This window comes from Chiloscyllium plagiosum, chromosome 1 (genome assembly GCF_004010195.1).
Source record: "Chiloscyllium plagiosum isolate BGI_BamShark_2017 chromosome 1, ASM401019v2, whole genome shotgun sequence".
Taxonomy (NCBI): domain Eukaryota; kingdom Metazoa; phylum Chordata; class Chondrichthyes; order Orectolobiformes; family Hemiscylliidae; genus Chiloscyllium; species Chiloscyllium plagiosum.
The window spans coordinates 64745630-64817718 of NC_057710.1; the positions used below are offsets into that span (position 1 = coordinate 64745630).

At 40.9% G+C, this 72089-nt stretch overlaps 2 protein-coding genes across 2 annotated transcripts in view; one reads left to right on the plus strand and one right to left on the minus strand.

The window, feature by feature from the left end:
* Positions 1 to 599, plus strand: part of parp8 (poly (ADP-ribose) polymerase family, member 8) — a 361099-nt gene extending 360500 nt beyond the window's left edge. The window contains exon 26 of the mRNA XM_043688244.1: positions 1 to 599. This exon is cut by the window's left edge and continues 7580 nt beyond it. The gene's annotated coding sequence lies outside the window, so the exon portion shown is untranslated.
* An 8510-nt stretch (positions 600 to 9109) lies between these two features.
* si:dkey-3h3.3 (uncharacterized protein LOC100144568 homolog) lies at positions 9110 to 31123 on the minus strand. Its single transcript, XM_043688258.1, has 4 exons — positions 31002 to 31123; positions 25117 to 26265; positions 16278 to 16495; positions 9110 to 9255 (listed from the first exon to the last, which is right to left on the minus strand). Exons 1-4 carry the CDS (start codon positions 31005 to 31007, stop codon positions 9186 to 9188), a joined length of 1443 nt encoding a protein of 480 aa, XP_043544193.1. The 5' UTR covers positions 31008 to 31123; the 3' UTR covers positions 9110 to 9185.
* Between the last annotated feature and the right edge of the window lie 40966 nt (positions 31124 to 72089).

Here is a 72089-nt window from a genome sequence, read left to right on the forward strand (position 1 = left end):
TTATAGGGATGTTTGGTTCGGGATGCTAGTGTGTCAAGATTGTACATCCTGTCTCAGCTGACAATCTGAACCTTTGTTTTTGTCCCAATGTTGCTGCAAGAATTTCTTTTCGTTTTTCATGAAATGGTAATCAGCTGATATTTTGGGGGAAAAAACACAATTGCTTGTGTGCCTTTCTGTAACTTTAAGTGATTGTAATTAAATTAAAAGCTCTGGGATGACATTAGATTTTTGCAGTAATGCAAAATTAGTGAAAACAAATTGACAGTCTGTTTTCACACTCTGCTCAATTTTCTTTTCTATTTGTGGTGTCAGGCAGGGTATAAAAGGCCTGATAAATCTCAAAAACTTGGTTTTGCACAACTTGATGAGGGCAGAGCAGTGCACTTGATCTATATGGACTTCAGTGAGGCATCTGACAATGGTCCTTGTGGTAGACAGCTTAGCTAGGAATATCAGGAGAACTAACTATTTGGATACAGAGCTGGCTCGAAGGTCAAAGACCAAGGTTGGTGGTGGAAGGTAGCTTTTCAGACTGGAGGCCTGTGACCAGCATTGTGCCACAAGGATTGGTGCTGGGTCCACTGCTTTTCGACATTTATATACATGATTTGGATTTGAACATAGTAGGTATGGTTAGTAAGTTTGTAGATGACACCAAAATTGGAGGTGTAGTCAACAGCAAAGGTTACCTTAGACTACAATGGAGATCTTGATCAGATAGGCCAAAGGGCTAAGGAGTGGCAGATTGAATTCAATTTAGAAAAAATTGAGGTGCTGCATTTTGGAAGGACAAATCAGGGTTTTATACACTTACTGGTGAGGAGTATTGCTGAGCAAAGAGACCTTGGAGGGCAGGTTCATGGTTCCTTGAAAGTGGAGTCACAGGTAGATAGGATAGTGAAGGCGGCGTTTGGTATGCTTGCCATTATTGGTCAGAGTGGTGTTAAAAACAAGGACTGCAGAAGCTGGAAACCAGAGTCTAGATTATAGTGGTGCTGGAAAGGCACAGGTCAGGCAGCATCCGAGGAGCAAGATCAGAGTATTGAGGTATAGGCGTTGGGAGGTCATGTGGCTATACAGGATACTGATTAGGCCACTTTTGAAATACCACATGCAATTCTGGTCTCCCTGCTATTGGAAGGCTGTTGTGAAACTTGAATGTGTTCAGGAAAGATTTACAAAGATGTTGCCTTGTTTGGGGGGTTTGAGCTATAGGGAGAGGTTGAATAAGACTGGAACTATTTTCCTAGTGTGTCGGAGGCTGAGGGTGACCTGATAGAGGTTTATGAAATTATGAGGGACATGGATAGGGTAGAGAGACTCGGGGTGGGAGAGTCGAAAACTAGAGGGCATAGCTTTAGGCTGAGAGGGATAAATGTAAAAGGGCAACTTTTTCAAGCAGAGGATGGTGTATGTCTGGAATGAGCTGCCAGAAGAAATGGTGCAGGCTGGTACAATTACAACATTTAAAATAATCTGGATTGGTATATGAATGGGAAGGATTGAGGGAGATGGGCCAAATGCTGGCAAATGAGACTACATTAATTAAGGATATCTGGTCAGCATGGACAAGTGAGACCAAAGAGTCTGTTTCCTTGTTGTACATCTCTATGACTCTAACTGTCCAAGTCAGATTTTACCTCAACTACTTAGGGCTGAATGGCCTGTTACTTTTACTGTTCCTATGATTTAACTGAGCTATCTTTTTTCATAAATTTGAAGAAAATAAACCTTGCACTTACCAATGAATTATTCAATCAATGTCGTTCAATTAGAAAACCAGACTAAAAGCTGCCATGTGAATAACAAGATAAAGAATAGGTGTTTAGAACAAGATCCTGCAAGTGAATTGATATTTTGAATTCCATGTATGAAGCCGACTAAAGTTGGGTTCATCTTTGTTCAGGTTTTGAACTAGCCCTCAATTGTATTACACATCAAGTTTATGCATTTTGTTATACCCTTGATATGTTCCAAATGGAGATAATCAGAGAAACAACAGAATCTTGCAAATGAAAGTTTTGATTTCAAATGTAAATGTTAAGACATTGCAGTCTTGCTTTCTTAATGACTTTGAGAGGGTATTAATGATAATTATTGCATGCTGGGAAGTATGAGGACACCAAAATTATTGAGCTAACCACTGTAACCAAAAGGTAAAATACTGTCAATTTCCTGAATCCCTTTAATATCTATCGATATTTTAAATGCAGAAAGTATGTTCGAGGTTTAGATAAACTGTCTAATAGTAGGTCAACATCTGAAAGGTGGAGATAAGTTATTATTTTGTGAGTTTTGTCATCATAAAATTAGAAATACATCCAAAATTCTAATCTATCCTATCCTTTGAGATTTCTATCATTAGTTGTCTTTGGAATTCAAGTTGGTCTTTGTCAGTAGTGCAAGTCTGGTGCGAGTCAGTTGGCAGTCTATTTACCCCACACTATTTTAAATCAGACAGTGTTGATTCCTTGTCACCTGCTGTGTGCTATGCCAAAGACCAATTTACCCCTATTTTATCTCAAAATTGTAAGTTCATATCGTGAATTACACAGTATTTAAACAAAGTGCACACAAATGTAAAACTCAATGCTTTCGCTTCCATTTGAATAAGAATCAGAGGGTGAAATTGACTGTGAAAGAAAACCTTGCAGGATATAAAACAACCTTTTTTTTGCTATTACTTATTCTGTACTGCCGTTGAAGATCAATTTCACCACTACTGCATTCAATTCCAGGTATTTTGTTCCTTTCACGCTTTCCTTTCAAATCTGATACAAAATGCAGAGCAGCTGTCATAACAGATGTAATTGTAATTCAGTACCTTAGCTTTCAGTGCCTTAGAAATATAAGATACTGTCAACAACAACATCAATGTACATGATGTAAATATTGCCAAAAATACAGAGGCCAAATATTTTCTGTACTTGGTTCACATGGCTTTTAATTAGAAACTTCAACTCCTGTCGCTGTTTAATTTCTCTTTATTTGGAGTTTTGTTTGCTGGTTTACAAACTGTTTTGATCAATCATTGATGTAAATGCTTAATTAAAAAGAGAAATCTTTCTGGTGATTTTTCTGTGTCTGTGTGGTTCCAGTTGTGCAGTTGGAAATGTTGAGTTGCATCCAATAAGTGCTACCAATCAAGTCATATATTTATTTAGCTAGTCCAAACTATGCAGAAAATCATATTTTAACAACATATTTTGGAAATATGAGTTTTAACTCAAAGAATTGCAATAAATCTATGTCAGAATCAAAAATCTTGTAAAATTACAATATTTTAGTTTTACACAAATTACAAAGAAAAATCCATTGTGGGGACTGTTGGGGAAGTTCCAGTGGCTTGAAAGCTGCATGTTAATGCTCTGGTGAGTCACTGGGTGTGAATGTCTGAAAGGATCTTGCAAGTGTGAATAAACGACAGGCCAAAGTCTTGGAAGACCAAACTTTTGCATTGGGCCTTGCTAAAGCACTCCTGCCTTTATCCAAATCTGGGTTTAGAATACAATTTTGAGACTAATTAATGATTGCCATGATTGGAATTGGCCAGGAAGTGTTCAACACAGTAGAGAATCCCACCCCTGATCAAACTTAATTTTCATGGATCAGTTGATGGTATTCCATTCTCACTGTGGATACGGAGTGGGCTGGCTGACAAAGCAATACATCTCAGGGTGCCTCAGGGACCAAGGGAATGGAAACCTAGATTCTCAGACATGGCTGGAGGCATTGTTAGAGGGAGCCCTGAGGAGGAAGGCTATTGCAAACCCATTAAGCCAATGACCCCACCTTTCTGTCTGTGTATCTCTCACTCTTGCATGCAGCGACTATGCTATTTTATATGGCTTCATGCTCTCCTCCAGTAGATCAAGGGGAACTTTGAGCAAAATACTTATGATCAAGCATGCCTATTAGAACAAAGAACAGTACAGCCAAGACTGCGCTGACAAGCTGCCTTTCTAAACAAAAATCTTTTGACTCTAAACAATATTCATCCCTCTATTCCCTGCCCATTCATGTATCTATCAAGATAACTCTTAAACGTTGCTATTGCATCCTCCTCCATCACCTCTTCCAACAACACATTCCACCCTCTGGATAAAATACTTCCTTCTCAAATTTCCTTTAAACATTCCCCCATTTACCCTAAAATCATATCCCATAGTAATTGACATTTCCAGCCTAGGAAAAAGGCTCTTATAATCCATTCTATCCATCTCTGTCATAATTATATACATTTTCTCCTTGTGAAGTACAGCATGACAACACAACTTTATTTAAAGCTGAAATCCTCAAAGATATTGTAACAAATGTTAATAGTGTTGGCTGAGTCTTGGCAAACTTTCCAAGAAAGTTGTCAAACTTGTTTGTGAAGTTGTTTTTAAACCTCCAGCAGCAAATGAACATTAAAATCTGCTACACTTTTTAATGAATGCTCAAAATTTATAGCAATGATCAACTGGTGTGTTAGCAGTGACTATTAGTTCAATTGTTGACCTGCAAAATACCATTCAGTCTTCATGAGGATTAACCAGCATTTTTAACAACAATCAGCAACCTTACACTCTCGCTCTCTCTTCTAGCACTAGTTTCAACTCCTTAACCAAAATGGCATTTAACACAAGCCAAACTAGCATTTCAGCTCAAATTGACCACACTGGAAATTCTAAAGCAGCTAATTAGCCAGAGAAATTTACCTTTTATAAATAATAAATAAAGTAAATGAAAGGAAAATATTTGAATTCAGCACTATAACCAATTTTAGGCTTATGAAAGTAGTCGCTTACAACAGCCTTAAAACGTGAATAGCCACTTTATATTCAAAAAAAAGATTGCTCTTTAAACAGGAGAAAGTTGCATCGAACCATGATAAAAGCAAAATAATGTGGATGCTGGAAATATGAAATGAAAATTAAAAAGTGCTGTAGAAATTCTGCAGGTTTGACAGTATTCATGGAAATAAATAGAATTTATATTTCAGGTTCAGGATAAGATATACAGAACTGTCTTCATAAATATAGAGAGTACCCCCAGTGGTCAGTATTAAGACCACTACTTTCCTTGATATATATAGAATCCCTTCAATGGGGAATCAGGGCATTTGGCCCATTGAGCCCATACCTGACCCACCAAAGAGCATCCCACCCAGACCCATCCCAGTACCCTACATCTGCAACCCTGCATTACACATGGCTAATTCACCTAGCCTGCACATCCCTGGACATTATCGGCTATTAAGCATGGCCAATCCATCTAACCTGCACATGTATGGACTACAGGAGGAAACTCACGCAGACAAGAGGAGAATGTGCAAACTCTACAGTTGCTAGAGGCTGGAATCGAACTCAGGTCCCTGACACTGAGCCACCGTGCCACCCAAAATACATTAATGAATTGACTTGGGAGGACAGGGCATAATTTCAAAAAAATTGCAAAACTTACATAAAATAAACCTGGAATTAAGAGGCTAATGGCGATCATGAAACCATTGTCGATGGTTGGGAAAACCCATCTGGGAAGGAAGATGGACAGGTATGTTCTAGAGAGTAGTGCCAAGTTGAAGGGATGAATCAGAGGTAAGGTAGGGGGAGGGAAGATAAGGAAACTGGTGAAATCGACATCGATTCCATGTGTTTGGAGAGTCGCAAGGCGGAAGATCAGGCGTACTTCCTCCAGTCATTGGGTGGCTAAGATTTGGTGGTGGAGGCGGCCCGGGACTTGCATGTCCTTGACAGAGTGGGAGGGGAGTTGAAGTGGTCGGCCACAGCGCAGTGGGATTGTTTGGTGCATGTGTCCCAGAGATGTTTTCTGAAATGTTCTGCAAGCTGGTGTCCTGTGTCCCCAACATAGAGGAGGCCACATCAAGAGCAACAGACACAGTAGATGAGGGATTTGGACATGCAGGAAAGTCGCTACTGGTTGAAGAAGCATCATTTGGAGCCTTGGATGTAGGTGAGGGCATAGGTATGGACACAGATTTTACACCTCTTGTAGTGGCTAGGGAGGTACCGGGAGTGGAGAGTGGGTTGATGATGATGGTGGTGGCGGTGGTGGTGGGGGGAGGGCGGGGTTGACATAGCAAGGGTGTTGCAGAGGGAACAGTCTCTGCAGAATGCAAAAAGGGGTGGGGAGGGAAATATTTCTCTGTTATTAGGGTCTGACTGTAGGTGGCGGAAATGGCAGAGGATTGTATCCAGAGATTGGTGGGGCGGAAGGTGAGGACCAGGGGCTGTATCCTTGTTGCAGTTGGAGGAATGGGGTTCAAGGGCGGAGGTGCAGCAAGTGGAGGAGATGCACTGGACAGCATTTTTGACTATGTGGAAGGGGAAGTTGGGTGTACAGGAGGAAACTTGAAGTTTATCTGGGATGTTCTGGAGTGGAACTGATTCTCTTGGGAGCAGATGCGGCAGAGGAATTGGGAATAAGGGATAGCATTTTTACAGGAGGCAGTGTGGGAGAAGATGTAGTCCAAGTTGCTCAGGGGGTTGGTGGGTTTGAAGTAGATGTCCATGTTGAGTCGGTTGCCTGAAATAGAGATGGAGAGGTCCAGAAAGGGGAGGGAGGTGTTCAAGGTGGTCCAGGTGAACTTGAACAGACGAAAGGCGAGGGAACTCTGCAGCGCTGCATGGAGCAATTTTAAACTGATCAATTCAACTTGAGGGGAACTATTGTTTCAAGTTTCTATTCATACATTGTGTTGATACTGTATCATCATTAGGTTTATACATTATTCTGTGCAGACATCCTTTCCATTCTTATTTGACTTTTTGAAATGTTGTGTACTCTGGAATATTTATTTTCTAAACTTGATCACATACATGATAATGTATTAGATCTGTAATCATATGCATCCGTGTTTCTGGATTTGTATACATGCACAGTTGCAGGTGTCAACAGACACGGCCAAACATAAATTATATTGTTTCTATTTTTGACTTTAAAAAGCAGGGCTATTTCAGTTCTTTGTAATTTTGAAGGCTTTTTTTTTCATTTTAGCATCAGTATAAATTCTTATCCATTTCTTCAAATGAAACTTATGACAGCTGCTATTAATAACAATGATTCCAGTTGAGCTATAAAACAAACTCTCATACACATCAAATGTTTTGTAATTAACTCATCCATACAAGCCTTTTCATAATTTACAATGGCTGATGGATTGATTTTAGCTGAAAAAGCAGACTAGAGTTGAATACATTGGTGTATTAACTTCACTGAATGATACCTAAACAAATATGAAAATGGTGCTTTCAAAGTTTCTTTCAAAACCCTAAAGATTAATTGTTGAAGAAAAAGTATTTTTATGTGCATTGCATAGATCCTGAATTTCAATACTAAAATACACAAAAATTCAATATAAAATGCAAGATTGGCTAATGGAAATTTATTTTAAAGCATGAAAATTTATATTAAATATGGGATTGGCACCATTATTTTTACTGCATTTAACACTGCCACAGACATAATTTCAAAATATGCAAGCAGATGCAATTTTCAAATTGGGAATGAATACATCACGGTAAATACTCTGGTTGAATATAGGAACAGTTAAAATCGCAGAGAGGAATTTGAAATTGCTGCAAGTGCTTGTTCGATTCAATCACACAGCATTTCAACGTAATTTTTTAATCCAACACCATTTTTTTTCTACCAGTTAACAAAAGATTCTGGGTAGTATTTCAGAATAGATTATATATAATAGAATAGCAAGACTGAAGCAGTGATTCAATCCAGTGACTGAACATCTATAAACTACAAAGACAAGACACTGCTTGTAGTTTGTGTACGGTCTGAAATAGCAATTATTCCAGTTCAATATGGCAGCATTAAAGTCAATGATACAAAAAAATATACATTACATTTGTGATATGGAATTTATATGGAAATTGAAAATGAAAATAGGTATATGAATCGAGTGATGTTGTTTCAGATGTTTAATAAATTCCCTGGTTTCCTAAAATCTTAGAGATCTACTGCAAAATATCATTAGTCACATTGGCTGCCAACTATTTTAAGCATTAGCTTGCAAATTATAATTTGGTTTCTCCTGGAAAATGTAATTTCTCCTAGTCATTTTAAATATCCAAAGAAAAACATTCTAGAAAATCATTACATTTAACTGAAATGTCAAGCTATGTGGATCGAGGTTGTGATAATGATGCCAAGGAAACATAGAAAATACTTGCACATGTAGTTTTGTTTGCTTTTATTTATTATTATTCTTTTATTATTGATTGCTTTCCTTGATTCTTTACTAATCTATTCTTGCTATAATTTACCGCCTCTTTCTATGCACACAGAGGACTGTGCAGAAATAACAGTACTGTGCTGAAAATGAGTTTCATGTTATAACTTTTCTGGAGTGAAAGGAAAATCCAGATGAGTGAAAAGGGACTGCAGTGCAGAGACTGGGAAGGCAACTCACAAAAATCGCCATAGGGCAGTTGATGTAGTTTTGTTATTTCAGTTTTTCTCTCTTCCACCAACAACTTACATTGCAGCATTGATTGAATCTGCTTACTTTCTGCATTTCCGCAGAAACTTAAATGCCTTTAGTTACAAACACTTGGAAAGACAGGTCGAAGTTTGGCTTTGTACTTGGGCCTGGAATAAAGAAATGACTTTCCAGATGGAGGTGATAGAATGCAAGCCATTACAGAACCAATAGTTTCAACACCATAAAATACTTACCATTATATTTACATAATTCATGAAAACACATCCCAGTTAAATATTTGACAGATGTAAGTTAAAATTAATTCTTTATACATCTACTGAGCAAAATCAAATTATGATATTTTGAATATAATTATACATTGATGCATTTGGAGAAAGAATAGTGCATGAGACAAGCTGGACAATAAGGATTGCGGTTAACACTAAACATATACAACCTTAATAAAATCATTTTGAAATCCATGTGGAGCAGTAATTCTTGAAAGACAGAATTATTTAACTCAACCAATGTAATTATGTATTTCAGATTAAGATCAGAAGTCACAACACCAGATTACAGTCCAATAAATTTACTTGAAATCACACGCTTTTGGAGCATTGCTCCTTCATCAGGTTCACCAAAAACTTGTGATTTCAAATGAACCTGTTGGACGATAACCAGGTGTCATGTGACTTCTGACCTTGTCCACCCCTATCCAACACCAACACCTCCACATCATATTTCAGTATATGCCTTTGGCCTTCAACTCATCCTGCACTCGTGCCAGATAGGTTGGATCAGGATACCCAAACCTGAAAAAAGAACAATATTTTTAATGAAATCAAGATATTTTATAGTTGGATCACAGACATGGTTCAAGTATCAGATCAATTCAATATAAATCATAATTGTATTTGACAAAGTTGTTCTGGTTCTTTTGTTGAGCACTTTAAATCAGTGCACTCTGATTATCATAACTGTGGCCTGAGGCTAACAAGATACTAGCACAATAGACACAGAGCATAGATAATTAGTTTAAGGTGGATATGGGAAGAGAATACACATATGTAATGTCTAACATTGTAGTAACTGCCGAAGTGTCCGAGTCCAGCCACCACCTTCAATAGAAATGTTAACTACCTGAGACTGCTTGTATACAAGTGTTAATACTTCAGATCTGCAGTAATGGAAAATGATCTTCCTTCTGGATGTAGGTTTGCTCGCTAAGCTAGAAGACTCGTACACTAGGTAACATCATCAGTGGGCCTCCGGATGAAGCACTTTTGGCATGGTCCGCTTACTGTGTGCGTGTTTAGGTTTCCTTGGGTTGGTGATGTCATTTCCTGTGGTGGTGGTGTCATTTCATATGGCAATGTCATTTCCTGTTATTTTTCTTAGGTTTCCTGCTATTTCTTACAAAGTACCTTGCAAGAACTGTAACAAACACTACATTCGACAAACAGGCAGAAAACTAACCACCAGGACACATGAACATCAACGAGCCACAAAAAGACATGACCCACTCTCACTAGTATCCTTACATACAGATGAGGAAGGAGACCACTTCGACTGAGCAACACATCCATCCTAGGACAAGCCAAACAGAGACATGCACGAGAATTCCTAGAAGCATGGCATTCCAACCGGAACTCTATCAACAAACACATCACTATAAATGCCAGAGGAAACATCACAAGCACGTCACAGGAAGCTCCCAAGCACTGACAATGTCACCTAGACAGGGGATGAAACGTCTGCAACACAAATTCCCACTCGGCGAACAGGACCACAACAACGAGCACCCGAGCTACAAATCTTCTCCCAATCTTTGAACAAACACATCAACTTGGATCCCATTTACCACCCCATGAGAAAAATAACAGGAAATGACATCACCAGAAAATGGCAACACCAGCCCAAGGAAACCTAAACACATACACAGAAAGCAGGCCATGCCATCAGTGCTACATTTGGAAGCTCACTGATGATTTTGCCTATAAGTGGATGAAACATCTGAAAACGAACCTTCTAGCTCAGCGAGCAAACCTACATCCAGAACCTCAACCTGAGCTACAAATCTTCTCAAAACTCGCTAATGATCTTCCTTCTCAGAAAGGATGATTAAACCACTGAAATTGACAATAATCTTGTAATGTTTTCTGTAAACAAACCATGCTGTACAACAGACTTGATACTTGAACTATTGTACCATAAAATGTATAAAATATCATGACATGTGCTCCGAGAGTGAGAGGAGACTCGCAGCTGACAGCCGTGTTGACGAATGTCTCTCTCTCTCTCTCTCTCCCTGGAGCTCCGGTCTCTTTGTACAATAAACTCTGTCATTCGATCCTGATTCTGACTCCGAGACTGCTGATTTTCCCCACAACACTCTAAAGCAGTCTGTGCACCTGGATTGTTTGTTCACTAAACATCTGTTAATTTTCCATGCTTTTGGTGACCATGTTTTGCTGAAGCAATTTTGTTTTACAACAGCAATACCATTACATGAGCCCATAATGTAAACTGTGGTAGGTGATATTAATACAGCCAAGCTCTTTTTAATTCCAAATCTTACTTTGAATGCAGTTTGCAAAACCACAGGGTACTGTATTTACTACATTTTTATAAACCAAACTGAACAACTGAATTTGATAGACAAGGTGTTGAAAATAGTCACACTCTCAATCTCTAACACAACAGAAGCTAAGCATCTCCCTTAACATTCAATGCCATTACCATTGCTGAATCCCCCATCAACATCCCTGGGATTACTATTAATGAGAAAGCATAGCATCAAACAGTCCTAGCAAAACTAGCATTGATGAGAATCAGAGAAAACTTCTCACTGATTATAATAGCAATACCTAGCGCAGGGGTAGATGGTTGCAGTTGGAAGTCAGTCATTCAGCCTCAGGACAAAGCTGCAAGGTTTCCTCAGTAAATATTTTCTGTGAGTCTATTCACAGTTGTTATGATATACTTCTGGAGAAGTTGGTAGTTGAATCCAGGCCTCCTGGCTGAGAGAATTCACAGTACCACTGCACTACAAGAGTCCTACTCCAGGCCCAACCATCTTCAGCTGCCTCATTATAAAGTCAAAAATGGGGATATTTGTGTCATTTTCAGCACCATTCCTGACTCATCAGATACTGAAGCAGTCCATTTCCAAATGCAATAATACCTGGACAATATCCAGGTTTGGGCTGAAAAGTGACAAAAATCATTTGTGCCACACAATGGCAGGCAACAACCATCTCAAACAACAGAGAATCTAACCATTATCACTTAATATTCAATGATATCACATTTGCTGAATCACCACTATCAACATTCTCAGGATTACGTTGATGAGAAACTGAACTGGACTAACCATATAAATAAATACTGTGGCTACCAGAGCAGGTGAGGGACTCCCTCTGCAGTGAGTAAGTGATCTGTCTGCACAATGTCTGTCTACCATCTATAAGGCTGAATTTAGTGGATGCAGCTCCACTAATACTCAAGAAGCTTGACACCAACCAAGGTCAAGTAGTCTGTTTGACTCATATCCCATGCATCATGTGGCCATAATGGTGATTAAATCACACAGTCTTACTTCTACAATTGCCATACATTCACCTACCTGGTGGCAAATGTTGTGTGCATTCACATAAAATGCTTCTAATTCTGCCTTTTTACTACTTCTGTCACTTAACCCTGGTTGATGCTAGGACAGGTTTACACTGGTTTCCCTTTCATTAATAGCTTCTTTACTTCCCATAAACAATTTATTTTTATTCCATTTGAATTCCCTCTCACGTTCTTATCCATCAAGCAAGTTAGTTGAAACCCTTCCCAACAATTCGAGCCAATTTCCCCAGGAGGAAATTAATTTTATTTCTAATGACATGTAACTCATCCTTCTTGTACAGATACTACAGATCCAATTGCAGTTCTCCAGATATCTAAATTCCTCTCTCCTGCACCCATTTTTTTCAATCACATGCTCATTGGCTCAATCTTCCTATTTCTACCTACTCTCCAGTATGTTGGATTGGGACTAATCCTAAGATTACCACCTTAAACATCTTACTTTTTATTGTATTGCCAAGCTCCTTAAATGCTTTCAGGACCTGATCCATCTTTTAATCAATGCGGTCTGCAACCTCTGACACTTTATAAAAATGTTTAATCAAAGCTGCATGCCCCTCCAATGTTCTGCATACAATCGCAGCATCGACTTCCGGTTCCAGATGTCATTACTGGACATGGACCTTAGAGGTTTGTGCAGCCAGAAAGAAAGTTAGAGGAATTAAGGGAGAGCACTGATCTTTATCCTTGCTCAAAAGAATATTCTGCAGATGCTTTGTGACATCCTCAACCCTGGAACTAAGGAGGCAATATAACACCCTGAACACAGAATCATCTGTCTGTTCTTCTATCCATTAAGCAGTCTACCATTATTGCACACCAACATTTCTTCTGCTCCACCTGTACAGCTGAACCACTTGCAATGCCATAAGCTTGGCTCTTGCTTCATTCCTCTCACGAACGATCGCCCCCACTAACCTGAAATAGATTCATGAGACTCCTGATCTACCTGCCAGGTCTTCTTAGATTGTCTACCAATTATCCATTCCATTTCTACCTGCATGTTTTTAATCTGTGGTGTGATCACATTGTTGAATGCGCTATCCATGTAGGTCTCGGCTTCAAGGATACACCAGTGACAGCATCCTCCACTTGAATCCGAAAACCTGAAGCTGGAGCCACTCCCTGCACACATGACTGTCTCTGCCACAAAAAAGTCCACAACTCCCCACCTGACACAGAACGGTATTCCATAGATTGAAGCTGTCCTGTCATGCCTTAAACGTATTTTCAGACCATTTACTTTGAAATGAAAACCGAAATGTAGGAAGTAAAATTGCTCAATCAACTGAACTGACTCACTCAGCTCTTTGCAAATAGACACTCATACTAAGATATTCACCACTTAGTTAGCTTACAATTTTGCAAGGATTACTTACTTTTGTCCCAAAACTGGGCACATGTTGACTCCCAGATTGGCAATAATATTGAATCCCAGCTCCCATGAGATGGAGAAATATAGAGTGTCTCTCTGGCTTATGGGTAGCTGAGGGCTTCAAGCCTGGGTCTCGACTGACATCCTCCCACTGTCCACTATCTTCAGACTAGCTCAAACTCACAGGGTAGAAGGTATACAAATCAATGAGGGCGATAGGGCAGATTGAGGAAATAGTTAATAAAGCATTGATCCTGGGCTTTAGAGATAAGGCATTAAGTACAAAATGAAGGAAGCTTTGGTGATTTCTTTATTAGATGTGCTTCGGCCTGAAGTAAGATGTTGTGCTCAATTTTGGACCACACTTGCAGGGGAATGTGAAGGTACTGGAGAAGGCACAGAAAAAGATTATGAAAATGGATTCAGAATTAAGAAATCTCAGCTACAATGATAGATTGGTCAACTGTAGACAGTTCCCTTTCAAGAAATGAAGATTCTGGCACGTCTGCATCATGACAGGAGATTTGGCAGAGGTCTTCAAATAAGTAGTTTGGTGCAGAGTAGATAAGAAGAAATTGTTCCCATTGGTCAAAGGATCAAGAACCAATATGCTGACATTCTTCCCTCTCTGAGAGATGATGGAACTACAGCAAACAATCCAATGATGTGAAGCGTTTAGCACACCTTTGTTGATAGCAATGATGGTCAATCTTTGAAGGGCATGTTTTGCAAAGCTGCCAAATGACGTTATGGACTGTTATTACCAGCATTGGCACTTGTTGGTAAGCTGCTATAGCCAGTGCTCATTATGTTAGTGTATACTCAACCACAGGAATCATTATCATTTCCCACTTTTGTCAGCTGGCAACTCTAGATTAACGATAGCCTTCATGTCATGCTTGCAAGTACTCGAAGTAGAGTCTTCGCACTTATGGGTCTCCACTCCAGCTGCCTCACTTTAAGGTGGTCCTTGGACAGGTTCGGTCCTGAGATACGTCCAAATGGCTCATTTGGAAATTTTAATAACAGAAAAGGTGAAGTTGAAAATATATATGGCATCTTGAGATGCTGGAAGAGTTGCTGAGTTTTTCCAGCACTTTCTGTTTTCATCTCCAATCTCCAGGTTCTGTGGTGTTTTATTTTTATTTGAGCATGTCCTGCTTTATTGGAGCATATTCTCTGAAGATATCATTGTCCGCTTCTCTGCTGGATACGGAAATGGTGTTTCCTTCCAGCAGTTTCTGTTTTTATTTCTGAAAGCATGGGCGCCAAGCAACTGTTCTGTATTGTCCTAAAATTTCACCTGGATTCTCTCAACCTTTCTGAAGACTGCACAGCTTATTGCTCTGAATACACTATCTCAGTGGTTAGCATTGCTGCCTCACAGTGCCAGGAACCCGGGTTCGATTCCAGCCTCGGGCGACTATGTTAACTTCAGTTGGTGCGGGAACTGAACGCACTCTGTTGATGTCGCTCTGCATCACAAACCAGCTGTCCAGCCAACTAAGCTAAACTTCATATGGCTGAGGCTTGACTTCATCACACAGTTGACAAATTGCAATTTAAGGATGCTACCTGGCTGAGGTAATACATACTGATAAAACTTTAACATGACATATTTTAGGCTGGGAAACGCAGGTTGAGATGCAACATTTAATGCTAGAAGCAAGTGCAATGGTGGTGTAAGTAACAAGGAATGGAGTCTAGCAACAGGGAAACCAACAGATGCCAGAGCAGGGTAAACCCGAATAGTCACCTGTTCATTCAGCGATAACTTTGTAAAGTGCTGGGTTGAATTAAAACGGTAAAAGCTGACAATGAAAGAAACCCAAAAATTCCAGTAAATTTTATTCAAACATATGAATTAAGGAGATGGTCTGTTTTGCCCTTCAAGCTGGCTCAATTATTCACTTATACTATGGCTATTTGAATTTGAAATGTAAATGGACCAGTCTTCCAGCTACAAAACCCAACTCTCCAATAGTGTAAACACAGAGCCCTGAGCAGCTGTGTTTCACGGTTAAACAAATCACAACAAATCCATCTTTTCCCCAGTCACTGAAGCATGCGTCTGTATTTCAATACCCTGCAAAATTCACATAATCTCTCTCATTTATCCTAGGCAGTAAAAGATGCTCAAATTATTATACCACTCTTTTGATCTGCCAAAACAACTTAAAGTTTTAAACATGAAAGTGCAATGCTAGGAATAAAGTAAAAACAAAAAGTGCCAGAAATACTTCGGTCAGGCAGCATCATTGGAGGGAAACAGAGTTAGCACTTCCGTTCGAAGATACCTTGTCAGAAATGTTACTGAGTGGGTGTGAATTCTCAGATTCCACATATTACCAGACCTGCTGGGCATTTCCAACATGTTCTGATTTCAAATGAAAGCCAGAAAGTGTTGGAAGAAATTCAGCAGGTCTGGCAACATCTGCAGAGAGAGAAACAGTTTACTTTGAGTCCAGCATGACATTTTGGTTTTGTTCAGATTTACAGCATCTGCAATATTTTGCCTTTATTTTCTAATTTCAATTTGCAATTTATTATTAAAATTTTAAGCATACTCAAAACACTACCCAATTAAATTAAAACATCTGGCAGTAGTGGCCAATTATGCACCTTGTCGAAAATTCTTCTGGCTGAATTTCCTTTCTGCTAACGCACAACATACAACTGGAAGTCTTATCTGCCACTGCCTGTTTTTGGGAATTACTGTTAAAATGAGCTCTGGGGAGTTACAAGGAAAGACTTGCAAAACTATTGTAACTTATTCATTTATCAGGTGTTAATGTTAAACATGATTTATTTTAATACCACACTTACATTGATGGTCCTCCCATTGTATTTGTTTTGTGATGAACATCATTCCATGTTACCACATTACTTCTCCCTGTAGTACTAGATGTTCCAACAGTGAAGATCAGCCTTTGCTCAAAAGCACGCCTCAGTAACTTATACACCTTTCTTCCTTCAGCATTGTCTGGCAGGTATGCAGTACGTGTTGTGCCATAATATCTTTGTCCAGGGTGAGGATGTTCTGCCTATGATTTATACAAAATAATGTTACATAAATTGTGCATATTTTATTAAAACTAAAATAATAAACCTGTCTCAAATTACAGTCTCCTGAAAACATAACCAGTTTAACCAAAAAGCAATTAAGCCAAAAAAATCAGAGAGATTTGCAAGGTCAATTATTGGTTTGTGCTGGTTTAGGTAATTGCAAACAGGATTTTTGAAACAGATGTTGCATCGACCCATAGCATCCTGAGTTAAGATTATGGGAACACTCTGGAGGCAGGAAGCATGTTTCCGCTGATGGGCGAGTCCCAAACCAGAGGACACAGTTTAAAAATAAGGGGTAGGCCATTTAGAACAGAGTTGAAGTGGTGGGTGTGTGGAATGCTCTGCCTCAGAAGGCTGTGGAAGCCAAGTCTCTGGATACTTTCAAGAAAGAGTTGGATAGAGCTCTTAAGGATATAATCAAGGGTTATGGGGATAAGGCAGCAACAGGATACTGATTGAGGATGATCAGCTATGATCATAATGAATGGTGGTGCTGGCTCGAAGGGCAGAATGGCCTACTCCTGCACCTATTGTCTATTGAATAAATACCCATCTTCAGTAGCAGAGGCAAAAGGTCAGAAAAACAAATAGCACTCAAAGATAGTTACCAACTCCATACGTAAAGCTAAGTATTTTGGGATTTTGTAAATTGATGGCAAACAGATCCATATCAACTGGCCTATAGTTAAATAAGCACCTTGTATTAGATTCCTAAGGTCCACAAAAATGATGACTGGGCAACTAAAACTAGTTTATGAACAATAAATAACAAATAGAAGCAGGATTTAACCCTTTGAGCTTCTCCACTATTCAAAGATCATGGCTGACCTTCGACTTTAATTCTGTCCTCCTGCATTACCCCCATACTCCTTAATGGTTTTAGCAACAGTAATTTTGCCTGTCTACATCAAAACATAAGTCACAACAAATATCAACTCCTGCAAGCAAAAACTATACATCAGTGAAACTTTGAACAATTTTAACCTTTTCTTAATAAGCACCACATCCTCAAATTTCATCATTCGGGGGTGGGGGTGGGGGGGAGGTGGTCTCAGGAACGGATTCTTGGGGATATGGAGGAATGAATATGTAGAGAAATCTGTCAATCTTGAACATGATCAAAGCTAAGCCTCTATCACCTCATTCTAAGAGACTTGCATAGATTCACCATGTTCCAAATGATTAGTCACAACGTCTGACACTCTTGATCACCTTCAAAGACCTATTACTGTATTTGGCCTGTCGACACTCCACTCACACCATTTGCATGGTCTTTTGATCTCTCTGCCCATTGATCATGCTGTCTATAAATTCTATGCCTGTGCGCTTCTTTCCCACTTCACCTGAAGGGGCAACTCTCTGAAAGCTTGTGATTTTAAATGAACCTGTTGGACTATAAGCTGGTGTCTTCCGAACTTGTCCACCCCAGTCCCTTATTCTGTGACTGTTTCCCTGCTCTAGATACCACTCCCACCCAGAAGAAGCATTCTTCCTACATCTCTCTATTGAGCCTGAAAGAATTTTGTGTATTTCCAAAAATAAAATCAGTTCTCATTCTTCTAAATTCAATAGAATGCCTTTTCATTCATTTGGTTCACCTGAGCAGTTAGGAGAGAATACATCCTGAGAGAGATACAGTCCAAGTGTGTGTTTTGGGGGAATTTAGAGCACTGTGGGATTTGTGTACAGAGGGCAAGAGATTTGTCTGTCTTTTAGTTCATAGTTGTAAAGTCTTTTTATAAGGGAGGAATGAGTCAGGCTTTAGCAATAACTTCAATTCTCCTCTGGCCACAAGCGGTGCCAGAGGACTGGGGAGATCAATGTGGTACCATTATTCAAGACAATGCCAGAGATAAACTAGGATGCAGCATGGTACAGCATGAAACATTTACTTTGCTCTGCAAATCACAGAATCCCTACAGTACAGAAAGAAGCCATTCAGTCCATTGAGTCTGAACTCTGAAGAGCATCCCACCCAGACTCAACATCCTACCCTACCCATGTAATCCTGCATTTTTAGCATGGCTGATCCACCCAGCCTGCATGTCCCTGAACACTATTGGGCAATTTAGTATGATCCCTGACACGGAGAGGCAGCAGTGCTAGCCAGTGAGGAATGGTTCTGCAAATGGCTGTGCAAAGAACTAAGAACATAGAATAAAAACCTCTGTTTTGTTGTGTGTACATTAGATTCTAATTTCTTGTATTGAATATTAAGGTGCTTGGCTCAACTTAAATTTTGACAGAGAAGAGCTCAAGAAACAGAACACGTTCATGGCAAACACACACAAACGATGATCCTGAAATTATAGAATAGAAAGCAGAAAAAGAGGCTAGTTGGCTCATTAAATCTGTGCTGGCTGCATGAAACAACAATCTAGTTAGCTGAATTTCCTTATTCATTTTTCACATCCCTGCAATTTTGTTCCCTTCCAAGTCCAATTCATTGCTGAAGGCCACAAATACATTTGTTGCCTTCACCTTGCCAGGCAGTGCACTGCAATTTCTAATTATTGTTACAGAAGAAGTTTTCCTAGTGTCATCTCAATAGCTTATCTTTATGGAAAGCATTTATGATTTTGAAGATATTAAATTTCCTTTGAACCCTCTGTTGTAAATAGATTAATTCCAGCTTCTCCAATTGATACATAAAACCAATTTAAATTACCTCTGTACCCTCATCATGTTATTTGCGAATTGTACAAAAGCCGAGTCAAACTGGTGTTTATTTAGGTTCAGTATAACCTCCTGACTTATGTTTCCAGGCCTCTATTTATAAAGCTAAGTATATGTTATGTCAACCCAACTGTGCAATCTTCAAAAGGAAGTTTACAAATATTCATAAATCTACTTTCTCTTTAATTCCCTTTATCATTGAAGCATTTGAGATTTATTAATTATCTTATTCTTCATACCAAAATGCATCAACTCTCAGTTTATTGCATTGAATTTTAACTGTCATATATCCTCCCATTCTAGCAATCAGTCTGCATTCTCTTCAAATCCATTACAGTATTATCAGCCTGACCGTGTATCACACTTGCAAATCTTGCGTCATCTGCAAATTTAAAATTGTGCCCTGCAGTTTGTCAAAGTCAATAATGTTTGTCAAAAATAACTGTATTGAACACTGGGAATTATGAAGCAGCATTCTCTAGACTGAAGACACACCTATCTTTAACCACTGTTTTCTACTGTCAGCTAATTTTTGTTCCATTGGCATCTACTTTCCTAAGTCATTTGAAAGGCCATGTACGCTTACATGTGCTGGAATTAACTGATTTTTAACCTACATTTTGATTACTGTGCACAATTCCTGGCTCCATATAATAAAGCATCACAAACACCAGAAAGAAAATGTAAAAAAACAAAGGTTTATAAGGATCGCAACAGAAATGAGAGAAAACAGCTATTGGAAAAGATAGAATAGGCTTGGATTTATTTTACTGGAAAAGAGAAAGTCTGGAGGAGGCCTGATAAAGGTCTTTAGATTTATAAATGGGCAAAAACATACCAATGAGAGAATGTTTTCACTTCTGGCTGAGTTCTAAATTCAAGGATAATAAATACTAGATAGTTATTTGTAATGGTAATACTATTAACAGTTACTGGCAGTGACCCAGTGATATTATTGCTGGACTATTAATCCAGAACTTCAGCTAATGTTCTGGGTCTTGGGTTCGAATCACCCAATAGCAGTTGGCGGAATTTGAATTCAAACAAAAATGTGGAATTAAGAATCTACTAATGACCATGAAAACCAATGTCAAAAAAAAAATCTGGCTCACTAATGTCCTTCAAAAAAAGGAAATCCACCATCCTCAGTGTCTAACCTACATGTGACTCCAGGTGCACAGCAATATGATTGACACCCAAATGCCCTCTGAAATGGCCTTGCCATTCTCCTGGTTGTGTCAATCATAACGAAGTCTCAACAAAGAAATGAAACTGGACAGATGACCTGGCATTGACCCAGGCACAGTAAAAGACGATGGCAGGATCAGCCCTGTCGACCCTGCAACATCCTCCTTACTAACACCTAGTGGCAGGGCCAACATTGGGAGAGCTGTATCACAGTTATACTCACAGACTGGAAAGGCACCACCATCACCATCTCTGGATATATCCCACTGGCAGGACAAACCTAGCAGAGGTAACAGCACAGTGGCATACAATGAGGAGGAAGTTGACCTGGGAGTCCTCAACATTGGCTGTGGAATCCATGAGGTTTAAGGTTTCAGGTTAAACATAGGTAAGGAAACCTACTGATTGCCACATACCATCCTCCCTCAGCTGATAAATCAGTCTCCTCTATGTTGAGTAAAACTTGAAGGAAGCACAGAGGGTTGCAAGAGCACAAAATGTACTCTGGGTGGGAAATTTCAATGTCAACCACCAACAGTGGCTAGGCAGCAGTACTACTGATTAATGGTTGATTTCTCATGGACACAGCTGCTGGACTGGATCTGCAGCAAGTGGTGGGGGAATCAACAAGATGTAAAAACATACTTGACCTCATCCTTGCCAACGTGCCAACTGCAAATGCATCTGTCCACGACAATATCAGTAAGTGACCACCATGCACTGTCCTTGTAGAGACGACGCCCCCTGTCACATTGAGAATAACCTCCATTGTGTTGTATGGCACTGTCACCACGTTAAATGGGACAGACTTAGAACAGATCTAGCAATTCAAGACCTGGACGACCATGAGGCGCTGTGCGCATTCAACAACAGCAGAATTCTAATCCAGCACAATCGGCAACCTCATGGCCCAGCATATTCTTCACTCAACCACTACCATCAAGCCAAGGGGTCAACCCTTGTTCAGTAGAGAGTACAGGAGGGCATGCCAGTAGCAGCACCAGGCATACTTGAAAATGAGTTGCCAACCTGGGTGATGTTAAGTAACAGAACTACTTGCATGCCAAACAGCATAACAGCAAGTGACAGAAAAAGCTAAGTGATCCCATAATGAAAGGATCAGATTTAAGCCTGCAGTCTTGCCACATTCAGTAATGAATGGTGATGGATAATTAAACAATTCACTGGAAGAGGAGACTCCACAAACATCCCATATGATAGAATAGCACAATACATCAGTGTAAAAGAGAAGGCTGAAGCATAAGATTGGCCTCCTCCAGTGGTCCCTAGCATTACAGATACCAGCCAACTTCAGACTATTTGATTTACTTGAAGTGATATTGAGAAACAGTTGGAGGCAATGGATAGTGCAAAGGATACTGGCCCTGAAAACATTCTGGCAATAGCACTGAAAACTTATGCTCCAGAATTTGCCGTTCCCCTAGCCAAGCTCTTTCCATACATTTACAACACTGGCATCTACTCAAGAATGTGGAAAATTGCCCAGTATATACTATGTTTAAAAAAGCAGGACAAATCAAACTCAAGCAATTACCACCCTATCAGTCTACTCTCTATTATCAGTAAAGTGATGGAATGTGTTATGAACAGTGCTATTAAGCAACAACTGCTCAGCAATGCCCAGTTTGGGTTCCACAAGAACCATTCAGCTCCTGACTTCATTACGGCTTTGGTTCAAACATAGACAAAAGTTCTGAATTCCAAAGGAGAGGTGAGAGTGATAGTCCTTCACATCAAAGCCAGATTTGACTGTGAGTGGTATCACAAAGCCCTAGCTAAATTGCAATCAAAGGGTATCAGGGGGCAAGCTCTCTTCTGGTTGGAGTCAAACCTGACTCTAAGTAAATGACTTTGTTGTTGGAGATCAATCATCTCAGCTCCAGAACATCTCTGCAGGAGTTACTCAGGGTAGTGTCCTCATCCCAACCATCTTCAGCTGCTTCATCAATGACCTTCTCTCCATCATAATGTCAGAAGTGGGGATGTTCGTCGATGATTGCACGATGTTCCGCTTCATTTGTGACTCCTCAGATACTGAAGCAGACCATGCTCAAACGCAACAAGATCTATACGATATCCAGGCTTGGGCTGACAACTGGCAAGTACCATTCACACCACACAAATGTCAGGCAAAGACCATTTTCAATAGGAGACATATTAACCACAGCCCTGTGGCATTCAATGGTGCTATCATCACGGAATCCCCCACTATCGATCTCCTTGGAGGCACCATTGGCTAAACCTCAAATGGACACGCTACATAAATACAGTGGCAACAAGAGCAGGTCAGAGGCTAGGAATATTATTGCAAATAACACCTTCTGACTTCCCAAAACCTGACCGCCATCTACAAGGCACAAGTTAGGGGTTTGAGGGAACTCCCCACTTGCCTGGACGGGTGCAGCTCCAATAACACTTAAGAAACTTGCCACCATCTTGACCAAAGCAGTCCAACGGATTGGTACAACATCCACTCACTCTACCACCAATGCACAGTAGCAGCAGTGCATACTACCTTCAGATTTAGATTTTATTGTCACATGTACTCAAGTACAAGTACAGGAGAATAAACAAAATTGTATGTCGCCACACACCCTCGGTACAAAGGTTTCTCCATACAAATAGTTAACTCCGTACAAAGTAGTTAAAGAAAAAACAGAATTAAAAAGTTAAGTGTTACCTTTATAGAATAAGTAGAAAAATAAAGAAATAAAGTTAAAATTAAGAAGGATTTTAATGTTAATTAGAAAAATAAAGGAATTAAGTTAGAAGTTCAGCAAACTTCAATGAGTCCTGGTTACGTCAGTCTTCAGGAGACTCAGCCACCACAGCAGATACCAAGGGATCTCCCCAACTTCCTGCTCTTCCCATGTCTGCCCACAGTGCCATCACTGATGCTGCAGCTTCCGCAATCTCCTGCGGTGCCTCCAGAACGTGCACAGGCAGAACCCACCTGCAGGCTGAGACACCAGTGTGAGCCACAGACAGACCGGGCTGAAACACCACCTCTCCAAGATGCATCACAGAAATTCACCATAAGATAATTAGATCACTATTCCTGGGTCAAAATTCCCTCCCTAAGAGTCTTGTGGGTCTACCCACAACATATGGAATGCAGTGGCTCAAGGAGGAAGCTGACCACCACCTTCTCAAGGGTAACTGGGAAGGACCATAAATGCTGGCCAGCCAATGTCTGCACCCCATGAGTGAATTAAAAAATAGCAACTTTAATAGAAAAAATAAAGGGAAATTTCTTCATTCAGAGAACAGTTAAATGTGGACCTTGATAACACAATAAGCATTGCAGTCAAACATCTTAGATGCATCAGAAGCAAATGATATGGGTACATGGGAATACAGGAAAAGTAAAAGAATGAGATGAGGTGGATGGTATGGGTCGAGACTCATAAGTGTATTAACATGGGAAAGTAGGAGGTGATTGGTTGAGCTATAAAGAATAAAAGAGGCATTGGTAACTTTAAACAAGGGGTACAAAGAAAAAGTCGTGGAGATACTTGTTCACACATTTAGAAACAGTTCATTAAGAATATGGGTCTTATAAGCAGAAGCATAACCAGCAACTTATGCTAAACCTACTTTAACATAGTTTTGGCCAAGCTGAAGCACTGTGCCTAATTTTGAGCATTTACTTGAAGAAATGACATCAAAATTGGAGATGTAGTGGATAGCGAATCTACCTCAGATCCAACAGGATCTTGACCAGATGGGCCAATGGGCTGAGAAGTGGCAGATGGAGTTTAATTCAGATAAATGCAAGGTGCTGCATTTTGGGAAAGCAAATCTTAGCAGGACTTATACACTTAATGGTAAGGTCCTAGGGAATGTTGCTGAACAAAGAGACCTTGGAGTGCATGTTCATAGCTCCTTGAAAGTGGAGTCACAGGTAGATAGGATAGTGCAGAAGGTGTTTGGTATGCTTTCCTTTATTGGTCAGAGTATTGAGTACAGGAGTTGGGAGGTCATGTTGTGACTGTACAGGACATTGGTTCAGTCACTGTTGGAATATTGCATGCAATTCTGGTCTCCTTCCTATCGGAAAGATGTTGTGAAACTTGAAAGGGTCCAAAAAAGATTTATAAGGTTGTTGCCAGGGTTGGAGGATTTGAGCTATAGGGAGAAGCTGAACAGGCTGGAGCTGTTTTCCTCGGAGCGTCAGAGGTTGAGGGGTGACCTCATAGAGGTTTACAAAATTATGAGGGGCATGGATAGGGTAAATAGACAAAGTCTTTTCCTTGGGGTTTGGGAGTCCAGAACTAGAGGGCATAGATTTAGGGTGAGTGGGGAAAGATATAAAAGAGACCTAAGGGGCAGCTTTTTCATATAGAAGGTGATATGGGTATGGAATGAGCTGCCAGAGGAAGTGGTGGAGGCTAGTACAATTGCAACATTTAAGAGGCATTTGGATGTGTATATGAATAGGAAGGGTTTGGAAGGATCTGGGTCGGGTGCTGGCAGGTGAGACTAGATTGGGTTGGGATATCTGGTCGGCAGAGGGTCTATTTCTATGCTGCACATCTCTATGACTCTAAATACATGAAGACTTTGGAAGGAATAGAGAAGAGATTTACCAATATGGCTCCAGGGATAAAAGATTATGGATAGACTGAATGGGCTGATTGGTTTTTTCCTGTGCTGTTCTATGATCATATCTTTAACACAATGTTGAAGCTATAGCAAAACAATTACTCACCCCCTGAATGCCATCTGGTATTGTATAGTGTATCTCAATTGTTTCAAATTTTTCATAACCAGGAAGGCTCATTGGCATGTTTCTGGAAGACATCCTGCCACCCTCAGGTTGAGTACCAATTATCTCGCCATACAATTCTCCGCATATAGGACATGCAGACTTTGTTTTAAAAGCCACATTTATACAGTCCTTACAGAATGAATGTTTACATTTTTTTAAAGTTTCTCGATCTTCAATTTCTTCCAAACAAATTGGGCAGGTCGAGTCCTCACCCTTAGCCTCCAATTTACTTGCTGAAGCTGAATACATCTTAGATTTGTATTCCGATGATGAAGGTGGTCTCCTCTTTGAATTTGTTGCATCAGGCATTGAATAGCTATCCAATTGGTCGAGTTCAGATTTCAGGATATGTGCGTAGCTACTGACATCAGCAGGCTCTCCCATTATAATAAACTCTGTTTCCTTAGGAATAAGCAAAACCTTTGGAAATTTCTTTTGCAGAGATGCTCCAGTATCCTTCTTTATTGTTCTTCTGCCTGGGTTCTTTATCATTTCCATCTTCAAGTTTGTCGCAACTTGTTGATACAGAGTCAAAAATGAATCTGTTGCCCCACGGGACACTGAACCATTCTTGTTACTTGTATACTGGACTGTAACGTTATTGTCTCCAGAAGGGTTCATCTTTATGGAAACATCAAAGTCTTTCTCTAACTTTTGCAACTTGCTCCCATAAATCTCTCTAATGTAATTTAGAATTGTTTCATTTACTGGTAACTCAAAATGGGAGGAGGACCTGGCAGACTCTGCATCAGGAGACCTGGCGGAATTGAATTCAGAGGGTCTGGTGGCATTGTCATCAGAGGGTCTAATGGACTCTGTGCCAGAAGACCTGGTAGATTTTGCTCCAGAGAACCTGCTAGTTTCTGTTCGAGAAGACCTGGTAGGTTCCGCTGCAGAGGGCCTCATTTTGAGTTTCAATAGCTGTGTGTGAATGTCATTAATCTTTTCAAATGAATCAATAACTTCATAACTATTTCCATAATTCTTACACTTTTCAATTGATTTGCCTGATTGAATAATGTTCAATGCCTCATTTGCCTTGTCCTTGAAGATGTTTAAATCAATGATCGCTCTGACTTCAGGAAATACCTGAAATAAGTAAAATCCAACAATAAATATACAATGTTTCAATGTTACAGTTATACCATTTATAAATGTTACCATAAGCTGTGTTTAGATTTTTGCAAAAAAAATTGTCTGCTATCTCCCCTCTTCTAGAACGTAGAGTTGGAGATTAGTTCAACTTCATTTCGTGACCAAGGGTTTGTTAAATATCAGACTCAGAATCAGGTCCAGGCTATTTGACACTTTGAGCCTATTCTGTCACTTGACAAATTCACAGCTGATCTGGTTGTGATCTTAATTCCATCATCATGTCTACTCCACATAACCCTTGACTCCATTGTCTACCAAAGAACTACCTAACTCTGCCTTGAATAAATTCAATGTCACTGTTCGCCACCTCCTTCTGGCGGAAAGAACTGAAATCTTCTTAGGACCTAATAGGTTTCAAATTCATCACTACTCATTCTTCTAAAGCCCAATGAGTTCAAGATTTCCTGATAAGGGCTTCACCCCCAATTCAGTGAACTTTCTGTGAATTGCTTCTAATTCAATTATCGTGACCAAAAGTACACAGAATTCCAAAATGTCATCTCACCAAGGCCCCTTATTGCTACAATAAAATTCTCTCACACTTATTATCCCCTTAACACCAATTAACACCAACATCTATCTTCTTAATCATGTGTTGTGCTGCAAATTAACTTTTTCATCATTCACATACCAGGACTGCCAGATCCATCTACATGCCAGAGTTCTGCAGTTCTCTATCCATTTATGTAAATTAGTGTTTTTCTATTCCTCCAGCCAAAATAGACAAGCTCAAATTTTTCCATGTTAAATTCCATCTGGCAATTAATTTGCCCCGCCACTTAAACTATCTAGCTTGTCAGAGGCCCCTTACCTCCTTGAGACAACTGACTTTCAAACCAATGTTTGCATCATCAGCAAATTTCATTACTATCCACATCGTCCCTTCAACCAAGTCATTTATAAATCATAAAGGGTTGAGTTGTCACTAATGATCTCTGTGGCAATTGAAAATAAATAACTTGCCCAAGGATACACTTATCTACACTCTCCATTTTATGTTAGCTAACAAATCATTTACCCATGCCACCATGATTTTTATCTTGAATTGTAATATTTGGTGGGACACTTTATCAAATTCATTTTGCAAGTCTAGGTATTCCACTTCTAAGGAACCCCATACCCCTTTCATCTACTGGTTTGTCACTTCCTCAAAACACTTCAATAAATTAGTTAAACAGTATTGCCTTTCCACAAAACCATTTTGACTCTGTTTGACCCTATTATAATTTTCTAAATATCTTGCTTTGGCCACTTTAATAATAGGTACTAACAGTCTCACAACAACAGATGTTCGGCTAACTAGCCCAGAGTTTCCTTCTTTCTATCTCCCCCGCTCTTGAATACAATGTTACATTAGTTGTTCTCCAATCCAATAAGGACCCTGAGAAGAATTTTTAAATATTATAATCAATTTACTAGTACCACGGCTATTTATTTAAAATGCAGTTTATCTATCTTTGGGAACCTGACAGCCTTAGGTCAAATTGTTTTAAAATCATCTTTGAAATGTTTTCTAAGTGTTCTGCAGTGAAGCCAGGCACACAATGCCTGTTCAATGTCTCCACAAATGCCTTATTTCTCTGTAATTCAACAGACACTGTCTCCCTAGATAATCAACACTAGCTTTAGTTTGTTATTTCTATTTAAATACCTGTAGAAGCTCTTACCATTTAATATTATACTACTAGCTTTCCCTCATAACCTACCTTCTCCTTTGTTTCATATTTTAAAAGTCAACAAATAATATCTAAAAACTGTCTGTAGAAATACCACTAGTATTAGAGATATTTTCAGTGTTTCTTCCAATTTTATACAAATGCTTCATGCTGCATCCTGCTCGAAGAATCTTTCTTTCACGCTGGAGTAAACCTTTGCTGAGAGTTCGAGTATCTTCTCAAGAATGCCACTGCAAATCTTCTGCCCTTAAATCTAGTTTCCAATTCACTTTAACTAGCTCTGACTTCATGTCCTTACCTTTTCCAGGTTTGAAAACCTGACCTTAAACCAAACTCTTCCCTTCAAAATGAACAAGAAATATGATCATGTTATGAACACTGTCACCCGGAGACATCTTTACCATGAGATTATTAATGAATCCAGTCTCATTGTTCATAGTGGAGGATACCAGGGAATAGCTGGTTGACGTCAAAATGTGCTACTCAGAAAAACACATTCTGAATACACTCAGGAGTTCATTTCTCAGGCTCCTTTAGCCAATCTGATTTACTCAATCTATATCTGGATTAAAGGCACACAAAATTATTGTAGTATCTTACTTGCATATCCCATTTATTTCTCCCTGAATAGTTGGTGTTAAGCCATCTATGGTATGGTGGTAGAATGCCCTTGTGTGTAGTAAGTTATGACAGAATGACAAACCTGGACGAAAGCAAAAAAGACAAAATGCTGGAAAAATGCAGGTCAGGCAGCATCCGTGGAGAGAAATTAGAATTAACATTTCGGGTCGAGTGACCCTTCCTCAGAACCAGATGAAAGCAATTTGTGAGAAAAATGCAAAAATGCTTCAAGCAGATTTAGAGATGTTAAATGCATCCAATCTGCCAATGTGAAGAAATGAGAGGTTTAGGGAGATGCTGTAATGTTAATGTGACTAGAAGAGGAGGGCGGTGCTGGAAAAGCACAGCAGGTCAGACAGCATCTGAGGAGCAGGAGAACTGATGTTTCGGGCATAAGCCCTTCATAAAGTATGTTTCTGATGAAGGGCTTATGCCCAAAACGTTGATTCTCCTGCACCTTGGATGCTGCCTGACCTGCTGTGCTGTTCCAGCACTGCACTTTTCGACTCTGAACTCCAGCATCTGCAGCCCTCACTTTCTCCTAATGTGACTAGTAGCCCAGGTTGATAATCTGAGGACATGAACTCAAATCCAACCATTATAACTGGTACAGTTTAGTCTTAACTGATAAATCTGGTATTGAAAGCTAGCATCAACAATGCTGACCCTGAAGCTATGACTGGTGGTTGTAAAAAACAGTTCCCAAATGTCCTTTAGGGAAGAAATTATGCCAACCTCCCCTTGTTTGACCTATATGTGACTCCAGACACACAGCAATGTGGTTGACTCAAATGCCTTCTGAACTGACTTACCCAGCTGATCAGTTAAGGGCAATTCGGACGGGTTACAAATGACTGACGTTTATTTTCTGGCATTTTAAATAACAGGAAGTGATCTCATTCAAATACAAAGTTGTAAGAATTTTCTATTATAAAATTCCCCTGGCTGGTACCAGGGAAAGAGTCTCAGAGTAAGGGGTAGGCCATTTAGGATTCATTTTAGGGAGGAATTCCTTTATTCACAGGTAATAATTCCTACAAATGTTTTGCTCGCGAGTGCTGAGCAAGCTCACTCTTTGAGCATGTTTACGATGGAAATCAGTAGATTCCTATAGATTTCAAAAACCAGCTGTGAATTGGACTCAAAGGGCTGAATCACCTATTGCACTTTTTCTTGGGTTCATTGTTTATATATTTGATATGGTTTAAGTTATCTGATCTAAGCTTGATGATAATGGGCAACTATAATTAGCTTTAGAAAATAATTTGCAGGGGTGATACAGCAATCAAACTCTGCTGGAGTCATAGAGTCATATACCATGAAAATAGACCCTTGGGTCCAACTCTCCAACTAAGGGGTCAACTGTTGCATCTTCCTTAATCAGATTTCCATTAATTATTATTCTGCAGGAACATTGAACAGCAATGCCTACTGGACGAAGTACTGAATAACTGGTGGATCCCAATGGCACATCGATTACAGTAAACTGCTTTATTACAATAAATTCTTTAGACAAAAATTATTTTCTGCAAAGTATATTACATTCATACTTTGCTGATGTACAAGCAATGATACACTTTGCTTTTTTAAAATTGTATTTATTACACAACTCGTGGGGACTTAAAAACAGTAAGACAGAATCAATTTCATAACTCAGCAATTCAAACGAGACAGAAATATGGCAGCCATTGAATATTGGGAGAACATTCACATCAGTTGCCCTCTATTTTATTATCCACCCCAATTATGTTGTATTCACCTCGCCTGTACCTAATTATTTGATTCACGCTCCTGTGCCCAGAACATAGCAAGCTCAATAACCCATTACGCAGGGTGGTATTCTAAGGATTGTTTATCGATTTCAAAATAAAATCAATTGCTTCGCCATATTTACTATAGAAAATAACATGCATTCGACCCACTCTTTCCTCACTGCTTTTGATTTAAAACAAAACTGTAAACTGGGGGTGGGGAATGCTAAATCTGAATGATAATCAAAGTGATACGTGGCGGGGAGAAAGAGGGTTCAACGCGCGGAGCGAGATAGGCCGGAATACAGCCAGCCTTTGAAAAACAACTGGCTGCAAGACTGGGTCCAAATCAGAGTCTGTCTGACCCCGAAGAGGCGTCCTCGCCTGTTCAGGATCTAAGAAAGCCCAGAAGGAGCATTATGGAGACGCTGAGAATTCTGGAACTGCATCACCAATGGAGCATAGCAAGTGAGTCACAACACCTTCATCTTAGAATACGTGCTGCTTCCTCAAACACACACAAACGGTGTGCTGCATAGGATGAACACAGTGACAAATAGTTACCACACACCGCAACTCGACCGCTTTTGTCAGTTGAAAAGCGTGATAATGCACAACGCACCTCCATCTGAAGCGTCGGGATGGACGGTGCAGACACCGCTCTCGGTCCAGGAACACAGCAGCAGACACAGAGTCACACGGACTGCGCTTCCACTCTGCACCCAATTCAGCCCGAGCGCCAGCACCCCACCTCTCCTCGCTGCTGATTGGAGAACAGCCCGCCGTCTGTCCCCACTCCGCTCTTCTGATTGGTGCGCACGACTGTCAATCATTAGCTTTGGTTCCGGGAAAGATACATAGCTGACCCGCTTTTGGAAAGTGCAGTTTCATTTTCGTGAGCCCGCGATTCGGTTGGTTTCAGTTTTGAATATTATTCTTCACATTTATGCGAAAGAACCTTGCTATCTATCCCATTGACTGGAGTGGAAAAAGCACTGGTAAAGGTGGAGTTTAGATTAAAACATTTAATTCCACAACTCCGGGTTGAACCGTGTTTAGAAGCGCATCAAAATAGCAAAAGCAGGCCTTTTGATTCATTTTAATCATGCCTGATTTCCAACGCAGTAGCGTTTTCCTGCATTTTCTCCATAACTTTTGATACTTTTGGCCCCAAGGGCTTTGTACAACTTCTTGAAACCATACTATGTTTTGGTCTTGATTGTTTTCTGTGGTCGTTTATTGACTCAAGAGGATGGTTTGCTGCAATTATAGAGAGCATTAGTGAGGTTACATTTGGAATATTGCTTGGTTTTGGTTTCCTTATCTGAGGGAGGGTGTTTTTGCTATAGTTAAAAATTACACAACACCAGGTTTTAGTCCAACAGGTTTATTTGGAAGTACAAGCTTTCGGGGAGCTGCTCATTGGTCAGGTAGCTCATGGGGCAGGATCATAGGACACAGAATTTAAAATAAAAGATCAAAGTGTCAATACAACTGAGCAGTGCTCCGGAAGTGTGTACTTTCAAATAAACCTGTTGGACTACAACCTAGTGTTATGTGATTTTTAACTTTGCGAAAGTGAGGACTGCAGATGCTGGAAATTAGAGTCAAGATTAGAGTGGTGCTGGAAAAGCACAGCAGGTCAGGCAGCATCCGAGGAGCAGGAAAATCGATGTTTAGGGCAGGAGACCTTCATCAGGAAACCTGATTCTCGGTGAAGGGCTCCTGCCCAAAACATCGATTTTCCTGCTCCTCGGATGCTGCCTGACCTGTTGTGTTTTTCCAGCACCACTCTAATCTTGATTTTTAACATTGTCCACCCTAATCCAACACCGGTACCTCCACATCACTTTCTTACTGTAGAGAAAGCACTGCAAAATTTTACCGAATTGAATCCTATTCCGCCTCTCCCTAAAGCTCAAACCCTGTAACTCCGGCAACATCCTTGTGAATCTTTTTTGAACCCTTTCAAGTTTCACAACATCCTTCCTATAGTAGCAAGACCTGAACTGAACACAGTAATCCAGAAGTGGCCTAACCAATGTGCTGTACAGCCACAACATGACCTCCCAACTCCTAAACTCAGTGCACTGACAAATAAAGGCAAGCATATCAAATGCCTTCTTCAATATCCTGTCTACCTGGGACTCCACTTTCAAGGAACTATGAACCTGCACTCAAGGTTTCTTTGCTCAGCAACATTCCATAGAACCTTACCATTAAATGTATAAGTCTTACCCAGATGTGCCTTTCCAATATGCAGCACCGCATATTTATCTAAATTCTATCTGCCACTCCTCATTGGTCCATCAATCAAGATCCAGTTGTGCTCTGAAGTAACCTTCTTGGCGTCATAGAGTCAGATGTACAGCATAGAAATAGACCCTTCGGTCCAACCCGTCCATGCCTACCAGATATCCCAACCCAATCTAATCCCACCTGCCAGCAGCCGGCCCATATCCCTCCAAACCCTTCCTATTCATATACCCATCCAAATGCCTCTTAAATGTTGCAATTGTACCAGCCTCCACCACTTCCTCTGGCAGCTCATTCCATACAGGTACCATCCTCTGTGTGAAAACGTTGCTCCTTAGGTCTTTTTTATATCTTTCCCCTCTCACCCTAAACCAATGCCCTCTAGTTCGGGACTCCCCCTCCCCAGGGAAAAGACTTTGTCTATTTATCCTATCCATGCCCCTCATGATTTTGCAAACCTCTATAATGTTACCCGTCAACCTCCGATGTTCCAGGGAAACGAGCCCCAGCCTGTTCAGCCTCTCCCTATATCTTAAATCCTCCAACCATGGCAACATCCTTGGAAATCTTTTCTGAACCTTTTCAAGTTTCACAACATCTTTCCGATAGGAAGGAGACCGGAATTGCATGCAATATTCCATTAGCAGCCTAACCAATGTCCTATACAGCCACAACATGACCTCCCAACTCCTGTACTCAATACTCTGACCAATAAAAGAAAGCATACCAAACACCTTCTTCACTATCCTATCTACCTGTGATTCCACTTTCAAGGAGTCATGAACCTGCACTCCAAGGTCTCTTTGTTCAGCAACACTCTCTAGGACCTTATCATTAAGTGTATAAGTCCTGTTAAGATTTGCTTTTCCAAAATGCAGCACCTTGCATTTATCTGAATTAAACTCCATCTGCCACTTCTCAGCCCATTGGCCCATCTGGTCAAGATCCTGTTGTAATCTGTGATAACCTTCTTCGCTGTCCACTACTCCTCCAATTTTGGTGTCATCTGCAAACTAATTAACTGTACCTCTTATGCTCACGTCCAAATCATTTATGTTAATGACAATAAGTATTGGACCAAACACCAATCCTTGTGGCACTCCACTGGTCACAAGCCTCCAGTCTGAAAAGCAACCCTCCACCACTACCCTCTGTCTTTTACTGTTTGGGCCACTTCTGTATCCAAATGGCTAGTTCTCCCAGTATTCCATGTGATCTAACCTTGCTAACCAGTCTAGCATGAGCAACCTTGTCGAATGCCTTACTGAAGTCCATACTGATCACATCCACTGCTCTACCCTCATTAATCTGCTTCATTACTTCTTCCAAAAACTCAATCAAGTTTGTGAGACATGATTTCCCAGTCACAAAGCCATGTTGACTATCCCTAATCAGTCATTGCCTTTCCAAATACATGTAAATACTGTTCCTCAGGATTCCCTCCAACAACTTGCCCAGCACTGATGACCAGCTCACCAGCCGAGAACTACCTGGCTTTTCCTTACCATCTTTCTTAAATAGTGGCACCATGTTGGCCAATCTCCAATCTTCCAGTACCTCAGCTGGGGCTATTGATGATAAAAATATCTCAGCAAGTGTCTCAGCAATCACTTCCCTAGCTTCCCACAGAGTTCTCAGGTACACCTGATCAGGCGAATGTGAGGACTGCAGAAGCTGGAGATTAGAGTCGAGAGTGTGGTGCTGGAAAAGCACAGGAGGTCAGGCAGCATCTGGGGAGCAGGAGAATCGATGTTTCGGGCAAAAGCCCTTCATCAGGACTTTTGCCTGAAACGTCGATTCTCCTGCTTCTCGGACACACCTGATTGAGCGGTGGGGAGAAGTTGAGTCAGTTATGATTGTATTCACTTAAGAATTAGGGGGATTTGAATCTCTTCGAAACCTTTTAAATTCTAACAGGACAAGACAGGTTACTTAAGGGTTCCCATAGTGGGGGGAGTCCAGAACCAGAAGCTATAGTTTAAGGATAAAGGGTAAACCTTTGAAGACTGAGGAGAAATTTCTTCACCTAAACAGTGGCAAGCCTGTGGAATTCACTACCACAGAAAGTGGGTGAGCTGTACTTACAGCTCTGGGGCTAAACAAATCAAAGGATATGAGGGATGGTGAGTTAGTGGTATTGAGCTTAACAATGAGCCATGACAGGCAGCGGCTGAAAGGTATTCTTGACTTTGATTAGAGGCAATGTTATTGAAGTTGTTTTGATCTTCACTCACTCTGTTTTCACTGCAATACAGCAACAAAGACTTTTTTTATTCATTCTTAGCACAGGAGCTTCACCATCTGGGCCATTAGCCACATCCATTTCCTAATTATCCTTCAGAAGGTTGTGGTGAGCCACCTTGAACTGCTACCATCCATGTACTTTAACTACATTCACAGTGCTGTGAAGAAGGGAGTTCCAGGGTTTGACACTGAAGTATCTGCAATATAATCTGGGTCAGGTTAGTGGGTTGGATCTCGGTGCCCTGCCAGTTGTGTTTTTGGCAGAGATGTGCACGTAAAATAGGGTAGGTGGCCCTCCCCACCAATTCCCAAGTCAACCATCATAAGACAAAGGATGGACATGTAGCAAAATCTGCTGCCCACCAACAAAATATTCCTAAATAATTAATGGGCAATTGATTTTGTTAAATTAAGAGTTACAGGGAAGTAGTTACTCCGAGGCATAAAGAAAGCTGGGTGACTGTTTTTTATCCCCCTTTGAACAGTCAGTGGAGGGATCCCATGTGGTCATTCCCCTGAAAACAGGTATACCGTTTTGGATACTGTTGAGGGGATGACTTATCAGGGGTATGCAGTGGGACCCAGGTCTCTGGCTCAGAGCCTGTCTCTGTTGCACAGAAAGGAAGGAGGGAAAGGAGGAGAGTGTTAGTCATTGGGGACTCAATATTTAGAGGCTCAGATAGAAGGTTTGTTGGGAATGAACGAGACTCACAATGAGGTTGATGTGTTGCCTCCCAGGTGCCAGAGTCCGTGATGTCTCGGATCGTATCTTTGGGGTCCTGAAGGGAGAGGGTGAGCACCTTAAGTCGTGATCCATGTAGGTACCAACGACATAGATAGAAAGAGGGATAGGGATGTAAGGCAGGACTTCAGGGAGCTAGGGTGGAAGCTGAGAGCTAGAACAAACAGATTTCTTATCTTTGGTTTGTTACCAGTGCCACATGATAGCGAGGCAAGGAATTGGGAGAGATATCAGCTGAACATGTGGCTGCAGGGATGGTGCAGGAGGGAGGGCTTTAGGTTAGAGTCATAGAGATGTACAGCATGGAAACAGACCATTCTGTCCAACCCATCCATGCCGACCAGGTATCCCAACCCAATCTAGTCCCACCTGCTAGCACCCGGCCCATATCCCTCCAAACCCTTCCTATTCATATACCCATCCAAATGCTTCTTAAATGTTGCAATTGTACCAGCCTCCACCACATCCTCTGGCAGCTCATTCCATATACGTACCACCCTCAGCGTGAAAAAGTTGCCCCTTAGGTCCTTTTATGTCTTTCTCCTCTCACCCTAAACATCTAGATCTGGACTCCCCGATCCCAGGGAAAAGACTTTGTCTATTTATCCTATCCATGCCCCTCATAATTTTGTAAACCTCTATAAGGTCACCCGTCAGCCTCCGACGCTCTAGGCAAAACAGCCCCAGCCTGTTCAGCCTCTCCCTGTAGCTCAGATCCTCCAACCCTGGCAACATCCTTGTAAATCTTTTCTGAACCCTTTCAAGTTTCACAACATCTTTCTGATAGGAAGGAGACCAGAATTGCACGCAATATTCCAACAGTGGCCTAACCAATGACCTCCCAACTCCTGTACTCAATACTCTGACCAATAAAGGAAAGCATGCCAACGCCTTCTTCACTATCCTATCTACCTGCGACTCCACTTTCAAGGAGCTATGAACATGCACTCCAAGGTCTGTTTGTTCAGCAACACTCCCTAGGACCTTACCATTAAATTTATATGTCCTGCTAAGATTTGTTTTCCCAAAATGCAGCACCTTGCATTTATCTGAATTAAACTCCATCTGCCACTTCTCAGCCCATTGGCCCATCTGGTCCAGATCCTGTTTAATCTGAGGTAACCCTCTTCGCTGTCCACTACACCTCCAATTTTGGTGTCATCTGCAACTTACTAACTGTACCTCTTATGCTCGCATCCAAATCATTTATGTAAATGATGAAAAGTAGAGGGCCCAGCACCGATCCTTGTGGCACTCCACAGGTCACAGGCCTCCACTCTGAAAAACAACCGTCCACCACCACCCTCTACCTTTGAGCCAGTTCTCTATCCAAATGGCTAGTTCTCCCTGTATTCCATGAGATCTAACCTTGCTAATCAGTCTCCCATGGGGAACCTTGTCGAATGCCTTACTGAAGTCCACATTAGATCACATCTACTGCTCTGCCCTCATCAATCTACTTTGTTACTTCTTTAAAAACCTCAATCAAGTTTGTGAGACATGATTTCCCACGCACAAAGCCATGTTGACTATCCCAAATCAGTCCTTGCCTTTCCAAATATATGTACGTCCTGTCCCTCAGGATTCCCTCCAAGAACCTGCCCACCACCGAGGTCAGACTCACCGGTCTATAGTTCCCTGGCTTGTCTTTATCGCCCTTCTTAAACAGTGGCACCACATTTGCCAACCTCCAGTCTTCCGGCACCTCACCTGTGACTATCGATGATACAAATATCTCTGGAAGAGGCCTAGCAATCACTTCTTTAGCTTCCCATAGAGTTCTCGGGCACACCTGATCAGGTCCTGGGGATTTATCCACTTTTAACCGTTTCAATTTCTTGGATAGTTGGGGCTCATTCTGGGGAAGGTCGGACCTGTACAAACAAGATGGTCTGCACTTGAACCAGAGGGATACTAATATCCTGGGTGGGAAATTTGCTGGTGCTATTCGGTGGGTTTAAACTAGCTCAGCAGGGGGATGGGAACCGGAGGTGTAGTTGCAGTACACAGGAGGATGAGAGTAGGAAGGACAGGGACGGGATTTCAGGGTCACAGGAATGTGCTGGCCGACAGCAAACTGGTTTGAAGTGTATCTACTTCAATGGCAGAAGTATCTGAAATAACGTAGGTGAGCTTGCAGTATGGATAGGTACCTGGGACTTTAATGTTGTGGCCATTTCGGAGACATGGATAGAACAGGATAAGGAATGGATGTTGAAGGTTCCAGGGTTTAGATCTTTCATTAAGAACAGGCAAGGCGGTAAAATAGGGGGAGGTGTGGCCTTGTTAGTCAAGCATAGTATAATGGTGGCTGAAAGAACTTTTGACGAGGACTCGTCTACTGAGGTAGTGTGGGCGGAGGTTAGAAACAGGAGAGGAGAGGAGAGGTCATACTGCTTGGAGTTTTTTAGAGGCCTCCGCAGAGTTCCAGGGAGGTGGAGGAGTGGATTGGCAAAATTGTTCTGGGTAGGAGTGAAAGGAACAAGGTGGTCATTATGGGGGACTTTAACTTCTCCAACATTGACTGGAAATGCTATAACTCTAGTATGTCGGCTGGATCAGTTTTTGTCCAATGTGTACAGGACGGTTTTCTGACACAGTATATTGAAGGCCCGACAAGAGGGGAGGCCACACTCAATCTGGTGCTTGATAATGAACCAGGCCAGGTGTTTGATTTAGCTGTAGGTGAGCACTTTGGAGAGAGTGACCATAATTCAGTCACATTTAGTTTAGCGATGGAAAGGGATACGTACATTCCACAGGTCAAGAGTTATCGATGGGGCAAGGGCAATCATAATGCGATTAGGATGCATAGAATGGGGTAGCAAAATGATGGGAATGCAGACAATGGAAATGTAGAGCTGGATTAAGGAACAGATATTGTGTGTCCTTGATAGGTATGTCCCTGTCAGGCAGAGAGGAAATGATAAGATAAGAGAACCATGGTTTACAATAGAAATTGCATCTCTTGTTAAGCAGAAGAAGGAGGCTTATGTGTTGATGAGGCAAGATGGTTCAGATGAGGCGATGGAGAGTTAGATCAGCTAGGAAGGATTTAAAGAGAGAGTTAAGAAGAGCAAAGACAGAACACAAACAATCTTTAGCAAATAGATAAAAGGAGAACCCTAAAGCTTTCTATAGGTATGTGAGGAATAAAAGGATGACTAGGGTAAGAATAGGGCCAGTCAAAGACAGAAGTGAGAAGTTGAGTGTGGACCCTGTGGAGATTGGAGAAGTGCTAAATGAACATTTCTCATCATTTTTCATACAGGAAAAGGAGAATATTGTATAGGAGAAGAATGAGGTACGAGATATTAGACTAGAAAGGATTGAGCTGAAAATGTGTTGCTGGAAAAGCGCAGCAGGTCAGGCAGCAACCAAGGAACAGGAGAATCGACGTTTCAGGCATAGGCCCAAGTCCCTCCTCCCTACCTTTTATCTTAGCCTGCTGGACACACTTTCCTCATTCCTGAAGAAGGGCTTATGCCCGAAACGTCGATTCTCCTGTTCCTTGGATGCTGCCTGACCTGCTGCACTTTTCCAGCAACACATTTTCAGCTCTGATCTCCAGCATCTGCAGCCCTCACTTTCTCCTAGAAAGGATTGAGGTTAGTTACAAACAGGTGTTATCAATTCTATAAGGAGTGAAAGTAGACAAGTCTCCTGGGCTGGATGGGATTTATCCGAGGATTCTCTGGGAAGCTAGGGAGGAGATAGCAGAGCCTTTGGCTTTGATTTTTGAGTCGTCATTGTCTACAGATTTAGTACCAGAAGATTGGAGGATTGCAAATGTTGTGCCCTTGTTCAAGAAGGGCAGCAGAGATGACCCAGGTAATTATAGACCTGTGAGCCTTACTTCTGTTGTAGGAAAGGTTTTGGAAAGCATTATAAGAGATAAGATTTATAATCATCTAGCAAGCAACAATTTAATTTCAGATGGTCAACATGGTTTTGTCAAGGGCAGGTCATGTCTCACAAACTTCATTGAATTTTTTGAGAAGGTGACCAAGCATGGAGATGAGGGTTGGGTAGTTGACGTGGTATACATGGACTTTAGTAAAGCCTTTGATAAAATTCCACATGGTAGGCTGTTGGAGAAAATGCAGAGGCATGGAATTGAGGGTGATTTAGCAGTTTGGATTAGAAACTGGCTTTCTGAAAGAAAGCAGCGAGTGGTGGTTGATAGAAAATATTCAGCCTGGAGTCTGGTTACTAGTGGTGTGCCACAAGGATCTGTTTTGGGACCACTGCTGTTTGTCATTTTTATAAATGACTTAGACGCAGGCCTAGATGGATGCATTAGTAAATTTGCAGACGACACTAAAGTCGGTGGAGTAGTGGACAGTTTGGAAGAATGTTACAGGTTGCAGGGAGACTTGGATAAACTGCAGACTTGGGCTGAGAGGTGGCAAATGGAGTTCAATGCAGCTAAATGTGAAGTGATGCACTTTGAGGAGAATAACAGGAAGGCAGAGTACTGGGTCAATTGAAAGATTCTTGTAGTATGGATGTGCAGAGGGATCTTGGAATCCATGTACATAGATCCCTGAAAGTTGCCACCCAGGTTGATAGTGCTGTTAAAAAGGCATACGGTTTGTTAGGTTTCATTCATAGAGGGATTGAGTTCCGGAGCTGCAATATCATGCTACAACTATACAAAATTCTAGTGTGGCCACACTTGGAATATTGTGTACAGTTCTGGTCTTCATATTTCGGGAATGATGTGGAAGCATTGGAAAAGGTGCAGAGGAGATTTACCAGGATGTTACCTGGTCTGGAGGGAAGGTCTTATGAGGAAAGGCTGAGAGACTTGGATCTGTTCTCATTGGCAAGAAGAAGGCTAAGTGGGGATTTAATAGAGACACACAAGATGATCAGAAGATTATATAGGGTAGACAGTGAAAGTCTTTTTCCTAGGATTATGATGTCAGCTTGTACGAGGGAGCATAACTATAAATTGAAGGGTGATAGATTTAAGGCAGATGTCAGAGGCAGAAAGTGGTAAGGGTGTGGAATGCCCTACCTGCCAGTGTAGTTAACTCAGCCACATTAGGGAGATTTAAACAATCCTTGGATAAGCAAATGGATGATGATGGATAGTGTAGGGGGAACGAGCTGAGAATAGTTCACAGGTTGGTGCAACATCGAGGGCCAAAGGGCCTGTTCTGTGACCTCACATCCATGGACTCCATTTACATAGCTTGTTGCCCTACCTGCCAGTGTAATTAACTCAGCCACATTAGGGAGATTTAAACAATCCTTGGATAAGCAAATGGATGATGATGGATAGTGTAGGGGGAACAAGCTGAGAATAGTTCACAGGTTGGTGCAACATCGAGGGCCAAAGGGCCTGTTCTGTGACCTCACATCCATGGACTCCATTTACATAGCTTGTTGCTGTGGAAAGGCTGCCATCATCATCAAAAACCCATCGCAGCCCGCTAATGCTCTCTTACAATGTCTTCTGTCAGGCAGAAGATACAGAAGCATAAACACACGCACCAGCAGGTTCAGGAGTAGCTTCTCCCTAGCCATTATTCGACTAATGAAAGGACACTCTAGTCTCAGGTACTGCTGATCTTGCTAATGTTGATCTCGCCTAGTGCACGTCCTGTGCAATGTAACCTGTATGTCTCTGTGTAAGTTTTTTTTTGCAACCTTTGATCTGTACAGCCCTGCTTACTATGATACACCTGTACTGCTCATAAACAAAGCTTTTCACTCTACTTTGGCACAAGTGACACTGAATGAATGAATGAATCAATCAATCAATCAAATAAAGCTATAGTTATGCTTCAATCTAGTTCAACATTCTGTTTGTTGTCGTGCTGCTTGAGGTGTTCAGAAACAGAACAGGGAAATTCATACTTGATACTGCATTGACAATGGCATTCTGATTTGGAGGAGAACAACCAATGGTTATGGAGCATATTAGTATCACTGATATAGATGAAAAGAGAGATGAGGTTTTGTAGGCACATTGTAGGGATGTAGGAAGAAACAGAAAATCAGGACCTCAAGTGTGCAATCTCCATATTACTCCTTGGAATAGGTGTTAATGCATGCATAAACAGAAGGATAGAGAAGGTGAGTGGGAGGTTTAAGAACTGGTGTAGGAAGGTGGCTTTAGATTTCTGGATCATTGGAACTGCTTACTAAGAAAGATGGCAAAGATTGTATTTGATCAACGACCAAAACCTTTGTGGACTGATTTGGTAGAGCTATTAGGGAAGCTTTAAACTAACATGACTGCAGAAAGGAACCATCAGATAACATTAAAGAGGAAAAGCAAGGAACAGAAAAAAATTGAGAGTGATAGATCATACGAGAGTAAGAAATAATAAGGTATCAGGTAATGTCAGTATAAGAATAAATGCAATTGAGCTTAAATTGATTTTGTAGACATGATTGTGAATGTTGGGTGGAGTTTGTGAGGTTGGTGAACTGCAGACACAGGTAGCTGTGTAGAAATCTGATGTTGTTGTGGTAACAGACCTGGCTATAAAGGGCAGAATAATATATTAAAGGTCCAAGAAACGTCTTCCAGGTGGAGAAGCGATGTACCTGCACTTCACTCAATCCAGTTGACTGTATTTGCTGTTTGGAGAAAGTGAGGACTGCAGATGCTGAAGATCAAGGTCAAGAATGTGGTGCTGAAAAAGCATAGCAGGTCGGGCAGGATGCGACAATGAAAGTCTGATGAATGACTTCTGCCCGAAACATCAATTCTCCTGCTCCTCGGATATTGCCTGACCTACTGTGCTTTTCCAGCACCACACTCACGACTCTAAATTTGCTGTTCACAATGTGGTCTCCTCTACGCTGGGAGACAAAACGCAGACTGGATGACTGGTTTGCAGAACACTGACATTCAGTCTGTAAAATTTATGCCAATCTTCCAGTTCCCAGCCTCTTAAATACATCATTGTGTTTTCAGACAAACATCTCATGTTTTGGGCTTGCTGCAGGGCTCCAAAAGATTTGACACAAGCTTGAGGAACAGCATCGCATTTTCCACTTGGGTACCTTGCAGCCTTCCGGCCCCAACATCGAGTTCAATCATTTTACAGCTTGAACACTTCCTTCCATGTATATTACCCACCCCCAGACCCCAGCTCCTATCATGACATGGGTTCCTTTTAGTGTAACTAACTCATTTTCACAAACTCATAGCCCCCATCATCATCATTCTAGCTCTTCTCTTTCCCTTGATTATCAACAATCCCTTTATTCCTCTCCACCTCTCTCTTCCTTGAGCTCTCCCTGTGTAGGCTCCATCTCCAGCTATCTTGTCCTTCCCTTGTCTAAAGGTAAATGACACTTTTCACGAGATGCCATACGTTCTGAAGAAGGGTCACTGGATTCAAAACATTAACTTTGTTTTCTCTCCGCGGATGCTGCCAGGCTTGCTGAGTTTCTCCAGAATTTTCCATTTTTCAGATTTTTAGAAACTATAGTTCTGTATTTTATTTTAGTGTATTACATTTCCCTTGGCACATGGCATTCAAGAAAGATAGTGTAAGGAGGAGTGGTGACAGCATTAATGAATTAAGTTTGTTATCAAGTAAATTGACTTGAACAATACACAACTCATACTATAATACTGCTGATATTTAAAGTCACATAGAAGTTGGCAAGACATTTTTTAATGCCTAAAGGAACAAAGGTTGGAAAGCAGGGTGATGCCTTATTAATTGGACATCCAGTGTATATCAGGGGCATTGAACCCCTGAAGGTAAAACGATTGCAGGTGCTGGAAACCAGATTCTGGATTAGAGTGGTGCTGGAAAAGCACAGCAGTTCAGGCAGCATCCGAGTAGCAGGAAAATCAACGTTTCAGTCAAATGCCCTTCATCAGGAATACAGCTGCTCCTGATGAAGGGCTTTTGCCCGAAACGTCGATTTTCCGGCTACTCGGATGCTGCCTGAACTGCTGTGCTTTTCCAGCACCACTCTAATCCATTGAACCCCTGAAGCCAACTCCACCATTCAGTAATATCATGGCTGATCACTTGTGTTTTAAATTCTAAAATTCTATCTACCTGATAATCTTTACCAAACAAGAAACTATCTGACTCTGCCCCACAATAGTCACATCTATTGTCTTTTGAGACAGAGTTTCAAAGTTACACCATTTTAAAACAGTGTCTCTAATCCTGGACTCACCCAGAAGACGAAACATCCTTTCTATGGCGACATTGTCAAAGACCTTTATAAACTATATACATTTCAATCAAATGCAAATGTAAATTTTAGTGGAAACAAGCCCACCCTGTTCACCTACCCTCATAAGCCAATTCAAGGTATAAGTCTAATAAAATTATAAAATTCCTCTGAATGATCAGCAATGCATTTATATTCTTCTTTAAATAAAGAGACCAAAATCGTATATAGTATTTGAGATCTAGTCTCAACAATGCCTTGAGTAATTCAAGTAAAACACCCTTACTTTTATGCATGGGATCCATGGCGACTTGGCCGCATGGATTCAGAATTGGCTTGCCATAAAAGGTAGTGGTGGAAGGATGTTTTTCTGGCTGGAGGTCCATGACTAGTGATGTTCCACAGGGATCCATACTGAGACCTTTGTTGTTTGTGAAATATATAAATGATTTGAATGAAAATGTAGATGGGTGGCTTAGTAAGTTTGCAGACAATGCATATATCAGTAGAGTTGTGGATGGTGCAGAAGGGTATATATAGGATAAAGAGGGATATAGATCAGTTGCAGCATATGGAGTTTAGAATTAGAATCCCTACAGTGTGGAAGCAGGCCCTTCGGCCCATCTGAAGAGTAACCCACCCAGACCCATTCCCCTACCTTATATTTATCCCTGACTAATGCTGTCACATCCCTGAACACTTTGAGCAATTTAGCCTGGCCAATTCACCTAACCTGCACATCTTTGGATTGTGGGAGGAAACCAGACCACCCAGAGAAAACCCACGCAGACACGGGGAGAATGGACAAACTCCATCCAGCCCGAGGCTGGAATCAAACTCAGGTCCCTGGCGCTGTGAGGTAGCCGTACTAACCACTGAGCCTCTATGCTGCCCTAATCCAGTTATGTGTGAGATGCTGCACTTTGGGAGATCAAAGGTTAAGGAAAATTATACAGTAAATGGCATTACTCTGAACAGCATTGACGTACAGAGGGATCTTGGGGTTTTAGACCATAGCTCCTTGAAAATGGCCATGTAAGTAGGAAGGATGGCAAAGAAGGCATATAGCATGCTTGTTTTTTTATTGGTCGACAAATTGAGTACAAAAGTCAGAATGTCATGTTGCAGCTTTATAAGAATTTGGTTGGGCCACACTTAAGAGTATTGCATTCAATTCCAGTTGCGACACTACAGAAGGATGTGGAGGCTTTGGAGAGGCAGCAGAATAGGTTTACCAAGATGCTGCCTGGATTAGAAGCGATGAGCTATAAGGAGAGGCTAGAAATATTTGGGCTTTTTGTCTCTGGAGCAGTGAAGGCTGAGGGAAGACTTAATAGAAGTCTATAAAATTATGAGATGCATAGATATGGTTGACAGTCAAAATCTTTTTCCCAGAGTTGAAATGTCTAATACTAGGGGGCATTCATTTAAGGTGAGAGGGGGAAATTTCAAAGAGACGTGAAGGGCATTTTTGTTTACACAGAGAGTGGCAGGAGTCTAGAATGCACTGTTAGGCAGGTGGTGGAGGCAGCTACGATAGGGGCATTTTAGGGATTTTTAGATAAGAACACTAATATGCAAGAAATGCAGGGATATAGACCAAGGGCAGGCAAAAGGGATTTGTTTAATTTGGCGTCATATTCAGCACAATATTATGGACCAGAGGGCCCATTCCTGTGCTGTACTGTTCTATGTTCTATGTTATGTTCATGTCCTTTTCAATTAATAGGTAACATCCCACTAGCCTTCTTGATTACAAGTTGTACCTGCATATTAACTTTTCATGGCTCATCCACTTGAACATCTAAATCCATCTGCACCTTGCAATTTGCAGTCATTCTCCATTTAAGTAATACTCTGCTTTTGTATTGTTCCTGCTAAAGCAAACTTCATGATTCCTCACATTATACTCCATCTGCCAGATTTTTGACCATTCACTCAACCTATCTGTTACCATTTGCAACTTGCTTACATCTTCTTCACAACATACTTTCTGACCTATCTCTGCATTATCTGCAAATTTAGCTATCATTGCTTCACAATCTACAGCATGGAGGAATGTGGGAGTGTTTGTGCATAAATGACAAGAAGTTAGCATACAGGATTCAGCAGGTAATAAGAAAAGCAAATGGAATGTTGACCTTTAGTTCAAAGGGAAAGGAGTACAGGAAATCATACTATAGCTATGTGAAGCACAAGTTATACCACACCTGGATCACTGTGCAGGTTTGGTTCCCATAACCGAGGGAGGATGGGATTGGAAGCAGAAGGTTTGCTTGGTTTATTCCAACATGGTGGAATGCTTGCAAGGCAACAATGAGATGTTAATTAGGGGGTATTATAGCTTGTTAAATGCCTTGTCAACATTCCATTAATGCAGCTTGTTAATGCAACTCATTGATATTCAGCCTCTGCTAAGTTTAATGTTGGGAAAACTTGACAAGGAAGCCAGAGCAAACATGAGGTGGATTCAGCTGACCACTTGGTCTTTGACACTGGACTCCAATATCTCAAAGTTTGCTCCATGGGTACAGGCCACATGCAGGGCACTTTGAATGACATTTACATCCGCTATGTTCTCGCCTCTAAGAACCCTCATTGCACATCCTCAGTACACTCACAAAATGTTTCTGCATTTCAGTGCTTCACTTCAGACTGCACTGGCAACTATCATTGTGATGCAGAAGCAAAGACACTGTGCACTCAGGAACATGGACCCAGAACGTGGAATGAATAAGCTTCATCTCTGGCCCTTTGGCATTCTGTCTTAGCATTCACTTACTTTGACTTACAGCATCCATGCCTTGCATTGCATTGCCTTTTTGTGTTTTACCCCTTCAGCCAGAGATATCAGGCTCATTGTGCTATTGTCTTACTATCAGCAAACTGTGACATTTACAACATGTGCTGCAAATCTGGCATTTACAACATGTGCTGCAATAATTCACCAACCTTCCTTTTGACAGCGCCTTCCAAAATCGTCAGCTTTGTTGCCTAGAAGCACAGGAAAAGGAGACATAGAAAAAAATTACTGTCTGGAAGTACCCCTCCAAGTCAAACACTTGGCTAGAACTTACAAGTGAGCAGACTGCTCACCCAGTTGACCAAAAAGTCAACTGGAAACCAAATGATGAAAAGCATCTATCCCATAGAAATAAGAGCATTGGGCGGTGTTAATCAGAATGGGTCTTCCCTCTTTCACTGGGGAAGAAGTACCATCCTAGCTGATCAGATTGACTGGCAGGTGTAGCATTCCCTGTAAGAGCTCTGTAGTGGAAAATGCTGTCACATTGTGCAGGCTCACAAGGAAGAGGCAGCCAGGTATCTTGAACTGAATGTGTTGGAGTATAGTGCAGAGACAGCTTGAGTGACTTTAGTCAAGATGTGGGAATGTATCCATTTTGGAAAGCAGGTGACTACAAGGAAGGGGAATACTGTTCTTAGGGTGATGCCCAGGTGCAGATTGTACTCCCAGCTTTTACCCATCCTTTTAGAAAATTGGTTGTCAACACCGGCCTGATGCTCATGCCAACCACCCTAAAGGGGGTACAAGAGCAGAGGAACCTGGGTGTAGATGTGCATTGATCATTGAAGGGGGAAAGAGCAGTAAATAAAGCATACAGCATTCTTGACTTTATTAGTAGGGGCATAGAGTGCAAGAGCAAAGAGCAGATATTGAACTTGTACAAGACACTTGTTAGACCTAAGCTGGAATGTTATGAACAGGTTATAGGCATCACATTATAGGAAAGATGCTGTTGCATCAGAGAGAGTGCAGACGTAATTCACTAGAATGGTTTCAGGTATGATAAACTTCAGCTGTGAGAATAAATTTAAGAAGTTGGGACTGTTTTCTGTGGAGAGAGGGCTGAGTGGAGATCTTATTGAGGTTTACAAAGTCATGAGCAGGCTGGACAGAGTAGATAGGGTGAATCTGTTTCTGTTCATTAAAGAAAGAAGAACAAGAGGGCATAGACTTTAAATTATGTGCAAGCAAAGCAATGGTGATGTAAGGAACAAAGAAATTTTCACAAAATGAGTTGTTAGAGTATTGACTGCATCACATGGAAATGTGGGGGAGGCAGGTTCAATAGAAGCATACAAGAGGGCATGGGGTTGAGTTAGAATTAGGGTTGGGATAGTAATGGTGTGCAAAGGTATAAGAAAAAGGCAGGAGATGTGCACTAGGTAATAGAGCCAGTACAGCAATGGCCTCCTTCGTCATTGGAACAAACTGGGGAGGTGATGGCCTAGTAGTATTTCAATTGGACCATTAATCCAGAGATCCAGCAATTGACCTGGGTTCCAATCCCACCACGGCTGATGGTGGAAATATAAATTCAATAAAGGTCTAGAATGAAGGGTCTAATGATGGCCACGACTCCATTGACAATTATAGAGAAACCTCATCTGGTACACTGATGTCCTTTAGGGAAGTAAGCTGTCATCCTAACCTGGTCTGACCTACATTTAACTCTAGACACATAACAATGTGTTTGACTCTTAACCTCCTTTTGGGCAATGAGGGATGGGCAATCCCTCATTGACCCTTGTCCTCTGAATGAATTTTTTAAAACTCTGTGACTCATGTTATGGCGTGTACAGCCTCTGCCTCCCGAATGATCTGAAGTTCATCCAGCTCCTGCTCCGGTTCCCTAACACTGTCTTGGAGGAGCGAGAGTTGTACTTGGGTGGAACACGAAAGACATCCCTCACCTCAAACATCATGTAAGTAGTATTCGCCTGTTGAACACCACTTTATCAATTATAATAATCACCAGATTGGCAGGGCCTTTGGCAAATGTAAGTGCTGTTGCAAGTATGAATAATGTTTGTATGCCAAGAAATGTTACTAATTAATAAACTGCTACCTTTCCCAGTCAACATAAGGATTGGAATTATGAATCCTCTATTATAACTTGACAATTTGCACTTTTACTATCAATGTAATATTCATATTAAGTGACAGGATAGAATATCTAATCGTGATACTTATAGAATCACTACAGCTTGGAAACAGACCCTTCAGCCCAACAAGTCCACACTGACCCTTTGAAGACTAACCCACCCAGACGCATTCCTATAAATTAACTAATGCACCTAACCTGCACATCCCTGAATCCCTACAGGCAACTTGTCATGGCCAATTCACATAACCTGCACATCTTTGGATTGTGGGAGGAAGCCCACACAAACACGGGGAGAATATACAAACTTCATATAGTCAGTCACCCAAGACAGGAATCGAACTTGGGTCCCTAGCACTGTGAGGCCGCAGTGCTAACCACTGAGTCACCGTGCCACCTATGATTACCTCAAGTGCTGCAAAGTTACTGGGATGCAGTTAGTACAAAGATCCAATTTTATCGGTCTGGACACAGATTCTCAAAGCTACCTTCCCGGAAGATCTGCAATTTGAATATTAGAATGTTTTAAATACGCATTTCAATATTGTCTGGTTTGGACCAACCTGCTGCATTCCCTTCAATAATTTTTCTTGTCTTCCTTCAAAAATATAATTGCAGCATCGATCCTATTTGAAAACCCACTATCCCAGGACATGCATTTATTCTCCCAAAAAGCATCAGTGCCAAAATATTTATCGCAATGTCTCCCGACCAATTACATGGAAAGGAACCCTTAAATGATATTGAATTAAAAAGATTGTCTTTAGCGTAGTATATTTGAAAATGCTTCATGTTGGTATAATAAAGAAATGCAGGAGCTAAGTACGTTAAAAGAAAAGAGCAACAAGGGAGATAATAGGGCCCCTTAAAGATCAATGAGGTCATCTACGTATGAAACTACAGGAGATGATACAAAGTGAATATTTTGTGTCAGTATTTACTGTCCAGAAAGATATGGAAATAAGAGAATTCGGGAAATAAATATTCATGTCTTGAAAACAGTTTACATTATAGAAAAGAAGGTGTTGGGGGGTCTTAAAAACATAAAAGTGGATAAACTTCCAGGACCTGATCAAAATGATTGGATGTGAACATAGGAGGTATGGTTAGTGAGTTTACGGGTAACACCAGAATTGTGGAGGTGTTAGTCAGTGAAGAATGTTACCTCAGAGGGCAACGGGATCTTGATCCTATGGACCAATGGGCCAAGGAGTGACAGATCAAATTTAATTTAGATAAATGCAAGGTGCTGCATTTTAGAAAGGCAAATCAGGACAGGACTTATACACTTAATAGTAAGGTCCTTGGGAGTTTTGCTGAATAAAGAGACCTTGGAGTGCAGGTTCATAGCTCCTTGAAAGTGGAGTCACAATTAGATAGAATAATGAAGAAGGTATTTGGTATACTTGCCTTTTTTTGGTCAGTGTATTGAGTATGGGAATTGTTGTTGGGTCAGTGTATTGAGTATGGGAATTGTTGTTGGGTCAGTGTATTGAGTATGGGAATTGTGAGGTCCTATTGTTGTTGCACCGGATGTTGGTTAGGCCACTATTGGAATACTGCATGCAATTCTCATCCCCCTGCTACAGGAAGGATGTTGTGAAACTTGAAATAGTGCAGAAAAGATTTACAAGGATGTTACCAGGGTTGAAGGGTTTGTGCTACAGGGATAGGCTAAATAAACTGGGGTTATTTTCCCTGGAACATCAGAGACTAATGGTTGACCTTATAGATGTTTAAAAACTCATGAGAGGCATGGATAAGGTAAATAGATAAGGTTTTCTCCCCAGGGGTAGGGGAGTCCAAACTAGAGGGAAATGGGCCAAATACTGGCAAATGGGACGAGATTAATTTACGATGTCTGGTCAGCTTGGATGAGTTGGACCGAAGAATCTATTTCTGTGCTATATATCTCTATGAATCTATGACTCTAAGTGTATCCCAGGACATTGTGGGAAGTTAGGGAAGATATTGCAGGGCCTCCAGCAGCGTTAATTGTATTATTTACATTCACAGGTGAGGTTCTGAAGGACTGGAGGGTGTGACTTTATTTAAGAAAGGTTGTGAGGAGAAGCCAGGGAACTATAGACTGATGAATCTGACATCAGTGGTGGGTAAGTTGTTGGGGGGGATTCTGAGAAATAGGATTTACATGCATTTGGAGAGTCAAGGACTGATTAGCGATAGTCAGCATGGCTTTGTGCATGGGAAATCGCATCCCAATAACTTAATTGAGGTTTTTGAGGATGTGACCAAGAACAGATGAGGGCAGAGTGGTGCACATGGTCAGCTTGGTCTACTTTAATAAATCCTTTGACAAGGTTCCACACGGTGGTTAGTAAAGTTAGATCACATGGGATTCAGGGAGAGCTTGCCAGTTGTATACAAAATTGACTTGACAGGTGGAGACAGTGTGTTGGTGAAGATTGATTTTCGGACTGGAGGCCTGTGAGCAGTGGTGTTCTGCAGGAATTGGTGCTGGGTCCACTGTTGTTTGTATAACTGATATGGATGAGAATTTAGGAGGCATGATTTGTAAGTTTGCAGATGACACCAAAATTGGTGGTATAGTAGACAGTGAAGAAGGTTATCTAAGATTACATAGGGACTTTGACAAATTGGGCTAATGGGCCTCGGAGTGGCAGATGGAGTTCAATTTGGATAAATGTGAGGTGTTATATTTTGGTAAGATGAACAAGGGCAGGACATATACAGTTAATGGTAGGGTCTTGGGTGGTGTTGTCAAACAGAGAAACTTAAGGGTACAGTGTAGCTTTAAGAGGTGTATTTTGTCATTTTTTTAATAAAGAAAGGTTGAGACGGATGTGCTTAGTAGTTTGCTCCGAAGTTCATAAAGTAAACAGGTTGTGAGGCCTTGTTTTTTCATTAAAGTTGTAACAATAGAATGAAGCTGAATGGATAGGGTCAAGCTCCCACAGAACCAGGATTTGTTTTAGTTTTAGCTTTCAGTAGCAGTTTCTGGGGTCTTGAAGCTGGATGTGGAAGGTATGTATTCTCTTCTCTTATGCTAAAAGCTGGGGTTCTCTTCCTACTGCTAGAATTGTATGTGACACAATCTACTTTACTGAATTTGCCTTTGCCAAGGGTGTATTCATGGGATCTTACCATATTGGAACAGTTGCTGTTTAGCAGCTCAATAATCTATTGTGTTGAGTGTTGTTTTCCAGTAGAGTTAAGTTATTCCAATTTCTTCTTTCTTTTGTTGTCTTTTAACTATATTGAATGAATAAAGTGTGCTTTGCTTCAAGACTGGTAGTTTGATGAATTGAATTGCATCTGGATCACCATGCCTGGAACTTGCCTTTAAAATAAGAAAACTTAGGGTCGATGCTATCTTCTCAATGTATTTTGAGGGGGTTTATCTGATCCTTAACAATAGTGCTTTGAAAGCTGCGTCAGAGATAAACAGGGTACTTAAAAAGGCATTTAGCATCCTTGTTTTCATTGCTCAGACATTGAGTATAGGAATTGGGATCTCTTGCTACAGTTGTACAGGATGTTGCTGAGGCCACTTTTGGAGTACTGTGTACAGTTCTGGTCACCCTGTTACAGGAGAGATATTTTTTAATTGGAGAGTTTCAGAAAAGATTTACAAGGACGTTACTGGGATTGGAGCTGAAAAATGTGTTGCTGGAAAAGTGCAGCAGGTCAGGCAGCATCCAAGGAGCAGGAGAATCAATGTTTCGGGCATAAGCCCTTCTTCAGGAAATGATTTCCTGAAGAAGGGCTTATGCCCGAAACGTCGATTCTCCTGCTCCTTGGATGCTGCCTGACCTGCTGCGCTTTTCCAGCAACACATTTTTCAGCTCTGATCTCCAGCATCTGCAGCCCTCACTTCCTCCCCGTTACTGGGATTGGAAGGTTTGAGTTGTAAACAGAGGCTGGTTAGGCTAAGACTTTTTTCACTGTTAGGAAAAGCCAGGGATTATTGATTGATGAGTCTGACATCAGTGGTGGGAAAGTTGTTGGAGGAGATTCTGAAAGCTAGGATTTACATGCATTTGGAGAGGCAAAGATTGATTGGGGATAGTCAGCATGGCTTTGTGTACAGGAAATCGTATCCCCCAAACTTGATTGAATGTAGGAGGTTGAAGGATGACCTTATAAAGGTTTATAAAATCATGAGGGACATAGATAAGGTGAATAGCAAAGGTCTTTTCCCTCGAGTAGGGGAGTTCCAAACTAGATGGCATATTTTTAAGTTGAAAGGAGTAAAATTTAAAAGGGACCTGAGGGGCAATGTTTTCACACCGAGTCTGGTTCGTATGTGGAATGATCTGGCAGAGGAAGTGATTGATGCAGATACAGTTACAACATTTAAAAGACATTTGAACAGGGACATGAGTAGGAAACGTTTAGAGGGATGTGGCCAAATGCAGGCTAACGGGACGAGTTTAGTTTGGGAAACGTGGTTGGCATGGATGAGTTAGATTGAAGGGTCTATTTACGTGCTGTATGACTCAAGTCCAAAATTGAAGTATTAGGAGGCATAAACAAAAAACTTAGTTAAAGCACTGTATGTTTAAGCAGAATCATAAAGAAAAAGAGGTGGACGGGTTGAAAGGAATAAATGCCAAATAAGGAGGCCTAGGTTTGTGGAGCCTTCAATGATGTGGAAAAGAGAGGTCAAATTGTCCAAAAGCTCAGAGAGAGAAACAGATAGAGTGATAAATTGAAGGTTGGGGGTTTGGAATATGGCATTTTTGTATTGATTTTAAAAAAACTTTAAAGTTAGTGTCATTGATCCTGTCAAATATACTGTAAAATGTTTGTTCTAATAACTCGTGCTCCCACGAGGAGGTTGAACAGTTCATCCACTTTACTAACACCTTCCACCCCGACCTCAAATTTACCTGGACAGTCTCAGACTCCTCCTTCCCCTTCCTAGACCTCTCCATTTCTATCTCGGGCGACTGACTCAGCACAGACATTTACTACAAACCGACCAACTCCCACAGCTACCTAGATTACACCTCCTCCCACCCTGCCCCCTGTAAAAACGCTATCCCATATTCCAAATTCCTCTGCCTCCACCGCATCTGCTCCCAGGAGGACCAATTCCAATACCGAACAACTCAAATGTCCTCCTCTTTCAAAGACTGCAATTTCCCCCCAGACGTGGTCAACGACGCTCTCCACCGCATCTCCACCCTTGAACCCCGCCCCTCCAATCGCCACCAGGACAGAACCCCACTGGTCCTCATCTTCCATCCCACCAACCTCCAGATACATCGTATCATCCTCTGTCATTTCCGCCACCTTCAGACAGACCCCACCACCAGGGATATATTTTCCTCTCCACTCCTGTCAGAATTCAGGAGAGACCACTCGCTCCGCGACTCCCTCGTCAGGTCCAAAACCCCCACCAACCCAACCTCCACTCCCAGCACCTTCCCCTGCAACCACAAGAAATGCAAAACTTGCGCCCTCACCTCCCTCCAAGGCCCCAATGGATCCTTCTATATCCATCGCAAATTCAACTGCACCTCCACACACATCATTTACTGTATCCGCTGCACCCGATGTGGTCTCCTCTACATTGGGGAGACAGATCGCCAACTTGTGGAATGTCTCAGGGAACACCTCTGGGACACCCACACCAACCAACCCAACTGCCCATAGCTGAACACTTTAACTTCCCCCCCAATCCGCCAATAACATGCAGGTCCTTGGCCTCCTCCATTGCCAGAGCCTGGCCACACAACGCCTGGAAGAAGAGTGCCTCATCTTCCGCCTAGGAACCCTCCAACCACAAGGGATAATGTAGATTTCTCCAGCTTCCTCATTTCCCCTCCCCCCACCTTATCTCAGTCCAAACCCTCGAATTCAGCACCGCCCTCTTGACCTCTGCTCCTCGGATGCTGCCTGGCCTGCTGTGTTTTTTCAGCACCACATTTTTCAACTCTTGTTCTAATAACTGCCTGCATAAACATACTGATTATTTCATTTAAACACCATATGCAAATTATTTTGTTACACTATACACTCAACATTGCTCAGCCAAATCAATACCTGTATTTTAAAGAAAGTACTGTAATTTAAAATTATGAACGTCAGTTGGAGCATTTACTTAGATTAGTTTCTGTTCAGAATGGCCATTACAAAATCTTTGAATGCTCTTCTTATCAACCTCTTGGGTTGGTAGGTTGATGATGGCCTGAGGTGAAAGGAGATAATGCGCTCATCATAGTAAAATCTCAGATCAATTATATTGTCCATCGTTCATCTTATTGCAGTTGCTTAACCACAATGACATCCATTCAGTTGCACTGATGCATTGCAGACTGTTAAAGTATTTCTGGTAATAAACTGGCTATGAAAGTTCCTTTTCCCTTAATTCAGATGACCACTGAGTAATATCAAAGAATAGCAGCCTGATGAGTGGATGGGAAATACTGAGTGATTGGCCAGCACACCGAGAACATTTTCTAATGGAACAAAATGCTCCATTGTAGGAAAGTAAATTTTGTTATAGTTAGATAATGAGCACTATCACTGGATGACGTAATCCTATGACTGGTGTTATAAATCATCCCTTTTTTTTGCGCATTATACCAATCAGGACTGAAAAGTAAAACTGAAATTTAATATTGTGCACAGAGTGAGAGAAAGTAAAAAAGAAAAAAAAAACATTGATTAGAGGAATAAGGGATGTATCTTCTAGTTCTTATTGATTTTCTATGTTCCTTTATGTTTTTTGCCTGAAATTTGCCCTTTTCAATTTGAAGGATGCCAGTAAAATGGATAAATGTGCTTGTTGTTTTGCGGAATATTCCTTTCTCAGAAGCAAGGGTCAGAATCAATTACCTCAGTATATGATAGAGTTCTGTCATACAGGTATACGGACCGAAGTTTTAACACCCTGTTCCAACAAGGTTGGAGCCTCGAACTTGGTTCAGTACTCAGCCAGTTCTTAAAGAGACTATATTGTACTCTTGACTAGGTTTACAAGTAGCTAGGAACATAGGAACAAGAATAGACACCGTTCCACCGTTAAATGAGATCACGGCCGTAGTCCATATATCTGCCTTTGGCCTATATCCTTAATACTTTAAATAAATTTTTGACAAGGCAATCTCAGATTTAAAAGTTACAACTGATCTAGCATTCATTGCCACGTGCAATTCTGGTCTCCTTCCTATCGGAAAGATGTTGTGAAACTTGAAAGGGTTCAGAAAAGATTTACAAGGATGTTGCCAGGGTTGGACGATTTGAGCTATAGGGAGAAGCTGAATACGCTAGGGTTGTTTTCCCTGGAGCGTCAAAGGCTGAGGGGTGACCTCATAGAGGTTCATAAAATAATGAGGGGCATGGATAGGATAAATAGACAAAGTCTTTTCCCTGGGGTGGGAGAGTCTAGAACTAAAGGGCATAGGTTGAGGGTGAGAGGGGAACGATATAAAAGGGACCTAAGGGGCAACTTTTTCATGCAGAGGGTGGTGCGTGTATGGAATGAGCTGCCAGAGGAACTGGTGGAGGCTGGTAAAATTGCAACATTTAAAAGGCACCTTGATGGGTAAATGAATAGGAAGGGTTTGGAGGGATATGGGCCAGATACTGGCAAATAGGACTAGATTAGATTGGGATATCTGGTCGGCATGGACGCGTTGGACTGAAGGGTCTGTTTCTATGCTGTACATCTCTCTGACTCTATGACTCTATTTGTGGAAGAGAGTTCTAAACCTGTAAACCTCTGTGTAGAAGTGCTTCTTAACATCTCTCATCAGCAGTGTTGCCCCAGGTTTTGGACTCTGCCCTCTTGTTCCAGAATATTCAAACCGTGGAAATAACTTTTTTTTTCTTTTTTTTCTTGTCATTTCCTGTTAGTATCGTGATGACTTTGTTCAAATTCTAAAGAATACAAGCCTAATTTGTATAATGTCTCCTCATAATTTAACCCCTGAAGTCCAGGTGTGATTCTTGTAAATCTAAGTTTTATTCCTTTCAAGGTCAATATATCCTTCCTAAGGTGAGGTGTCAAGATTTTCTCACAGTACTCCAAGTGGGGTCTAACCAAAAGATTTGTCAAACTGATCATAACCATGCCATTTTTCTAAGTAATTGATTAACTTGTTCATGTGAATCTTGTGGTTATTTTATTTTAAGAAAAAGTTATTTTAAAAGCCTTATTATTGTTGATTTTAAAAGTCGAAAATCCAAATTATAAATATTAACAATGTTGCTTTGACTAATTGCTTGTAATAAAAATTAATTGGTTTCCTTAATATAAACACATAAAATTAAAACCAACCAAATAGGACTTATTGGCAGTAAAATCTGAAATCTTATTAAATTAATAGCTGACATAAATAACAATAAGAGTTAAATAAGTAATAAAACAAAGGAGCCGTTAAACGAAAACAAAGATCATAGCCATGTAAAAGATCAGGAGCTGAAGTTCACAAAGAGTACCTAATTTAAGTGAGTAACTTAGAGAAGAAAACAAGGATAAAAATGTAGATGAGGGGAATAGAACGCAACTGCAATGAATAATGAAGTTTGTGCAGAGCATTGAGTGGTCCAGTGACCATGGGCCCAAAATTGGACATTCCAAATTGATCCACAATCAGAGAAATCAGGCCTGACAGAAAATTGGCCGCACTAAATTAAACAGCAACCAACAGCTACCTACTACAGAAAACAGTGGCAACCAAGATCAAAGACGTTAAAGGTTCAAGGGGAACCAGTGACTACCAGCCTGAAGGTTATGTATTGAAGAAGTGTTGATTAGCTGTACTGGCAACTTGACTGCCTAAGTCTGCACACTATACACCTCAAGATTACAGTAAAGTGTGTTGATGTGACCCCATTGGATGACTTAAGCCTTTCTCAATTCCTCCGCTATATCGATGACTGTATTGGCACTACCACGTGCTCCCTCGAGGAGGTTGAACAGTTCATCAACTGTACCAACACCTTCCACCCCAACCTCAAGTTCACCTGGACCATCTTGCTCCCTCCCCTTCCTGGGCCTCTCCGTCACCGTCTCTGGCGACCGAGCAACCACAGACATCTATTACCAGCCCACTGACTCCCACAGCTGCCCAGACAACACCTTCTCCCACCTTACCTCCTGGAAAAATGCCATCCCTTATTCCCAATTTCTTTGCCTCCACTGCATCTCTTCCCAGGATGACTAATTCCACCTCAGAAAGTCCCAGATGACCTCCTTCTTTCAAGATCGCAATTTCCCTTCCCATGTGGTTGACGATGTCCTCCAGCACATCTCATCCACTTCAAGCACCACTGCCGTTGAACCCCACCCCTCCCAATGCAACAAGGACAGAACCCCACTGGTCCTCACCTTCCACCCCACTAACGTCCGCATACATTGCATCATCCTCTGCCACTTCTGCCACCTCCAAAGGACCCCCTCCCCACCAAAGATATATTTCATTCCCCACCCCTATCAGGGTTCCAGAGTCCCTCCGTGACTCCCTTGTCAAGTCCATGCCCCCTCCCCCAGCCTAAACCCCACTCTTGGCACCTTTCCCTGCCACTGCAGGAAATGCAAAACCTGCATCCACACCACTCCCCTCACCTCCATCCAAGGCCGCAAGGGATCCTTCCACATCGTCAGAAATTTACCTGTACCTCTACCGATGTCATCTACTGCATCCGTTGCACCCGGTGCGGTCTACTCTACATCGGGAGACAGGACGCCTTCTTGCAGATTGTTTCAGAGAACATCTCTGGGACACTCTCACACGCCAACCCTACCACCCCATGGCTGAACACTTCATCTCCCCCTCCCAGTCTGTCAAGCACATGCAGGTCCTGGGCCTCCTCCATTGCCAGGCCGTTACCACCCAATGCCTGGAGGAGAAACGTGTCATATTTTGCCTTGGGATCCTGCAACCACACAGGATAAATGTGGATTTTAATGGTTTCCTCATTTTCCCCTCCCCTCCACATTATCCCAGTCCCAAGCCTCCAATTCGGCACCACCTTCCTGACCTGTCCATCACTCCCCTCTCTGAACTGTCACCTTCTCCCTCACCTTCATCTACCTATCGCTTTCTCAGCTACCTCCCCCCAAGCAGTCTTTCCTGATGAAGGGCTTTTGCCCGAAACGTCGATTTTCCTGCTCCTCGGATGCTGCCTGACCTGCTGTGCTTTTCCAGCACCACTCTAATGTAGACTCTGATTTCCAGCATCTGCAGTCCTCACTTTTACCTTACCCCAAACCCACCCACCTCCCACTTATCTTTCAGCACCCCCAGCCCACAAACCTCATTCCTGATGAAGGGCTTATGCCTGAAACATAGATTCTCCTGCTCCTCGGATGCTGCCTGACCTGCTGTACGTTTTCAGCACCACATTCTTGACTCTGATCTCCAGCATCTGCAGTCCTCACTTTCTCCTTTCTCATCACCCCATTGATCAAATGCCACAGAATATTCTGGAAGATTCAGGGCAAGAGATGATAAGAATACGAACCTGAACACTACTCCCGCAAGGTGGATCATTGTGGGTAATATCCTTTTTCAGATGGCTACAGCTACATGGAGAGTCAGTCTTGTGGGAATTTGGAAAATGCTCATAGGATGTTTTATTTAGGAATATTTTTATTAATAAAATTAAGTTGAATCATAAACCAACTTCTGTGTCCTCACCAAAAAGAGCACTTGGGTAAACTGTTTTTAATGCATAAACTGGTCAAAGTGTCCAAACCATGGATAACAATTGCAATCCTGAGATACCAAATCTTCAGTAGTGTCCACAACTCAAGTAATATCAGATCAGTTATTCAATTGGAAACTGAGATGAAGATACTACAGAATATCAAGGAAATAAAGTTTCTTGGACTACTTGATCCAGGATGCATCACAGTCCCTGCCCATTCATCGTTAAGTTGATAGTCCAGTGGTCTGTAGCTTGTGAGTGAGACTGAGAGTCAGACAAGTAAGAAGAACCCAAGCATATAGTGCTTGAAAATTTTGACTCTTGTCAAATCCAGCTTCTTTTTATCTATGTGGATAAATATAAATTATGCAGAATGAAAGAGAATTAAGTATTCCAGACTGTTCCAATACTTCATCCCCCCATAACATAGGAGTGTAGGATATATTTGTAGGATTTACCTCTTTGCATTACTTTTGGAGAGTGAAATTTTGATAATTTTAGGCAATTCAATTGAATTTTCTCCTCTTGAGTCAGATAACAGTTTAGTCAGTCGAGGAACTGGAACAGCTGCTTTGAGAAACTGGTCTTAATGAAATAAATGATTTGAAAGATGTTAACAAATTTTGGTTTTAACTAATTATATCCAACCTAATTACAATATGTGTAAATTGATGCCTCCTTGTCAACTTTAAAAAAAAATAAACTCAGCAGCTTGAACTTAATATGACACCTTATCTTTAGACAAGAACCATGTATTTTAAATAGGGTTTAGCTCACCAACTATTTTGATCTATTCACTGGGTCTGCAGAGCAGAATGGTGATATTTTAAACAGATAGTCTCTTCCTGACATTCTGCTAAGAATTATTACAAACATTTGTTCTTAATTGCCTTAATATCAATGGGAATATGTTAGCATATTTATGTGAATTGTTTAGAATGGTTTGTCTTATTGATAAGAAATTTCTACTTGTTTGACACCTGCAATCTGTACCTTAGAAGATGTATCTTGTTTCACAATGGAATGTAAACCAAAGAAAATAAGAGATCGGCATTTGTCTCCACCTATGACCCACCTATGGCATGGTCCACAAAGGTAGTGTGACACCAGGTAACCCTCACTTACCACCAATATTTCCGCAGCATTTCATTTCATTTTAAACTACTAATGTGCATATATGTTGTGTTACAGCACTACATTTATTAGTCCTGGCATATTTTTGGCATGTGAAGTACTTTCCTACCAGAACAACCTATAGTTTTCTGTACCAAGCTCTGCATTTTTCTTAGAATGTCCAATATCTTTTATACCTTCATCTTATATACTTGTAAAAGCTCTTGAAACTCAGATAATTTTTCTGTTAAAGATCAAGCTATATAGAAGAGATGGAGATTTTATAAAATACATGACATGTAATTATTTTAAAAAGCAATTGACTCATAGAGCATAAAGTTGGATCCTATGCGCAATAATGGAAACATACCAGCACCAATTCTGCAAAAGTTCCATTTTTAAAATGGCAAATTGTTCTTTGCTATGGTGTTTTCCATTGCTATAAAGATCACGTTTGAAATAGTTCACTGCCTGTCAATATCATTTATAACAGGATATCTGCTTTCATGTTTGTTACCAGAAAATTGATTAAATTTAGTTTTATCTGAAATGGGAAATACTTATCCAAATTTATGAAGACCTGCTGCATTTCAGTGTTTTGTGTTTTTTTTTCCCTGAACTTGATGCAGATTGCCAAATATGAGCAGAACTCACTTTGCATTTTTGAACTTCTTTGGAGGTTTGGTCACCACCAACTATAATTGGTGAAAAAAACTAAATTGGATAAAAGACAGAAAGTAAAGAGTAGCAATGCAGTTCTATTATTAGTCTGGAGGAAATTGTACAGGGGTATGCTCCAAGGTTAAACATTAGGTGCTCTTTTGGACAGTGAAGAAAGCTAATAGAATGCTAGCCTTGATATCTAGAGGACTAGAATATGCTGCAGTTATACAAAACTCTGGTTAGACCACTTGGAGTACAGATCTGGGCACCACAACTTAAGAAGGATATATTGACCTTGTAAAGGAGTATAATGTAGGTGTACAGAATGATAGCTGGATTTCACGGCTTAAATTATGAAGAGCGATTATCCCCAAATTAATCTTGTTATCGCAAGAATTTAGCAGTTTAAGACATGACCTGGTTGAAGTTTTCAAAATATTAACAGGAAAAGTTAGAGAAAATAAAGATAAACTATTTCCACTAGTTGCATTTCTTAACTAAGGGACATAGTCTAAAAGATGTTAGAAAGCGATTCTACAAAGAAAGGTTTGTAGATGTTTGGAACTAGGAGAAAGTGAGAACTACAGATGCTGGAGATCAGAGTCGAAAAGTGTGGTGCTGGAAAAACACAGCAAATCAGGCAGCATCTGAGGAGCCGATGCTAGAACAGTTGTTAACTTTAAATCTAAGATTGAAAATTTTTTGTTTAGAAAAGATAATTAGGGATATGAGCCAAAGGCAGGTAAATGGAGTAAGGCCACAAATCAACCATTTTCTCATTAATCCATGTTGTACATCTCTATGACTCTATAAATGGCAGAACAGGCTTGCGGGGCTGAATGGCCTACTCCTGTTCCTATGTTTCTAAAGGAAATAAGCTCAAGCTGTTCCAGCTTTTCTCCTCTTCATCCCATGAATCAGCAATGATTTTTTTTTAAACTACATTCAGTGAAAGATTATCCACTTTGCCCACTACTCCACTTTAATAAGGAAAACAAAAATCTACAGAGTCAATGTCCAACTGTGGTATCACCAATGTTCCTCTCTACTTTTATATTTCATCTCCCTTGCAACAGAGGCCAAATTTCCAGTTGCCTTCTAATCTCTTGCTACACTGGCTTGCTAACCTTGTGTGATTCACATACGAGGACAACCAGATCTGCAGCATGCTTCAGTCACTTTTCCATTGAATTATTATTCCATTTTGTGATTTTCCTGCCAAAGTGGACAGCCTCACATTTCCTACTGTCTATGTTAAGTATCACCCCCAGCACCATCACCCTATTATTGTGAAGTAAGCTTTTACATGGCAAAATAATTAGCTCTAGCAGTGTTACTAATGGTTACATCCTCAAAGAATTCAAATGCAGTGCATTTGTCAAACAAGATTTCCCTTTCAAAAAACCATAAGGATTCTGCTTGATTATGTTCTGATTTCTTCAGGCCATTGAAAATGGCCTATATAGGCACAAGATATTCAGGCTTACAGAAGAGACCAAAAAAATCCCATAGTGTTTAGATGCTTTTGGTAGACCAGTTGGACGTCAAATTGAAGCTCTATGTGTATCCCTTCAAGTCTATGTCATACTGACAACAGGCTAAGGGTTCCATCAAATTTAATTTTGTAGAAGCAAAGCTGACAGAGAAAATCACTGAAATAGCAATTGCTACTACTCCAATACAGACCTTGCAAAAAAGATGTGGTGGCCAACCTTGACAGTCAAAGTATTAATGAATTACTCAAAGATGGATGAAAGAAGAGGGCCTTGTTGAAGGCTGACAAAGCTACAGATCTTACCTGAAAGTTAAGGTACAGTAACTAGAAAAGCCAAACATGGGGAGGCATATGGAAGGTTCAGATTCAAGTCTCAAGTGCTTCACTGGGCAGGGAATTCCATAGATTCACAACCCCCTGGGTGAAGAAGTTCCTTCACAATTCAGTCCTAAATCTGCTCCTCCTAATTTTGAGGCTATGGCCTGTTGTCCTAGTTTCACCAACCAGTGGAAAATCCCTTCTACTTCACCATTCAACTAATAATCCTTTTTATGGTTACTCCTACTGAAATGGATGATTTAACATTTACTTACATTGTATTTCATTTGCCAGACAATTGCCCACTCACTTAAAGTATCTATGTTCCTCTGCAAAGTTTCACATTCCTCTGCACACTTTGCTGTACCACTTATCTTGGTGTCATCTGCAAATTTGATACACTGCATGTGGTCCCCAACTCCAAATCTTCTAAGTAAATTGTGAATAATTGTGCCCTGATACTGATCCCTGAGACACATCTCTAGTCACTGATTGCCAACCAGAATAGCAATCATTTATTCCCACTTTTTGCTTCCTGTTGGTTAACCAATCCTCTATCCATACTAATACATTCCCCGTTATGCCTTGCATCTTTATCTTATGCAGCAGCCTTTTGTGCAGCACCTTGTTGAATAAGTTTTGGAAATTTAGATACACCACAACTATCTGATCTCTGTTGTCCACCATATTAGAAATGTCTTTATGGAATTCCAAAAGATTAGTGAAGCATGACCTATCCTTCATGAACCCATGCTGTGTCTGCCCAACGGCCCAATTCCTATCTAGATGCCTTGCTCTTTCTTCCTCGATAATAGTCTCAAGACTTTTCTCCACTACAGAGGTTAAGCTGACTGGTCTATAATTCCACCTCTTTTGTCCATATCCCTTTTCAAACAGTGGAGTCACATTTGCTGTTTTTTCAATCTGCTGGAACTGCCTCAGAGTCCAGTGAATTTTGGAAAATCACCACAAATGCATTTGCTATTTCTCCAACCGTCTCTTTAAGTACCCTAGGATGCAATCCATCAGGACCAGGAGACTTGTCTACCCTTAGCTCCATTACATTGCCCCAAACTACCTCTTTTGTTATAATGATTGTTTCCAGGTCCTCATCTACCTTCATCTCCTTGTCAATTACCGACATGTTATTTGTGTCCTCCACTGTGAAGACTGACAGAAAATACCTATTCAATGCCTCTGCCATTTCCTCTTATCCCATGACTAAATCCCCCTTCTCATCCTCTAAAGGACGAATGTTTATTTTAGCCCCTTTTTTTTTGTTTTATATACTTATAGAAACGTTTGCTACCTATCTTTATATTTTGAGCTAGTTTTTCTCATAAAATATCTTACTAATCTTTATAGTTTTTTTGTGGCTTTCTGTTGACCTTTAAAGCTTTCCCAATCTTCTAGTTTCCCACTGATCTTGGCCACTTGAATGCCTTCTCTTTCAATTTGATAGTCCAGATCAGGTGAAGATGGCAGATTCCCTTCCCTAAAGGACATTAGTGAGGCAGATTTTTTTTTTCTGACCATCATCAATGATTTCATTAGGCCCTCAATCCCAGATTTTTATTGAATTCAAATTCTAATATCTGCAGGACTCAACTGAGGTCCCTAGGACACTACCTGGGTCTCAAGATTAATAACCTAGCGATAGTACCACTTGGCCATTGCTTCCCAATGACTTGGTACTTTACGTGTAGGATCCATAGTATGAGAATGCTAACACAATGTTGTATGCAGATAAAACCAAATACCCAGCAATTACAGGTCAACAGCATGTTGCATCGCACATTGATAATCATTAGTGGAATTAGTCACAGACTGGAAGGCAGTTTGACATGTAAGAATACACATAGGTTTGTGCCAAAAGGCGAACAAGAGAGATAGTCTATTGACTGGGTTTGATCAATTATATTAATATTGCTTGACTGATGCCTGGAGTGGAGGGGCTGTATAATGAGGAAAGATTGGATGGGCTGGACCTGAATCCATTGGAGTTTAGAAGAATGTGTTCTTATTAAAACATATAAGATCCTGAGGGGACTTGACAGATTGACTGCTGAAAGAATATTCATCCTTTTGCATTAGAATAGAACTAGGGGACACCGCTTATAAACAAAAGGTCTCCCTTCTAATGAATGTCTTAGCTAAACAGATTGGTGAGTCTTTGGAACTCTCTTCCCAGGGAATAGAGGAATCACAGAATGCTGACTACCAAGAAACTCAAAGAGTACTGGGGTAGACAGAAAAATGGAGTTGAGGCCAAAAGCAGATCAGCTATAGTCTTATTCAGTGGTGGAATTTGAAAAGGCCAAATGGCCAATTCCTGCTCCTAACTTGTATGCTTGTAAGTTCATATTGTCACAGTTCAGAAGAATGAGGCATTTAAAGAATATATCTCAAGTCAGTACAAGGGGCCATGTTTATCACCATAGTTTATTCTTATCTTTGGGCCAAAATTACTTCCAATCTCTTCCATGTCAATGGAATGATTTGTTTGTAGTTACTGATTATCTTTCTATGTATTCTATCATTGGTCAATTGAATGATAGATCAAGCACAATTGTAACACATACACCAAGTGCTATTTTCTGTTTATTTGAGTTATCCAGGAACATAATCTCAGGCAATGGTGCTGAATTTACTGGTAGGCCATTCCAGGACATGTTTGAAAAGTGGGGAATAAATTGCACTACTTCTTCTCCACATGATCTTGATCTAATGGCATAGCTGAAAGGATGATTTATATGTTAAATTCTTGCATTCTAATGAGCAAATAAGTTAAACAAAATCAATACATTGTAATGTTACACCTCAGCCAACACATCTAAGTGCATTATTCCATCATTGACAGATCATGTTCAGCAAAAAGCGTAAATTTATTTAATTTTCTTCAGTCAACTCTTCTAAAAGCCAGAGAAGAAATTTTCAAAATGCAGAGGAGGATAAAAGAAAGAAATGCAAGCAAAGACAAATTTAAAAATAGAATAAAAGTTTCAAATTCATCATCTCACAAGGAATATGTGACAATCAGCCCAAGTGAAAAGGATTGGTGTGGAGTCAAAGTCGAATGAGGTGATCACACATAATGATGTAGCTATGAAATAGAACAGATCCAAAATCATTCAAGCCAAATAAGATCCAAGGCAAAATCCAAAGCAACTTCCAAATGTGATCATTGTGGGAACATTAAACAAGTTGGCAATTGTAGTAATAATTTCAATCAGAAGCTATAAGGAAAAAGCACAATGTTTCGTGGACTTACACATCTGTGGATTTCATATGTCGTTACTCTGTAATTTTTAAAAATGAATTTCCATGTGTTGTAAGAAAGGAAGATATTTTGGTATGTCCTCAAGTGTGTGCTTATATTTTCTGGTTACCATTAGAAAGAAAATCAATGCAATATGTGATGTGATTCAGAATTGGACCTTAATTTTTGTTCCCAGGTCACATGCTCAGAGAAGGAGAAATTTCAGTTACTCAAATTTGGCCTTTAAAATGGGCTGCCCAGCTGCTGGGCTGAATTGTGAATGAGACTGGGCAACCCAGAAAGAGAGAAGGTGGTTCTCAGTTCCCAAGACAGACTGAGTGGAAAACCTGCCTGGGACTCCAGTGCTGTGTTCAAAATTTTAAAAATAAATATTAAGACATGAACGTCTCTCTGTCTTCAGCTCTCAGTCTCCTCATCCTGCATCTTCCGTGCCATCTAATGCTCTGTACTCACCCCATTAGCTTCCATATACTCCATGCCCCACATACATATTGTCAATATGTCTGCAAAATATCTGCACCTTGTTGAATATTGGTATCTCTTAACAATGGAATTTTCCTAGCATTTACTGAGTAGCATGAGATTTAATTTAAAAACATTACAGTAGAATTTATTTTCCAATATTCTAACACACAAAGACATAGAGAAGAATTACAAAAACACAGATGTCACAATGCCCATAAACCTCACATCAACTGGTGTCCAGTAATGTGGTGTCCACATTACTGGACACCAAACACATACTTTCAAAAACAATACACTGATAGTAGTAAGAAGTATTTGTCCTTGGAAAGAATGATAAACTAACATTCAGATGAAGGTGGGCATGGGACAATATTCCCATGATGGCTGTCCCACGGCCTTTGACCAAAAGGGTTTGGGCAATTGATTAGCACAGCGTATGTTACCTGCACCTTAGAAATGTGATATAATAAGTGCCACGGTCAGAGGGAATCATCTTCTTGGACAGTTATCATCAAGCAAACTTGCAGGCTGCAGTTCTCATTGGGTGGAATAGTCTTCATTGAGCAGTCCTCACCAGGCAGATGGAAGACGACAAGGAAGAGAAGTGAAAGACCCGAGGAAGAGTTCCCTAATACCTCAGCTAGAGAGCAGGATGCTTTCTCCAGAACTTTAGTGAGACTGAAACATTCTACGCCAACAACCTGTTTGTCCTCTAGTATCAGTGAAACATCCCTGATTGTCATGGTTGCATATTTTCTTTATCTATTGAATAAATATATCATATTTCAACTACTGTTTCTTAACAAACGCAATAAACTATCGGAAAATTACTTACAAACCATCAATTGTGAAATGTGATCATGAACTCCTGAGACAACAGGCTTCATACTCTCTGTTCCAAACTACACTTACCCCCATGCCCCTCATATCCTCTTTGCCACTCTAAGCCACCCTATGTCTATCTATCCTTCGTCTACGGCCTATCAACCCTCAGTCATTCCCATGGTTCTTTAAAGTCATTAAGTCAATTTATTCTGCCCCCACTGTACTTTTCACTTTCCATGCCAATATAAGTAGTTTTCAGGGGCCATCACAATAGGTACGTTTCAGGAGTCATGCTGACAGCAAATAAAGAATCCTGTCTATTCACAATATCACCATTGGAAAGAAATGCTCATTGTCACAAAAACATGCGATTCATTGAAATTCAAAAGAAGTGTTCAATCCCTGTTTACATGCTTACTTTTGATGAAAACAAACATTACCATTTTATAAGCAGTTGGAGCTGTCCATCAAAACAATCACTTGATAGACATTCCATTGTCGACTTCAACATTTTGTAGTCAGTTCCTTAATAGCTTTTGCAGTTCCTTAATGGCTTGGAAGTCTCAATTATCATCCCAGTCATCAGCAAAATGACAGAGCGGTTGTTGTCAGGACCATCAAATCACTTACTCAGGAATATCCTGCTCACTGATGCGCAGTTTGGATTCTGTCTGGTCTATTCTGCTCCTGATTCATGTCAGCCCTTTCCAAATAAGGACAAAAACTCTGAAGTGCAGAGGTGAGGTGAAAGTGACTGTCCTTGATACCAAGCCAGTATTTTGACCAAGTATGGCATCAAGGATCTCTGGTAAAATTGTAGCCAATATAAATCAGGGGAGAGAACTCTCCACTGGTTAGAGTCATACCTGACACCTGACACAGCAGAAGATAATTGTAATAGTTGGAGGTCAGACATCTCAGCTCCAGGACATCACTTCAGCAGTTTCTCAGGGAAGTGCTGTAGCTCAACCATCTTCAGGCTGCTTCATCAACAACCTTCCTTCCAACATAAGCTCAGAAGTGTGGATATGTGCAATGGTTACAAAGTTCAGTGCCAGTCATGACTCCTCAGATGCTGAAGCAACCCATGATCTCACCCAGGCTTACAATGATTAACAGCAAGACACATTCATACCACACAAGTGTCAGGCACTGACTATCTCCAACAAGAAACAATTTAATTATCTCCTCTTGATGCACAATGGCATTGCCACCATTGAATTCTACACTATCAACATCCTGGGGGATGCTATTGAGCACAAACTAAAGTGGACAAGCCATCTAAATGCTTTGGTTACAGGAGCAGGTGAGAGTCAAGGAATCCTGAAGCAACTAACTCACTTCATAGTACACTAATGCTTGATCACTACATACATAACACAAATCAGGAGTGTAAAAGAATACTATGTATTTGTCTGGACAGGTGTAGCTGCAACACTTTCCAGGACAAAGCAATCTATTTGATTGGCAACCTATGCACCACCTTCAGCACTGGCTCCCTTTGCCATTGATGCACAGTGCCAACAGGGTGTAACATTTCCAAGAAACATTGCAGTAACTCACCAAGGCTCCTCTGACAGCAACTTCCAAACCTGTCACTTCTACCACTGAGTTGAACAAGGGCAGCAGATGAATTCCACCACCAACCTGACTTGGAACTATATCACTGACCCTTCACTGTCATTGCATCATAATCTTGAAACTCCCTTCCTAACAGCATTGTGGTATGCTTACGCCTTGTCGACCTCAGTGCTTCAAGAAGGCAGCCCAAGACTATGCCGTTCAGGGCGGTTGGTGATGTGTAATAAATGCAATATTTACATCCCATGAGTGAATACAAAAATAGATATGTGCACTTTTTATTCACATGAATATTGACGGTTCACAGGCACAAAGGTTGCCTTACCTCCACCAAAGAATGCCTTACCTTGGGACCAGGTCCAAAGGGGTACCTAACCTCTCCAAAGAGGTTATCAAAAAAATACACTGGGTGCAAACCTGCTCCTATCTGGTTTATTCTTCATACTCAATAGACCATACTCCAAGGACTCCAAATATAATTTCCTTAAAGGCAGTTGGACATATAACTGCTTACTTGCTTCCAGGACATGCATGACTTAATGACCTAGCAATGAGAGATACCCAGTTTATGGGTGGGTTTGAGGATTCCCAACTTGTTCCAGTATTTTCACCATGGCTTAAATCGTTTGTGGCAACTTCAAACCAGCGTCTACAGGAAAACAACACATACTGACCAAATAGTGAACTACAGAAGCAATCATCCCAACATCCACAAATGAAGCTGCATCAGAACATTATTTCAACGAGTCAACACACACTGCAGCACAGAGGAACTATGCAGAGCAGAGGAAAATCACCTTTACCGTGTATTCAAAAAGAATGTGTACCCAATGACACAGTCCACCGATTTCTCAGCAACAAACCCAAAAAAACAGACAAAACATGTCCAGAAACCCTAGCCACTCTCCCCTATATCAAAGACATCTCAGAACTGATTACCAGACTACTCAGACCTCTTGGCATCATGGTAGCACACAAACCTACCAACCCACTAAAACAGCAACTAATGAATTTGACAACAAGCAAAACTAATGTCATTTACAAAATACTGTGCAAGGACTGTAACAAACAATACATTGAACAAGCAGGCAGAAAACTAGCCACCAGGATACATGAACACCAACTAGCCACAAAACAACATGACCTTCTCTCACTAGTATCCTTACATACAGATAAGGAAGGACACCACTTCGACTGGGACAACACATCCATCTTAGGACAAGCCAAACAGAGACACGCATGAGAATTCCTAGAAGCATGGCATTCCAACTTGAACTCCAACAACAAACACGTCGAGTTAGACCCCATCCACCACCCCCTGAGAAAAAGAACAGGAAATGACATCACCACAGGAAATAACATCACCAACCCAAAGAAACTTAAACATATAAATACAAAGCAGGAATCATGTACACTGCTTCGCGTGAGGCTCACTGAAGATGTTACCTAGTAGGGTGACAAAACGTCTGGAAATGAACCTCCCAGCTCAGCGAGCAAACCTACATCAAGAATTGTAGGCTACTAGTGAATAATGGTGGGTGAGGGGGAGGGGGGTGGTGGTCGTGGAGTTTAATGGGGCATCAGCGGCAAAGGGAATGTTTTGTTTGAGCTGCACCCCTCCCAGTGCCGGGGCCCCTATCAAGCAGTGAATGCCTTTGAACAAGGGATTTGCACTGGGAACATACAAGGAATTCTATTCTGCTTTGTGTGAAATGTCATGCTCTTATCTGTTTGGTGGCAGGGGAGAATTAACTAAACAGGGCTGTAGAGGGTGGGAAACAAATCCTTTGCATTTTCACCCTGATTCTGATTTGTGGTTGGTAAGACAATCAATGCCTATTGAGGTGCTTCATTCTGCTAGTAGGAAGGTGCATTGTTATAGGGGAAGCACAACAAATGCAGGATTTAGCAATAATCTGGGCCTCCAGTCAGTCTTGTATGGGCAGCAATCTCCAGTGATGCTGCCATTCAATAGAGCTACCTGCCTCTGATTATCCAGCAGCATTCTCACAAATGGGACCACCACCCTCACTGTCCTTTATCAGGGGAAGGCCTGCCACTGCTTGAGCAGCACTGAGTCCACAAGGCCTTCAGGAAAGAGGCAACATGGAAGTGACTTCAGCTCTTCAACTGGTGAGTGAGACTTTCCCTTCATCTCCGTCAACCCAGTCCCTTCAGTCATTTAAGCCACAGGAGACCATTTAGCTTGTCTAGTCTATGCTGGGTCTCCAAAGAGAAATCCAACCAGTTCCAACCCCCATTCTATCCTCATATTATTATTAACTTCAAGTGCTTATTCAGTTTTATTCTTGTTTTTTAATTTGTTTCTGGATTAAGTTAGGCTGCCCATTTTCAGAGAGTATGAAGCCAAATTATTCTGAATTGCAATCACTCCTGAAATTTAAAGTCATATTGGGAAAACTGAAAGAATGTGTTCTTGCTCAAAAAATTTCAATCTGAAAACATGTGAATAACAATAATTGCATGTTATAGCAACCTGGATAAATCTTTGGTTCTCTTAGGCAGATTCCAGTGGTAAAAGTAAAGTCACCATTGACCTAGCAGACCTTAAGTCTACTTACTCAATAGAGAGAAACAACTCAGGTTAAAACTGAGGGTCGCCACATCTCAGGTGAGGGGAGAGTTTGAGAAGTATAATCCTTCACAGTAACATCAGTTAGTGCAGGAAGTGAATTCATGCTGTTGGTATGATTGTGCATTACAAACCAGCTATTTAGCCAACCAACTCCCAAGAATTAAATTCTGGCTTGAATGTCAACTAATGCAGGCATTGAACTCACAATCTTCACATAATTAGAAGTATGCACTAACCATCGAAGCTAGTAACTGCATTGGCATTCTGAAAGCATCCTGCAGTTCTTGAATGTGCAAGAACTCATGGTCTAAAGAAAATGTTGCTTGAAATGATATGAAACCTAATTTAGTTAACAATGAGATCTCATGAACTTTGCAGTTATCATGTTCCATCCTCAGTAGAAAACTTGAGTCAT

Coding starts and splice junctions, on each gene's coding strand:
- si:dkey-3h3.3 (XM_043688258.1), bottom strand. Junction 16,496..25,116: donor TACCAGATGGCATTCAGGGG/GTGAGTAATTGT, acceptor TATAAATCATAG/GCAGAACATCCTCACCCTGG. Junction 9,256..16,277: donor ACAATGGGAGGACCATCAAT/GTAAGTGTGGTA, acceptor TTCTTTTTTCAG/GTTTGGGTATCCTGATCCAA.